This window comes from Arvicanthis niloticus, chromosome 5, assembly GCF_011762505.2.
Source record: "Arvicanthis niloticus isolate mArvNil1 chromosome 5, mArvNil1.pat.X, whole genome shotgun sequence".
Taxonomy (NCBI): Eukaryota; Metazoa; Chordata; class Mammalia; order Rodentia; family Muridae; genus Arvicanthis; species Arvicanthis niloticus.
The window spans coordinates 93,889,058-93,961,146 of NC_047662.1; positions in this window are offsets into that span (position 1 = coordinate 93,889,058).

Here is a 72,089-nt window from a genome sequence, read left to right on the forward strand (position 1 = left end):
ATATCAACTTACCTAGTATCAAGTAACCAAGCACTTCAAAAACAGGGATTTGTGAGAACTTAACCTCATTTCAAAGATGCGTTTATTCATATTTTCTATCAAATAAGTGAAAAAGTTGCCATCAAGGCTACAGACATAACACTATTTACATAACTGGATACTTATCATCTGTATTCATGGAAGTAAACTACTAATTCATACTCATTGAAGTTGTTGAAATACCCATTATTTAAAAGGTCAAAACTTTTTTGAAATGTTTACCTGTTACAGGCTTCTACATTAGAAGGAGAGACATGCTGTCAAACTTGAAATATAACCATTGATATATAAGGCAAAGCTTGCTCTGTCTCTCTCACTGGGCTTTTAGAAAGAACATGTAAAGTCATTGACCTATGTAGTTCTTTGTATACATTGAAAGGTCTCATTTCTGGTAACCTGAATAATACTGGCTCAGTAAAAGTAAATAGTTTTGTTCCAGACATATGCATCCATCCTGAAATTAGAAAAAGATTTGAGTGATACAAATCTAGCAGATTTTGACTGTGGTTTTTGCAGTATCCTTCCTCCCCCATACATAATTGATTCTTTTTCTTGTGCTGCAGATTTAAACCTTTCAGTGATTCATAGGCAGTCCAAGGACCATTGACAGATTGTCCACCTACTCTTTCCCATTATTTAGAAAATTACTGTCTTTGATTTCCTTCATCTGTAAGCATATAAAATAGACAAATACATGATGACTATTATTATTTAAACTGGCTCTTCCACATAAGATTACAAGATCCAAAAAAAAAGTTTCTTTTACTTTAATTTACCTTCCCTAACAATATTCCTTCCCAGATATAGATGCAAACTTCAGACATAGATATTTTTCTTTTCTCCAAAGAGCTTGTTTTAAAGCAGCTGCATTGATGATCACCTTTAACTTTATTTTCTGATGAAATGTCGATGTTTTTTTTTTTTCATTGTGAAGGATAATTTTACTAAGTACAAAAATGTAGGTAGTGGTTTTTTTTAAAAGGGATTGATTTTCATTTTCTTTCAACTTTTAAAACTTCACTCCACTTTGTTCTTCCCTATTGATTTCAGAGAAACAGATCTATTTAAAGTTTGTTCTTGGGTAATTGGAGGTGTGGATGCTTGAGAGAGAAATGCCTCTTATATTCTGCATAAATTTAGACATTTGAACATGGGGTTTCCAGTTGATAGTGTTGTGTGGGGAAGTTAGAGGGAGGTGTAGCCTTGCTAGGGGTAGTATGTCTCAAAGGATAATCTGAGAGAGCATTCCCAGCTTCACCATACATCCAGTTCACTCTTCTTCCTGTTAGTGGTTGAAGATGCTATTTCTCATATTCCTTCAACTACCTCTTAGTTGCTGCTACCCTCCCACCCTCATCATTAACGATTCTTATCTTTCTGAAACCATAAATCAATATATAGATACAGATGAAAGAGAGGGAGAGGGAGAGAGAGAGAGAGAGAAGAGAGAGAGAGGAGAGAGAGAGAGAGGAGAGAGAGAGAGAGAGAGGAGAGAGAGAGGAGAGAGAGAAGAGAGAGAGAGAGAGAGAGAAAGAGAGAGAGAGAGAGAGAGAGAGAGAGAGAGAGAGAGAGAGAGAGAGAGAGATTTTATTCTTCTCTGAATTGCCTTTGGTCATGATGCTTTATTATAGCTACAGAACAGTAACTAATACAAGAGAGCTCCACTTTCTTCCTTCTTCTGGAATATTGTCTTTATTCTTGAATATTTTTGTTTGGAGAGAATGGGCTTATTGATAAATATGCCATGGCTGTTTATTTATAAACTTAATCCACATTGGGATTGCTTTATTTTATACTATTATAAATAACATTGCCAAGAGCACTCACTTAGAAATATTTATATACTTATAAAATATTTATTTATCTTGTTTAAATATACTACAGTAATATTTCTGTCTCATAATGAAAAACTCTGATCATCTTGTATAATTTGCTGATCTATTCTCAATGGATTCCCTCCCCATATTCTTTTTCATTTAAACATGAGAATTCCAACTACATTATTTCTTAGCCAGTGTTTGGGGTTGGCTAACACTTTTCATTTTTGTTCTTCTAAAGTATATTTAATACTGTTTTATTTTTCCAAAAGTAATATTCAAATTATTTATTTACTTAAATAAGGCCTTTGTATTACATGGGATGATATAGACTTTTCAAGATATCCTTACAAGTAGGATTACAGGCAGGAATATCATGCCCACCTAAATTTACATATTACATAAGCAAGTAAACTGTACAGTTTAAAAATGAACATGTTTTAATGTATTAAGTGCTTAGTCTTCAAAAATATGCCACCCAGTGTTTATATGCACTTTAGACGTCTTTATCTGATAGTTTTGTCAATGTACAGGTATTTTTACCACAGAAAAGAAAAACCTACCATCTTCAGTAGTCATTCCATTCTGTTCTGTATTCTACACTTTTTCTAGTCTTCAACATTAATGAAAAAATGGACTTTCTACTTCTATAAACTTAGATATTCTGCATAATTTATATGGATGATAATTGGTAATTCATGGAATTTTTTGTTCTGTCCTTTAGCATAATTCTTAATTCATAGTACTTTGCAGAAATACTATCCTCTTAAATATTTTTGTAACTATTTTGATGAGATAGCTTTTGTAATTTCTTTCAGAGACATCCTGCTAATGTATACAAATTGTTCAATTTAAAAATGAACAAATGATCTAAACCTATATTTCTCAAAATAAAAACAAAATGACCAATACATATAGAAATCTCATTAGCTATAATGGAAGTCAAATTAAAGCTGTAATAAAAATATCACTTCACCCCAGTTGGAATGATTATAATGAAAATAAATAATAAATGCTGGTAGTTATGAGAAAAAAACAGAAACTCACACATTGTTATAGGAAACATAAATTACTGCAACTATTATTAAGAATACAGGGGCATTCTTAAAATAACCTAAAATAGGGGTCTCATATGATACAGATCTTCCACTTCTGTTTATACTCAAAGTAAATAAAATTATGGCATTGAGTGTATCATTGCAATCTCCTGCCTAGTGAAGCACTATTAATAATAGCTGAGATGTCTAATAAGATTTGGTCTCAAAATTATGAGTAGATAAAGAACATGTGGAAATATACACAAGAGAATCATTTTATCCACATGAAAGAATGTAGTTCAGTCATTTCCAACATAATGCATATAATTAGAGGATGCTATGCTGAGTCAAAAAAAGCCAGACACAGAATGACATATATGACACATTCTCATTACACATGTGGAAGCTAAAAATGTTGACATGTAACATTTGTACAGTACAAAGTAGATGATATTTGGAGGGGATATTAAAGGAAACTGTATGACAGCTCTGATCGGTGTATACTGTACACATGTGTGAAACTATCATACTATGTCCTAATAACAAAGTTCAAAAATACTGACCAAATATAAAATTACAGTGCTTAAGAATAAACCATATGGGCTGGGCAATGGTGGCACATGCCTTTAATCCCCGCACTTGGGAGGCAGAGGCAGGCAGATTTCTGAGTTCGAGGCCAGCCTGGTCTACAGAGTGAGTTCCAGGACAGCCAGGGCTATACAGAGAAACCCTGTCTCGAAAAAAACAAAAACAAACAAACAAACAAAAAAACAGAATAAACCATATGAGAAGAAGAGAACGTCACAATATTCAAAACTGCCATGATAAACTGTTGTTCTTATAAAGCTGTAGAAACAGTCTCATGAACATGAATTAATATTTTAACAGTTTCTTAGAGAGTTACAAAGCAATATAATTTCTTTTTTATGTAAAGGTAGGTGACCAGTAGAATTTGTCATTTAGCAAATAATTTGATAATGCAAGAGAAAAATGAATTTTTCAACATATTCTTGTTGTGGAAAGAAGTTTAAGTTAAATATAATGAGGCTATCTTTGAAGCTACAAGAGATTTCAGAGTTGGTTAAGGCTAGGTATCAAATAGGTATCCTGTAAGTGATACAGGCATACACACATAAATATGTATGCTCACAAATACACACACACACACACACACAAACACACACTTAAATACCTATTTGTGTTCAACAAGCAAAGAAGCACTTTCCAAAAGAAAGCAGACAGATGACTGTGGAAATGGGAAACAGTGTATATATCTCAGACTCTGAACAATTCTTCAGTGGATTATCGCATCCTTCACGTTCATGTTATTAGAATAATGCTGAGAAGGTGTGCAATGTGAATCTGAGCAATGGACATATTTTTCATTTTAGTGCTAACCATTCAAAAAGCAGTTCATTCTATTAACTAAATCTAACTCAAACTCTTCATTGGGGATGCTTTCTCATAAGGACATCATTCAGTATAAAAGACCATTAATGATTGCTATTTCACTTCCTGATATATTACTACTGCTACTTAGTGATGGTAGATGTAACATCAGTAAGAAAAATATTTTCTACAAATTATGCATATAAGTAGGCTTAGATTTTTCAAAAATTACTTTAATAAGGAAATAATGGTTCTCAAATGTTTTGACCCATTTTCTAGCCCATTATCCAAAGGTAGGGGAGAAAAATTGGGTAATAGAACAATGGGGAAGTAGATCTGTTTAGAAGTCGTTCTTTCAGGTGATTTCAATCTTCATTATAAGGATACCAGCAGTCCAGTTCAGTAGAGTCAGGGTAAAAACAGTCAAGTTTAAAAGTGTTGCCAAATATTAATCAGCAGTTGTGATACCATCAAGCAGAAACAGCTAGGCTTTGAAACAATCAGCATGAGTGAGTGAGTTGGAGGGACCAGAACTAGCCAGAATGCCAGGAGAAGTTCTTTATCATGACTCTCTCAATGAAGTGAAGATCAGTGGAGACAAGAGCTTCGCACATCTAGCAATGCAAATGAATTGTCACTGTCTCTTGGGACTTAACTTATACTCTCTCCAATCATCACAGGTTAACTCACTGGTCTGTTTCAGCAAAACATCACATAAGTCCACTTTAGCAAAACGTCACACGAGTCTACTTCAGAAAAGTATAATGTGATACAAACACACATTTTTCACTTTGTTATATTTTTTGTTTAAAAAGTGTCTTTTTTCCATTACATTAACAATCTATGTACAATAAACATAATTATACAAGCCACAAAAAAAGAATTTTACATTTTAAATAATGAGCCTATGTACAATATAATCTTTAAAAACCAACTTTAAATCCCTGTCAATATATGTTAATGCAAACAAAACAGCTTTAAATTCCTATCAATACACATAATTTAGACAAAATAACCTTAAATTCCTATCAATATACAATAATTTAGCAAACGAACCTTCCATCCTAGAAGATACCAATCATTACACAACAAATAACCAAACTATACACAAATTTAAGGGGTTGGAATGATTTTCTTCTTATAATTGCTTACTGTTGAATTGGCACAATGAATTTCTCTTTGATGCCCAAATGGGGAAAATAATCAACCTGGAAAAAAAAGCTATTTATAGTAGTTGTCTCCCAGTTTCTGTATTTATCCAGTCTCTGTGTTGTCTGTCCAGTCTATGTGTTCTTGTTTCAGTCTATGTGTTGTTTGTCCAGTCTATGTGTTGTCCAGCCTTCATGTCATCTATCATTTGGGCTTGCTCTTTGGAGATTGATTTGCATGCATATGTTGGAGAAATCAGTATCTGAGACAGTCTGTGAGAATGAATCACAGGATACTTGCTTTGTGAAGGCATTCATGTCTTAGCTGATGAGGGATTTTCTGTTGTCTTTATAAGATTTTTTGGAAACCTTATTTTTTTTTAATTTTCTATAGATCTATAAACATAACCATGACCATATCTTAAAAGTATTGCATGTTCCCATTCAAATAACAATGCATTCTTACAGTATATTGCTTGGCCTAGTTTTTTAGTTTTTTTTCAATACTCCAATGTCTCTCAGATGCTCAGTATTTTTTCCTGTTTGTTTGTTTGTTTTCACCAACATTAAGAAAATTTAGAGTTAACAAAGCATTATTTAGTCTGTCCCTGGGAGGTTTTACTCTTTCTTTTTGTTTAAAAAGCAGCTCTTTTAGATACAATTGGCTCTTTCTATAATTGCTTGTCCTATGGGATTGTGAGGTATATTCCAGTCTCAGAAACCAAGCCTGGACCCTGTAGTTTTTCTCCCACTGGCTTTTTGCTTCTGAAGCACTTCTACTTTTATCCGCAAACTTTCTAAGTGCTTAGCCAACACTGTAATCTTCTCTAACATAAAAAGAATTGTCAACTTTTCCTCAATTATTTTCAGAATGGTAACATGAAGACCACAAAACAAAACGAGAAAATCCCCATTGGGAACAAGGTAAGAGACAACCCAGCAGTAGCAGCTGCTATTTTGTAACCTCCTTAGAGAGCACTGCTACCTGCTCATAATCAACCTTTTCCTTTACCAGATTCGAAGCAGCATTACCATTTTGGCTTAAGCTTCATTTTGAGTGCCACCTATAGAATTAGGTAAAGATATTCATACATTTGACCCCCTTCTAGCCCATGGTCCAAAGGTAGGGACGAAAAGATGCTAAATAGGACAATAGGGAGGCAGACTTGTTTAGAAGTAGTACAATTTTTTATTGTTTGGCTTATGTTAAACATTTACAGATTAAGTATTCAATACAACTTACCTGGCTTCAGTCCTCAAGATCCATAGGTTATTAACTTTTATACAATACATACTTAGTTTTTTACTTCAACGGAGAAAATTTTAGATTATTCAGACAAATACAAAAAAGGAACTCTTGATATCCTACCATATATACTAAAAAGTAAATGGTTTTATAGCTTATCTTTCCAGATTTTCCAACTCATTATAAATATAATGTATATATATTTGAGTAGGTGACAAAACAAAATTGAAAATAGAAATTAAAGAGGAAGTCTGCTTTCAGAGGAGCCTGTTGAACAGTGGGTAGCATAGTTGCTGAACAAGGATGAGGACCTGAGTTTGGATCCCTAGAACCAATCTAAAAAGCTAGTATCTTTTGCTTTTTAGTATCCTGACAATGAATGGCACCAATATATAAATATAGAGAGACATCTGGGGCAAGTTGGCTAAGTATCCGGGCAGAAACAGCAAGTTTCACGTTGGAGATACCATGCCTCAAGAAAACAAGATAGTTCCTGCCTTGTTTCCTGAACCTTGAGAGGGAAGTATAGTACAGATGTGCTGCTCAGGCTTAATTTCCAACAGACTCAGATTCTCTGCACTCCATCGAGTTGTCAGTGTCTGAGTTAACCACCTCCCACTGCACAAAAATGTCAGTGGTTTGAGTTATGCAGGTTCATCAAAAGAAGAGAGACAATGCATCATGTAGTATGGCTTCTAGCAGCAGGATGGAACAGCCTCTGGTGGACTGAACTCCAAACTCTTTGCAGAAATTTCTTTATTGTTCCAAAGAAAGCATTTTTAGCAAGTCAATTTCCATATACCATATTCCGCGCCCCTTCCAAGTCCCCTCGCCTGCAAGAGAGACACGGGAGGCAGTTTTAGGGTAGTTACTACAGTGAGGCTTTATTCTTGTATCAGCTGAAGCAGAAGACCCCAAGCCCGGGAAAGGCACTGCTATATGTACCCTAGAGTGGTGTGTTCACTTCTGATTGGCTGTTCACTCATCACCCCATATTACGCCCCGGGATGGGCAGTGGCTTGGCGCACTTTTGCCTTTTGCACCTGCGCAGTTAGTTGTTTACTTGTGGGAGCACAGGATGCCTGCGCCATCTTGTAATGGCGAATACTGTCACGCTCACCGCGGTTCCTAACAATACCAAACCTCTCATCTGATGTAGGAGTTGTCTGAAGTTTAACAATTGCCTAAGCAATTCTCAGCCATACAAGACTTTCTGGTTTGACAAGTATGTCTCAGACTAAGTTATACAAAGGCTCTGTGAATCCTTCAGGGAGTGCAACTCCTTAAACCTCAGATAACAATCACAGTCTATTTACAAAAAGTTACTTCAAAGCCTAGGTGCCATCACTTCCATGCTAGATACAATCCATGCCAAATACAATTGCTCTGTTAAAATTCCCCACTACACAAAGGAACTTAGAATACTAAAAAACCAAAATAGAACAGTGTCTTTTAGACATGACACAACTGCTGTACTCTTGAGTTCCCAACAGCTATGCTTTCTGTACAAAATCTCTATAATTTTTCAAATTGAAATTTTTACACTCAATTAAAAATTAATGTCCATTATGTAACTTTATTCCCTAGTTTGAATCATATATTTCACCTTTTAATATATTAATACTACTTGATAGGATGTATTTCTTATTTAGAGAGATACTTTTTTGTATACTGATTCATTATGAAATGGGTAAGTCAAGCTACTTAGCATGTGCATTATTGTGCATGCTGTTTAGAAGCAGTGAGGATATTTGAAATCTAATCAGTCCAATAGTTTTAATATATATACCAAACATGTAAATATCTGAGCAGGTAGTCTCAGTGACATATCCATCCTCATACTTTTTGAGACAGTTGTGACAATGCTGGACAGCCCCAAACATCAGGTGACAATATGCATATATTTTCTAAAATTTCTGTATACCTTTCCAAAATAACCTGTTTTTTCCCCTTAGAATAGAAACACAGCCAATAGTTTATAATTTCTTGTAATCAAATATATCCTCAGGGCTGGGAAGATAATTTAGTCAGTGAAGGGTTCGCATTAGCAGGTATGAAAATCTTAATTTCATCCCCTGGAAACCTAGCTAAAAGCTGTACATGAGAGATTGGATCCCTGACACCTAACGCCTTCAAAAATATATCTGAAGAGTCAAACCAATACCATTGAGACAACTATTGAAAATAATTGAGAAAATTACTTTTACTAAGGTGGATGGATCACTAGTAATAGTCTGAAAGTTGGAATCTAACCTATACACACCCACAGCACACATGTGCTAACATGTTCTCCCAGAAGCATACACAAATGCACACATACACAAACATACTACACAGAGACATACACAGACACAGGGAAGTATTATATATTTGCTTTTAAGTTTGGTAATATTTGTTATTTTAATTACATGATCTTTCTTTTTGAAGTTTTATTAAAAGTTACACTAGAAATAAATTCATTGAGCTACGGGATTCTATATATATATATATATATATATATATATATATATATATATATATATATTCCTGTATTTATAATCAAAATTCACAAAATACTAGAAATTATCTAAGAATAGCTAATCATCAATTTAATATTTAAAGTGACTGTTGATATAATCAGACTGCACACTGTCTTATAATGAGAAAGATTTATTGTTTTTAAATACCTGAAAGAAAAAAGGAACATAACCTACTAAAGCACTTCTTACTACAGAATCCATCCAGTTAATTTCCTGAGAATAATTCTTTTATTCACATATCTGCAGCAGGTGCTTCCTTCAGCTTTATTTTGTAGAAAATGTCTTTTGTCAGCAGATGGGCTTGTGTCCTGCCAAGCTTATAATGCAAAACGGTTTATCTTCTTGTGGAAATAAGCATATTTGGTTTACCACACCTTATAGAACAATGCTATTTTCCAATGTTAATCCCTAGAGACACAAGTTAGAGGAGATATTTTTGAATTCAATAGAAACAAGGAAAATCTCACAGTAAGCATGTTTCTAAAGCAGCACGCAGAACCCACAACCAAATAAAGCTTTAAGTATGTGATTCAAAATCTCTAATCTTTCTTATATGTAATTTGGTCCTGCTTTTCATTTTAATGGAAATGCATAGTAGGAATTACATATTTTTAGCATAAGTAAGTTCTTGCTTAATATTATTACAAGAAATAATTGAGCTGGAATTTGGACTCAGAGCTTCTGCTTTATTAGTCACTGTCTGAAAGTGTGCTTTATATGCAATTTGTATGTGAAGAAGAACACTAGAATAACATTTGCTATACCACTCTGCACTTAGCTTGTGTGGTCTACTAGACTGTGAGATCTTTGAGGGCAAGAGCCGTAGCTTTTTAATTATCTTCTCCCACCATTTAGCAGGGCACTTTTCACAGCATGTGTCCCATGAATGATTATTGAATCACTGAAAGAATGAAGACTAGAGGGTAAATCCCACTGTGCAATTTACTTCACTGAAACTTCTCCTGGGAGAGTTAGAAACCATACTTACATTGAAATCTATTCAAAGTTCTGCTTGTTTATTAAATTTACTCTGTCTTTAGAGTGTTCTACAGCTATATTCCTTATTGTTAAGGCTTTATTTCAAATGCCACAAAGTCAAAAAATTGACAATATAAGACAATTATAATTATGTCAAATGTTTAAATCAACGTAGCCTACACGAGAGAGATAAATGCATTACAAAATCATTAAGAAGGACAAAGAAGGGAAGCAGTTCACTGAAAGGCGACAAGGGACTTTTAACAAGCATGTTTTGCTATTGATTCTCTGTGCCTCTAGAGTCTGTTAAACAGACTAACAAAAATTGTTTTTTCAATTTTTAGAAAAACAGACAGTCTAACAAAATTGTTTTCTTCCTGTGCATGGTAGAAATGATATTCAACATCTAAACTATGTACCTATTTCTGTATTGTGCCAATTAAGATAAGAAGATAGTACATATCTATTGGAATATACACAAATTTAGCACACTGACAACACCAAACTCTGAAAGGATACAGACCAACAGGAGTGTTCATACACCATAACTGCTGACAGGAACATGAAATGGCATGTTCATGTTAGAAGTTAGTTTGGTAGTTTCTTTTTTTCCAAGAGAATCATGAAGGCAAATATTTATTTTTAAATTATAAAGAAATGTACTTTTATTTTATTTATTCACTTCTCATCCCATTCACTGGCCTCCTTCCAGTCACCCTTTCATACAACCTTTCCTCCCCTCCTCCCTACCCTTCTCCTCTGAGAAGGTGGAGGCACCCCTTGGTATCCCACACCCTGGTGCATCCTCTCCCACTGAGGCCAGACAAGCTAACTCATCTAGAAGAACATATACCACAGACAGGCAACAGCTTCTGCGATAGTCCCCTACTCTACCCAACAGAATATTATTCATCTATTAAAACAAAAGCATCATGAATTTTGCAGGTAGTTTCTTATAAAACTAAAATGCTTTTTACGTTATAACCCAACAACCTGTGCAGTATTTTCCAGTGGCACTAGAAACATATGCCTACAAATACAGATGTATATGTTCACAGTAGGTATACTCATAATTGACACAATTTGTGAATAGATGAGATTTACTTTTGTAGCAGATTGAAAATAAGTTATGTTGTATTCAGTCATTGGAATTTTACTCATTGTTAAAAGCAAGGAAAGCGTCTATCTATGGTTAGACAGGAAAGAAACCAAATTTACATTATTAAATGAAAGAAGCAATCTGAAATTATTCTATTTTAATTCCAAAACATTTTAGGAAAGTTTAAACCACAGAGAGAAAAAAAGCCAGCAGTTATCTGACAATTGAGGGAAAGGACAGGCAGAGAAAGTTAGAATTTTAAGGTACTTACTCTGCCTGTATTTGTGAAGGTGATTCATGTCACTTCACATTATTCAAAACCTATAAGATCCACAATACCAAAGGTGAAATTTATATGGGTAGTAAATACACATCTTTGGGAAAAAATAAAATTCTGAATTTGCTGATTATGGTGACTATAAATGAGAAATACTATAAAGGAATGATCATAGATAGAGTGGCATACTGGTAAACTACCTGAGACCAAGCATCTGCTAAATCAATCAATTGGAAATGAGAGAATATAAAAATTATCATAAAAAGAATATTTTACATTAGAAAACATGGGGGGATAATTAATGACTCAAGATTTGCTGTACTTTTTTTTTTTTTTTTTTTTTTTTTTTTACAATATTGCCAGTTTGTGTGGTGTGTTGCAGTTGGAAGGTGGGACCACATGAAGCTCAAGAAGGAAGACCAAAGTGTGGATGCTTCAGTCCATCTTAGAATGGGGAACAAAATACTCACAGGAGGAAATGTGGAGACAAAGTGTGGAGCAGAGACAGAAGGAAGGACCATTCAGAGACTGCCCCACCTGGGGATCCAACCCATATACAAACAACAAACCCAGACACTACTGAGGATGCCAAGAAAATTGTTACCTCTTGTCCTCTTTTAAAATTCTATATCAATCTTACAGTTCAATTTGGTAGGCAATATTTTTAACAAGTGATACTAAAGTATTTCCCACTTTGCCTGCTTTATTTTTGCCTGTTCTGACTTATTTTGTCTTCCGATCTGAAATCCTCTGACACTTCTTTGTAACACTGCATCCCTTCCTTCTACAGAATTCATATAATTACTTGATCTGAAAACACATGTCTATGTCCCCCCCCCCTTTTTAAAATAAACTAGGGATAAACGACTAGCAAATACTTGTTCCTACTTATCAGCAACATCTAAAGTAATATATATTTATATATTTATTGAGTTAGGATTTCTCTCTCGATCTGGAATATGTATTATTAAAGCCCATGAAATACATTTATTGAATAAGTCAGTTAATTTTACAAGATGCTAAAAATAAATAAGCCCAGGCTCTGTTGTTTTTGTTTTTGATTTTTTTTAAATGCGGCTTTATTCTATTTAACTAACATGCACATTGAATCCTTTAGTACCAACAACAAACACAATTGTAAGGAAGTGAACTAACAGAACAGATTTACTTTTAAATGAAGATTTTGAGTATGATTTCAATAATATGTTAACTAAATGTGTCTTTGTTTTTATATCCTAATTTAAATTAGTCTTATTGTATTAAAAAAAGACAAAATACAAAGTATCTCAGGATGTTCTGACAAGCTGGTATGACAGGATGTTGGATGTTTTAGTGACAAGAACTCTATTTTCAGTGTCCATATTCTCAAAGTTCTGTGAGTAAAATCCTTAATGAGAAGGTCACAGGAGGAATGGCTTTATGTATATCTGATCTCTAAGTGAATTCTATGGGGCTATAGAGACATTAAGGCATTTGAATCTTCTTAGCTAAAGCTAGAAAGACATATAAATGGATTAAAAATGTATGTAAGCAACATTAGGAAGCAAACTCACTATGGATTGATGGCTCAGAGGTTTTGTGAGAAGCCAGATGTTTAAAAAAAAAAAAAAAAAGCTACAAAGGGCTGAAGAGGAACTTGATAACAGTCTAATAAAAAGTGAACATTTTACTTAATTATTGAAGAAATGGCACTGTCTAACAAGGTGTATTTTATAGAATCAAGATGGCACTAACATGTGTAACAGAGGACATGTTATTTTAATCTTCATTAGTAATTTTATTACTTATGTACCTATAATTAAACATGTAGTCCTCAGTGACATGATAATGTTTTTGAGAAAGCTGCCTGTAAACTTCAGTAAAGCTGTTGACCTTGAGTTCACAAACTATTATGTATTTCATTAGGAATGATATTAAAAATGCTTATCAGGTGAAAGGTTTGATTATAACAAAAGAACAAAGGACATTGAACGTACTTTAAAATTTAAATTGTTAGAATTCTGTGTATTATTTAGGTTTTATTAAAAGAACCTCTCCAGATAAAAGTACTGAATCTATTAGCAATCTTGGTAAAGGAATTCAGTAGCTTTACAGGATGCATTCATTCTATAAATAACAGATCACTATGGGAACTGTGACTTTTTAAGTCTGCAAGTCTATGGAATCCCCTTAAAATGAAGATTTCTGTCATCAAATGGATTTTATTTAAATTTTAGCAAATGAATGTTTAGAATAATGCCACTACTTGTAATAGTGAAATGATTCAAGGTATTAATTATCCAGTTTATACAATTGATGTATTTTTATATGTAAAATACTCTTCTTAGTTATGTTATGTCCTTCTACTTAAAAGAGAACTGTAACATCTGTATAAATATTACACAGTTTAAAATAGAATACATTTTATTTTATAGTCATTATCAGAATTGTTAGAATTTCAGCAAGATTTATTACCTCAACTGTGTTTAGGTTCATGGAGACTTCTCTATCAGTAAAATTTCTTACTTGTTACTAGTCTTAGACTCTTACAGCCATTCCAACAAAAGTAGCACTAGTTAAATTGCACACTGAACTTTCCAAACAAACAAGTGCTAAATAACAAGTTTACTGTATTTCTTTAGATGCTGTAAGTGTCAGTGATATTTTGAGAGCTGTTCACATCTGGAGAAATTGTAATTGTACCCACTGTGGGAATGAGACTGGTAGGTTGTTGTACTCAGATAGCAGAAATTTGTGCAAAAGAGCCACTAGTTTCATGCAAGAGACCAAGATCAACCTTCATTTGTAATGATGATGCTCAGGGTGATTGTGCATGTGCATAGGTATCTAATTGCCTCAGTGTGTTTTCTTTGTTTTATTGATTACTTTATTTATTTACATTTCAAATGTTATCCTCTTTCCAGGTTTCCCCTCCAGAAACACCCTATCCCATTCCCTCTCCCTTGCTTTTGTAAGGGTGCTACCTTACCCACCCACCCACTCCCATCTCACCTTACTGGCATTCCCCTACACAGGGGCACTGGGTCTTTACAGGATCAAGGACCTCTCCTCACACTGATGACCAACAAGGCCATCCTCTGCTACATATGCAGTTGGAGCCATGGGCTCCTCCACGTGTATTCTTTGATTGGTGGTTTAGTCTCTAGGAGCTTTGGGGGCCCTGGTTGGTTGATATTATTGTTCTTCCTATGGGGTGTGGCAAACCCCTTCAGATCCTTCAGTCCTTTCTCTAGCTCCTCCATTGGGGGCCTATGCAAAACTATTCCCAACAATAATAAAATAACAGCTGAGAAAATCACCATTCCTGACCTCAAGCTGTATTACAGAGCAATCATGATAAAAACTGCATGGTATTGGTAGAGAGACAGGCAGGTAGATCAATGGAATAGAATTGAAGACCCAGAAATGAACCCACACACCTATGGTCACTTGATCGTTGACAAAGGAGCTAAAACCAACCAGTGGAAAAAAGACAGCATTCTCCATGTGTTTTCTAGAATAATAATTCTTAATGTGTTTCTTTCATGTGTAAAATAATTTTACTAGCAGGTTTCTTCCTCCGCCTTTTGTCCTAAATTCCAGGTAAGGCATTGTATTGACTTTTCTGAGGCATTGGAGCTGTATTGCCTGTGGGTTTCATTTCAAGAAGTAAAATTATCAAAGAGCCAGTTTTGTGTCTGATAGAACTAAAAGTCGGTGGCCTATGAGATTCAAAGAAGGTCACATTAGTCAGTTTTATTTTCTAAACTGTTGTACAGTCCCCTAAGGATCTAATTTACCAAACACATTGAATTTGCTGAAAGAAGTTAAACACAACTCAAGTTACAATATATACAGTAAATATTGGATGAATAAAAGATGAAAGCCATGCTCATGGTTACAGGAAGATGAATTCTGCCTTTAGAAAAAGGGTCTGTGAATACAAAACAGTTATTAGAAATATAAAAATTTTAAATTTGCAAAACTGAAAGTGATGATGAAGAAAATAAATGTGAATTAATAGGGAAGGCTCATATTAACAGGCAACGGAGATGATCTGGAGAACAAAATCAAAATTTTTTAAAATATGTTTTGTGCCAGGTGGGGATGGTGAATACCTTTAATCCCAGCACTCAGGAAGCAGAGCCAGACAGATCTCTGAGTTTCAGGTTAGCTGGCGCTACACCAAGAAGCTGGGTCTCAAAAGTTTTAGTTATCTTTTATGTCTATGTCACAGGGAATGAATTTAGAAAAATTCTAAATTATGAATTTTTATGAATGAAGTTAGAAAAATTATAATAAAAACAATTAACTTCCAGTCCACTCTTTTATTCTTAAAATGCTATTTATTCCTTATGGCTGTAGATAATATGTAATGATTTTTTTCATTAAAGACTTCATAAAACAGAGATTGAGCTCAGCTTCCAAATATGACTGCAGTTTTATTATTTTATTTTCAATTTAGTCTTTGAATAGTAATATTTATAAAAATGATAAAATTTTATTTTATATGGTGATGGGTGTAACTTATTCCCTGAAAGGAAAACCAGTAAAGTTATGTATACAGATATTCATTTAATTTCTACTTTAGAATATCTCTGAACAGCAGCAGATTTCCAGAGAGATTTAAGTATACTTTTATTTTAGGGGTTTAAAGATATTTGGTCATTAGAATCTATGTTTACATCATTTTGCCATAATCATGAAGTCAACCTCAAGAGCTATAGTGTGTGTGCACACACACATGTGTTTGGGGATGTTCACAATGCATATGGAAATACATGTGTGGGTGATTCAGAAAAGGGGAATGAGACTACTGCTGCGATGTGAATGTTACTCTCATTTGTATATTTAAGAAAAAGTTCAGATGCCAGTTTCAGGTTAATTTTATATTGTGGTATTTTGTTAATGATGGCTCTTTATTTGTCAAAGAGGTAAAACAAAAGCCACCAGGAAAGCTCCCAGGAGATATGTGAAATTTGGACTCTGAATTGATCTACAAAAAACAAAATTATTTCTACTTTGTTTTACAGATTTATATTTTCTTCTGACTGCTGTTGTTATATCACACGATGATGCATTACTTAAGTCAATGTTAGTCTGAAAATACCTCACAGACTATTCATATACTGGTGTGCAAAGCAGGTGCCGTCAGAAAACATCCACACCCTAGGAAGTTATACTGATAGTGAAACTTAAAATCTGTTAGTTGCAGTGAAGTGATTCTAACTAAATTAGGCATCATGATATACTATATGAAAGTATCAGCTATTGCTAATTTCATTCCTCCTAAGGTCAATTATCTGATAACATAGAAAATGCAGCACCTGTTTAGCCATCTGATGACCTCAAATCATATCTGATTTTCCTCTTGTTTTTTAGGTGATGCTTCATAAATTTTGAGGCTTTCTGTTTGATACATGACATTTATGTGGCTTTAAATATGAATCTTTCAGTTTTAAAATATCACATATGTATTTTTCTACACAAAACTATTTTATTTTTTTATTGAGTGTTCCCCTATAATGCTTTGATCATATTTTGCATTTTCTTTAAATTCTAGATCATCATATGTACATAAGCCCATAATGAAATGAAACTAAAATGTTGGGTAGAGAGCAGCAGTTAGGTAAGAACAATAAATTAGGGGAATGAAATTAATACAAGTTCACAAAACAGAACAAAAAAGAGTAAAGGGAGTCAGGGTGTGAAATTTCTCATCTGAAATTTCCATAGGTTTTTGTCTTAGATCACAGAACTAGAGTTCTTTTCCACTTTTAATAAAAATCCATATGACAAAGAAGAATATGTACTTCAGCTTTCCAAGCCTGTCTGTTTCTCACTAATTGCCAGGAAATATTCACTTAGTTTTGTACCAAGTTGCCATGCTGCATTCAAATATCTCTGCACCATGATTTCACTTGTAGATCAAAGAAGACAATATGATTTGTCTGCCTTAATTTCTCTGTGCTCTATCTAGCATTGCTCCCTCAACACCAAAACTTGTTCAGATATTGTGAAAATTACCTTTTAGGAAAGAAAGAAGCAAAGAAATGGAAGTCCTTCAGTGTTGATTCCTTTGGTATAACCCATTCATTCCAGTGCAGAAGCTAGACTTGCTATGCCTCTGGAGTTAAAAGTTTGTGTGTCACTTTAGTAAAAAGAGGAAAGGACATTAGAGGGCACCCTAACTCAACATTCCATACTGAAAAGACATTCTGGGTAATTTGGACAAGGAAAAGATAAAATCCCTGGATTCTCCATTTTTTTTTTTTTTTTAATTTGAAAAACACCCTTACTTTTCAAAAGCAGTATGGAAAGAGAGTGGAGTGCTGAGAAAGTTCTCTGTAAAAGAATTGTCTATGTGGTCTACCTCCTCTTAAAAAGCAGCATGGAGACTTCTCTTCATCTTGGTACACAATCCTAACCTCCTCTTTGCCCTTTCACACACATTTGCATTAACAGATTCTAAAACAAATCCTCTACAGTTGTAGAATATTAACACATGCTCCTCCATGTCTTAAAAGTGACCTTCAAAGTGACTTTTGTCCCTAGTCTTCCCATTCCCTCCATATAATCTATGGGGAATGATGGAGGGCTATTTATTAAGGATGTGTGGTAGCCTAGGAACGTGTCACCCTTTTCTATCTGAATGAGTTTATTTAATCATTCGCTTCACTTAATTTGGTGTGCAAATGTTAAGCTTGGGTTAAATGATGCCATTAGCAGATGGCATTGACACAGGTATGTTTTATAACCCTGATGCAGCTCATAATCCCATGAGTGATCTATAGCAAGACAGTAAATAACATAAACATGATGTCTTGAATAGGTCATAACATAGTCAGAGAATGACAAATGCAGATGAACCTTAACCTACTTAGTCCTCAGATGTGACCCTCAACCTGACTAATTCATCCAATCACAGATAAATAATAGAATTTCTTCTGCATGCTTCTTAAGTGCTGACAATTTTATCTTAAATGTGAAAGGTTATTAGATTGCATTTCATGAGGTAAGAAGAAATAATCAGTCAGAGGAAATGATAGCCTAATAATATGCATTGCTCCATGCATACATTACTGCTTTAGAAACCCCAGGTCCACACTGCATTGATTTCATATCCACATCATATATGGTACAAACATTTGGTTGATTAAATCTGAAAGGATGATCCTGAATATAGCCAACCTAAAGGAGAAAGGTTTTTCCACAATTATTTTAGATAGAATTGAGGTTCTAGAAGGCATTTCATAATTTTATTGAATTATTTTAACATACTGATGTAGTCTAGAGATAACTTTTAAATTGATTACATAGATTTATGGGTGTGGCTCAGTGAAAAAAGTTGCTTTTCACACAAGGGACCCTAAAATTTATCCTCAGAACTAGGAACTAACAAATAAACAACCGACAAGATAGGCAAATTAATTATCCACACTGGAAAATTTATCGTGGCTAAAGAATTAACTTTAAGGATTAGCCACTAAATATCCTCTGAAATAACAATATTTCTGCATAGTTAATGAATATTTTATCACATATGGTCTATCTTTAATAAGAAAACTAAAATTACTTAAAGTACATTGAAATGACATAATATTTGTACAAAAATATTGTTTTCTTTAGAGAAATAAAATAAAGCATAAATGAAGAAACTGAAATGGATTGATTTCTGTTCTCCACTGTAGGTATTGATAGAAAGCTCTGTCTAAATCAATGTTTTACATATGCCCCATGCTAACCGCTATAGGATAGTGAAACCTAGTTAACATATTTTTATTTATGCACCACATATTGTTCAGATTATCTCCTTGATTATTCAACATTACTAACATTCTTAAACAACTTAATCTACTTGAGAGCATCTAGAGGCAAGAACACGTGAAGAAAAACATAACATGTAATATTTTAATTTTTTAATATTTAACATGTAATATTACTAAAACATTTTTACAATATTTAGATATAAAGCATAGATGACATAATAATTTAAAAAGTGACAAAATTTTTTTCAACAATTTTAACAGAAAATAATAGAAAACCTGATTGTTTTCATTGAGATGATATTGTGATTGGCTCCATAATTTCTAATAAGAGGCTCTCTATGAACTAGCAGAATAAGGCTCAATAGTCAAGCAGTCCCAAATCAAAACAAGAGCACTGAAAATTCGCTTTTTGCTAAAAGCCTAAGTATTATTTTTGTAGGAAACATGAAAAATTACAATTTTGATGCATACTTAGTAAGTCTTTAAGGTAAAAATCTTTCACATTATGGAAAATCAGTAATGAGTATATATTATGTGTATAGTTTGGCTATTAAATGGCTTCACAATTATCTACTGCCTTTAAAATGTACCTTTCTATGACACTATTCCATTAAAACAATTTCCTCAATTAAAATACAATAAATATATCTTTTAAAAAGTGATCGCTATGACTCAATAGTTATAGAAATAAAGTACATGAGCTATATAAAGCATAAACTTATAGTAGACTATACTCTCTTGTAGTATAACGCTATAGAAACTGATGGGAATGCAACTTATGTCATTTACTGCTTATTCTTATAAACATGTATTCTCCTAAACATATATCATTAAACTCATAATTATCTATACTTAAGCACATATCACTTCAATATCTCTCTGTATTTATGTTAATTATCTATCAACCTGAAGATGTCTGCCTCTAATTGACATGTATGACTTTGACTACTCAGAATATGTCCTCATCCTAACTGAATTTTTAAATGATTCATTAATATTTTCCATGGGACTAAATATTAATGAATATGTATAATGTTTAGTATTAAGCCCTATGTGTAATAATACCCATATCCTCTACTAGAATTCTAATTCCATAAGAAATAATTTTAAATAGAGTTGGAAGTTGATATTATTTCGGATATATAATATATTTTAAAAGTTTATTTGTGTTTTACGTTATTTATGTATGTATGTATTTATTCATTTATTGCACATGCTATGGAATACATTTGGAGGTGAAAGAACAACTTGTGGTATTGAGTTTTCTCCTTCCACTGTCTGAATCCTAGAAATATAACTCATTTTGTCATGCTTGGTGCCAAGGAGCTTTATCTGCTGAGTCATTTCCATATTCCCATTAATGTGTATTTTTTGAAAGAATAAAAAGCAAATCTTTTAAAAGCAAGAAACCTAGATGCTCCAGACAACTGAGGAGATTTGATTTATTTGGATTACTACAAAATACAGACTAATCGTACATTGTTAATAAGTCAAAAAAAGGGGGAAGAGAAGTAAAGAGTACTGATTAGTTATTATTAGTTATTGTCCACTTGAAGCAAACTTCAGTCACCTAGAATGAGGAAACCTCAGTTATGTTATTGCTGCTAGCTCTTTCATCAGACACGCTCAATGATGGACCATAAACTATAAGATGAAATGCACATTCTCCCAGTTTCTTTTGGTCAGCCTTTTATCATAGCAACAGAATGCAAACTAAAACATGAGGAGGGAACATGTAAGTGAGCTTACAAAAATCAAATGGTAAAAATATAAGAGTGGATTTTATCAGAGCATTAAGTTGAAAGTAACATTTTACATTTCTTCTCTCACTAAGGCACACATACAAAATACAGAAAGATGTTTGATCTTCAAACATTTTCCAGGCTATAAATCTTAAATATATTTAGACTTTGATAATCTTATCAACATAGACATGAAAAACAGAAAACGTATAGAATAGTTGCACCAACAATAATCTAGATGACATTGGTTAAAACAGGTGTATTTATTAGTTCAGCACCAAGACAAAAGGGAATCAATTGATCTCAGTTATGACATTACTTATATAACTAAAACTCATCAAATGAAAAGTTATTCAAGTCGCATGGACTAATATAAACAAGAATATTGTTCTTATTTCATTATATGTGTCTTAGTTATGGTTTTCCTCTGGTCAACAGACACCCTGACCAAGGCAACTATTATAAGAACAAGATTTAATTGGGGCTGGCGTACAGTATCAGAGGTTCAGTCCATTATCATCAAGATGGAAACATGGCAGCATCCAGGTAGGCTGGTGCAGGAGGAACACAGAGTTCTACAGCTTCATCTGAGGGCTGATAGGAGAATTCTGACTCCCAGTCAGGTAGGGTGAAGGTGTTAAATTCCATACCCACAGTGACACACCTCCAACAAGGCCACACCTCCAAATAGTGCCTTTTCCTGGGCCAAGCATATTCAAACCATGACAATATATTATTTTCTTCTCTATTATAAAAAGACTCATCTTCTTTTCAAAATTCCCATCCCTATGAAGTATTTTGTGAAAACTACAGAGATGGGAAAGCTTATTATTTCTTATAAATTAACACATCTGTAGTGTAGATTTCATCAGAGTATCACAAACTACTCCTGCTTATCTTTGCATCTGTTAACGTGCAATCAGGCTATTTTCACCATTGACACAAACATGGAACATTCCCTGAGTTAATTTCTTCGATCATAATATATTCAAACTAAAACAGAATTTCTCTTGAGAATAGCTTTAAAAGACTAAACTCTTGATTCTTCTCCTTAACTAAAGATCACCCATTGCATATTTTATTAACTGAAGGGTATCAATTTGTATACCAAGATTTATCTAGATCCTTCACTTGCTTTATAATCAAGTCTCAAGGGACTTTTTCTATAAAACACTGTCATGTGAGTTGCTTCTGCTTTTTAATAGTAAATTTTTATTTATTTTTCTTTCGTACCATACACCCGTACAGCTGCTTCACCTCCTTCCACTTCTTCTAGTTCACTGGTACTGTCTTTATCCTCCAGATACATCTTTTTTTAAAGAAGAGAGCATGCCTCCCACTGACATCAACAAACACAGCACAAAAAGATACAATAAAAACAGGCAGAAACTCTCACATTCAGGCTGGAAAAAGCAATCCAGTATTATAAAAAATAGTCCCAAGAGTAGGCAAAAAGATTCAGACATTCACCCCCACTCCCACTGTCAGAAGTTGCTATCAAATACAAAGTTAATCATAACATTTATACAGAGGATCTAACTGAGAGTCTTACAGGCTCCACTATTACTATTTTAGTGTTTATGAATTCCCATGAGGTCTGCTTAGTTGATTTCAAAGGTCATCCTCTCCTGTTGTTTTCCATCCCTCTGACTCCCACAATTCCTCCTCCCCTCTCTTCCTTGGGGTTTCCTTTCCGTGAGGGGAGGTACTCCATGGAGATCCCTTCTAACTGTTGCAGAGGGAAGTCACTCTGGTGACAACTGGACTAAGGCAGGGATCTATGAGTACAGTAGAACATCATAACCAGTCTGGGCTATCCAACCTCAGGTTCCTATTCATCGATAATGACAGGCATGGGATCTATTTTGAAGTGTAGGCCTCAAATTAGATCAGTCATTCATCGGCTACTCCCACAAGTGCCACTATTGATCAAACACATCTTTCAGACAAGACAGATTGGAGTCCAAATGTTTATGGTTGGGTTAGTGTTCCAGTCCCACCACTGGAAGTCTTGCCGTGTTATAGAAGATGAACAATTCAGGCTTTATCATCCAGGGAGATTCCATTGCACTAAGTCCTTGTCCTTCCCCCAAACACCTTCCAATTTCAATCATTTCTCCACATATTCTCTTATTCCATTCCTCACCTTTTCCATACTAGTTCCATTCCTACCCATCCTCAGTATACCTGCAAAATCTATTCTATTTCTCCTGCCCTGAGAGATCCACAGCCCATGAATCCGTCTTGTTACTTAGTATCTCTGGGTCTGTGGATTGTACCACAGTTATCATTTACTTAAAAGGCTGCTTCATATAAACATTTTTCAGCCTTGAATAAGCATATAAGCATGTCAAAAATAGGCATGACACACTTAAAGCAGTCTCTGGCCAATTACTCAGATATAACGATATGAGAGACATATGATTGTTTCAACACTGTATTTTTGGATTTTTCCATATCAAAGGCACATAAACATACATGAATTAAGTTTTGCTGAGATCTACAATAGGACATTTCAGCATTTTAACATATATTCTATGCGTCATTTAAATCACACATCCTCTGTATCATCAGCATTCATTTATTTGTCAGGCATATTGTAAAACCCAGAATAATGTGTGTTAATTTCTAGAAGAAGAGAATGAAAAATCTATAATAATTTTGATCATTAATTGTTTTTCATAAATTGTACAGATCTCATTTGCCAAACGAAGTCATAAGGTTTTGTTGATGTAGCCACCTATAAAAATATAAGGATGAGCTAGTCAGGTAAAAACTACCTTAAGACTCATATATTTGAGTACTTCATCTCCTGTAAGAGGAACTGTTTGAGAAGGATTATTATGAAATATGGACTTGTTGGAGTCGGTTTGACATTTTCAGAGGATGCATATCACTGGGGGTGTGCTTTGAGCTTTCAAAAACCCATGTCAGAATAATTTTATTCTCCCTCACACACTACAAACTTTGGATCAGAAGTGAGCTCTCAGATACTGACCATGTTTGCCTGCCTGACTGTTGCCATACTCACCATCATAATAGACAACTCCCCTGAAAATGTTAAGTAAGCTCAAAATAAATGATTTCTATTATAAAAAAAAACGACTATTACAATGGTGCAAAGAATATGAAGTTATTCTGAATTCAGCTCCACTGGAACCACACATTGGAGAATACTTTGTGGAAGCAGGATAAGGGATCATAGGCTATCTGTTTGCTAACCAGAATTGTACAAAGCAAAAGCAAACTTTCTTGATAAAAATTAATTTTGCAATTTACAGCAAAGCACTTGCTTGTGTTAAAAAATATGGCTGTACTTTTTCAGTAAAAACAGAGAAATACAAAACTAACAGTCCTTAGACCATTTAGAAAGGTATTTCTGGGTTACATGGACTCTTCTAAGTTTCCATTACAACAGTTCAATTATGCAAAGTGACGAATTTCATAATGACATTCTCCTTCATGTAAAGAATGTGCTTACACAGTGTTCTTTCTCAGTCACAATTTACAGCTTAATTAGAAAAGTTTGAAGGTAGATGTTTTAAGAAAAGAAATAAGGTGTGAAATGGCAGAAAATTCCTATTGGGAGATTTGTCAATGAGAGGACATGTCTTTTTTTTTTTTCTCCCAAAATGTGACTTATTTTTCAAATCTATTTCTGTTTAAGTCTTTGATAGAAGGAATCAAGTGGATGATAAGCCCTGAATGTGTTGGATAAAACAACTGTGACCCGTGAACATAATCATGATTTCTAGTTAAAGTGAGACGTGCTACATAAAATCTGTCCTAGCATTTGTATGATAGTGAAATTCAAGGGGATGGAGCTAGTAATCTTACTGCTCTTATCTGTAACTCGCCAGCCTAAACCCAAAAGTAAATAAATAAAATAATAATAAAACAAAAACTCAATATATATATACATATATACATACACACATATATATATACATACATATAAAGAATATGTGTGTGTATATATATATATATATATATATATATACACATATATAGTCTGTAACTATTCTTTGTATGGGCCACTATGTATTGAATACCATGAAGTCATTGCCAACACATTTTAGAAGACTTGGAACATTGTCTTTTTTTGGAAATACAGTTTCTTATTAAATCCCCCTGGATAGAACAGAGGAAATATAGAATACCATTAAAGCTAATTGACTCTTCTAGATCTATTAGAGACTCATGTATTAGAAAGGCTCTAGTGAGAAAAACTGAACCTATATAAGGAAATGAATGACAGAGGAGTATAGTCTCTTAACTCAGCTTAACACTCATTCAATCAAATATTAACCACTAAATATCACACTTGGATGTATAAGATCATTACTGAAGAAAATCTGTGGAAGTACTTTCTTTTTTAAAATTTTCTTTATTTATTTTTACATATTCACTTTACATTCTGCCCATTACCCTTGAAAGCATTCTTGCCAAATCTTGTGCCAATGTCAGCACTTTTCTTACCCCATTCTTATCCAAGTCTGAGACACTGTCTTCGTAGCTCCCTAGTTATGGTAAATATATGCGAATTTTCATTTTTTACTCCATAAATATTAGCAAAGAGGAAGGAATTTATAGGATAATTAAAGCACTGGAGGCTAATTGAGAACTGGTCAACCTTGTCTTTCCTCTGCTTATGTAAATCTGTAAGATGATTGGGATATATTTATTAGATGAAATATGGGACTGTAAATCACTCGGTTCCAGGGGATTAGAAGAACTCATATAGCTGAATCAACGCATAAGAGACCTATCTTGTAGCCTCTGGAAGTTTGGTGCCCTCAGACAAAGGCTTGTGTTTCCTCACTGGGTAGTTTACTAGCAAGCATGTATGTGATCTATTAGCTATATTTAAAGGATGTCATATTCAAGAAAGGAGTTTGCCTTTGGCCAATAATTCTTGAGGATCACCATTATTTTTCATATGCCATTTAAATTTGAGAGTGGACTGAACCTGAAATGTATTCCAGTAACATTGAAGACAAAGATACAATATGTCTCTGGAAGAGTCATCTTAGCTATGAAACTTTTTCTGGTGAATTTTTTCTGACACTTTCTTTTTTGTCTTTTTTTTTATTGTTTTCCAATCTTTTATTGGTTACTTTACTTACATTTTAAATGTTGTCTCCCTTCCCATTTCCCAATTTTCTTTCAACAAAACCATCATCCCACCCCCACTCCTCTTTGCCTCTATGAAGGTGATCTTTCACTCACCCAATCACTCCCACCCTGTTGCTCTAGAATTCTCCTATGCTGGGGCATCAAGCCAGCACAGGACCAAGGGCCTCCTGTCTCATTGATGCCAGATAAGGCCATCCTCTGGTACATATATAGCTGGAGCCATGGATCCCTCCATGTATACTCTTTGATTGTTGGTTTAGTCCCGAGCTCTGGGTAGTCAAATTAATTGATATTGTTGTTCTTTTTATGGAGTTGCAATTCCCTTTAGGCCTTTAGTCTTTCCCCTTACTCTTCCATTGGAGTTCGGAGCTCAGTCCATGGTTGGCTGTGAGTATCTGTATCTATTTTTGTCAGGTGCTGGCAAAGACTCTCGGGGGACAATTATATTAAGTTCCTGTTAGAAGCTCTTCTTGGCATCAGCAATAGTATCTGGGTTTGGTGTCTGCAGATGGGATGGATCCCTATGTGGCTAAGTCTCTGAATGGCCTTTCTTTCAATCTCTGTCCCATTTTTTGTCCCTGCATTTCCTTTAGACAGGAACAATTCTGGGTTAAAAATTTTGAGATGGGTAGAAGGACCCATCCCTCAACTGGGTGCTGTGCCTATCTACTAGAGGTAGACTCTACAGGTTCTGTCTCCCCGTGGTTGGGTATTTTGGCTAATGTCATCCCTGTTGGGACCTGGGAACTTCTTGCATCCCTGGCATCTGGGACTTCCTAGTGGGTATCCCTGTTCCCTATCTTACACTGCTACATATTTCCTGACCCTCTGTACATCTCTCTTGTCTCTTTCTATACCTTGTTCTTCCTTTTGCCTCCCTCTCCTCTTGTCTTCCCAGATTCCTCCTTCCCTCTACTTCCCATGATTATTTTGTCCCCACTTCTAAGTAGGATTCAAGCATCCATATTGTGATATTTCTTCTTCTTAAGCTTCCTATGGTCTGTGAATTGTATCATGGGTATTCTGAGTGTTGGGGCTCATATCCACTTCTCAGTGAGTACAAACCATTTGTGTTCCTCTCCATCTGGGATACCTCACTCCAGATAATATTTCTAGTTCTGTTCATTTTGCTGCAAATTTCATGAAGTCATTGTTTTTAATAGCTGAGTAGTTCTCCATTGTGTGAATGTACCACATTTTCTGTATACATTTTTCTACTGAGGGACATCTGGGTTGTTTCCACCTTCTGGCTATTATAAATAAGATTTCTATCAACATAGTAGATTATGTTAAAGCATACTCTACTTTTTATATGTTAGAGTGTCTTTGGGGTACATTCCCAATAGTGGTGTAGCTGGGTTTTCAGGTAAAACTATATCCAATTTCCGAGAAACTGGAAATACAAAGTTTTACAAAAGTGGTTTTACCAGCTTGCAATCCCAACAGTAGTGTAAGAGTATTTCTCTTTCTCCACATTCGTTCCAGCATCTGATGTCACCTGACTTTATGACCTTAGCAATTCTAAATGATGTGAGGTAAAATCTCAGGGTCAAATTAATTTGCATTTCCCTAGTGACTAAGGATATTGAACATTACTTAGGTGCTTCTAGGCCATTTGAGATTCCTAAGTTAAGAATCTCTTGTGGAGAAAAGATAGCATTTTCAACAAATGGACATGATTCAACTGGAGGTCAACATGTAGAAAAATGTGAATGGATCCATTTTTATCTCCTTGTACAAACCTCAAGTCCAAGTGGATCAGGTACCTCCACATAAAACCAGAAACACTGAATCTAAATGAAGAGAAAGTGGGAAAGAACCTCTAATACATAGGCACAGGAGAAATTTTTTTGAACAGAACACCATTGGCTTATGCTATAAGATCAAAATATTGACAATGGAGCCTCATAAAATTGAAAATCTTCTGTAAGGCAAAGGACACTGCCAATAGGACAAAATGGCAACCCACAGTTTGGGAAAAGATCTTTATCAACCTTTCATTTGACAGAGGGCTAATATCTAAAAGAACTCAAGAAGTTAGACTCCAGAAACAAATAACCCTATTTTTAAAAAAAAAATGAGATACAGAGCTAAACAGAGATTTCTCAGTTGAGGAATCTCAAATGGCTGAGAGCACCTAAAGAAATGTTCAGCATCCTTAGTCATCAGAGAAATGCCAATCAAAATGACCCTGAGATTCCACCCCACACCAGTCAGAAGGGTTAAGATCAAAAGTTCAAGTGACAGAGAAAATGCTGGCAAGGATGTGGAGAAAGGGGAAAACTCCTCAATTGCTTGTGGGGTTGCAAGCTGGTACAACTACTCTGGAAATCGTCTGGTGGTTCCTCAGAAAATTTGTCATAGTACTACTTGAGGACCCATCTATACCACTCCTGGGCATATACCCAAAAGATGCTCCAACATATAATGACACATGCTCCAATATGTTCATAGCAGCCTTATTTATAATAGCCAGAAGGTGGCAACAACCCAGATGTCCCTCAACAGTGGAATGAATACAGAAATTGTGGTACATTTATACAATGAAGTACTACTCAACTATTAAAAACAATGACTTCATGAAATTTACAGGCAAGTGGATAGAATTACAAAATATCATTCTGAATGAGGTAACCCAGTCACAGAAGAACACACATGGTATGTACTCACTGACAAGTAGATATTGCAAAAAAAAATTGCTCAAAATACCCTCTATACAACTCACAGATCATATGGAACCCTCAAAATAAAGAAGACCACACTAAATTGTAGAAGATACATGCCTATTCACAAGGGGGAAGAAAATACCTCAAGAGGTAGATGAGAGGGGGATCTGGTAAGAAGCAAGGAGGGGGAGGAAGAGGGGGAAAGCTTATTCAGATATGGGAGGAGATGGGGGAGAATTAGAGGATCAGAAATTTGAAAGGAGGTGTATAGCAATGGGGGAGGGGTAACTAGGTGTAGCCATTGGAAAGTCCCAGATGCCAGGGACCCAAGAGTTTCCCAGGATCCAACAAAGGTGAGATAGAACCTATAGAGACCATATCCAGTAGATAGGCACAGCCCCTGGTTGAAGGATGGGGCTAACTACCCACCTCAAAAATAATAATCCAGAATTTCTCCTGTCAAAAGGAAATGCAGAGACAAAGAGTGGAGCAGAATCTGAAGGAAAGCCCATCCAGAGACTGCCTCACCTAGGGATTCATTCTGTCTGCAGACACCATACCCAGACACTATTGCTCATGCCAAGAAGAGCTTGCTGACAGGAGCCTGGTATAGCTTTCCCCTGAGAGACTTTGCCAGAACCAGACCAATACATGTGTAGATACACACAGACAAATATTGGACTGAGCATGGTAATGCTAATGGAGGAGTTAGGGCAAGGACTAAAGGAGCTAAAAACGTTTGCAATCCCATAGGAAAAACAACAATATCAATCAACCAGACACCCCAAAGTCACCAAGGTCTAAACCACCAACCACAAAGTACATATGGGGGGACTAATAGCTCCAGCTGGATATTTAGCAGAGGATTGCCTTATATGGAATCAATGGGAGGGTAGCCACTTGGTCCTGTGAAGGCTCAATGACCCAGAATAGGAAAATTCATAGGTACTGATGCTGGAGTGGATGGGTGGGTGAACACCCTCATTGAGGCAAGGGGTGGAGAAGGGAATAGGGGAGTTTGTAGAGGGGGATATAGGAAGAAGGATAACATTTGAAATGTAAGGAAGTAAAATAACCAGTAAAATATGGAAAAAACCAGTTCTTTGTTAGCCTTGTGTCCCATTTTTAATAGGGTTATTTGATTCTCTGGAGTCTAACTTCTTGTGTTCTTTGTATATGTTGGATATTGGCCCTTTGTCAGATGGATGGTTGATAAATATTTTTTCCCAATCTGTTGGTTCCTAATTTTGTCCTATTGACAGTGTCCTTTGTCTTACAGAAGCTTTTCAATTTTATGAGGTCCCATTTGTCAATTGTTGATCTTAAAGCGTAAGACCCCTGTGCAGATGAGTTCAAGACTCTTTCCCACTTTCTCTTCATTTAGATTCAGTATATCTGATTTTATGTGGAGGTCCTTGATCCTACTTGGACTTGAGCTTTGTACAAGGTATGAATGGATCCATTTGCATTTTTCTACATGAGGACCACCAATTGAAACAACACCATTTGTTAAAAATGCTGTCTTTTTTCCCCCACAGGTTGGTTTAGATCAAGTGACCATAGGTTTGTGACTTTACTTCTGGATCTTCAGTTCTACTTCTAGATCCTTCAGATCTACCTGTCTGTCTTTGTACCAATACCATGCAGTTTTTAATCACTATTGTTGTATAGTACAGCTTGAGGTCAGGGATGGTGATTCTACCAGTTCTTTTATTTTTTGAGAATAGTTTGCTCTGTCCTGGGTGGGGTTTTTTGTTTTGTTTTTGTTGTTATTTTGTTATTCTGGAAGAATTTGAGAATTGGTCTTTCCATCTCTGTGAAGACTTGAGTTGCAATTAGATGGGGATTGCATTGAATCTGTTGGTTGCTTTTGATAAGATGGCCAGTTTTACTATGTTAATCCTGCCAATCCATGATCACGGGAGATCTTTTCATCTTCTGAAGTCTTCTCCAATTTCTTTCTTCAGAGACTTGTAGATTTTGTCATACAGATCTTTCAATTACTTAGGTAGAGTTACAGCAAAATATTTTCTATTATTTGTAACTATTGTGAAGGTTGTCATTTCTATAATTTCTTTCTCTGCCTGTTTATCCTTTCAGTAGAGGAAAGCTACCGATTTCTTTGAGTTAATTTTATATCCAGCCACTGTGCTGAAGTTGTTTATCACCTCTATGTGTTCTCTGGTAGAATTTTTGAGGTAGCTCATGTACATTATATCATTTGCAAATAGCAATGTCTTAAATTCTTCCTTTCAAGTGTGTATTCCTTTGAACTTTGTTGTTTATTGACTCTGGCTAGTACTTGAAATACCATATTGAATAAATAGGGAGAAAGTAGGCATCTTTGTCTTGCCCATGATTTTAGTTGGATTACTTAAAATTTCTTTCCATTAATTTTGATGCTGCCTATTGGTTTTCTGTATATTGCTTTCACTATATTTAGGAGTGTGACTTAAATTCCTTATCATTTTTACATGAAGGGTGCTGTATCCTGTCAAAAGCTTTTTCTGCATGTAATGAGATTATCATGTGGTTTTTCTTCTTTGAGTTTTTATATAGTATTTTGTATTATTGGATTGTCTTACATTGAAACATCCCTACATTTTTGGGCTGAAGACTACTTGATGATGGTGAATGATGATTTTGATGTGTTTTTGGATTTAGTTTGGGAGAATTTTATTGAATATTTTTACCTCAATATTCATAAAGGAAATTGGTCTGAGGTTTTCTTACTTTGTTGGGTCTTTGTGTGGATCAGCTTTAGTGTGGCATCATAGAATGAATTAGGTATTGTTCGTTCTGTTTCTATTTTGTGAAATAGTTTGAAAAGTATTGGTATTAGGTCTTTTTTGAAGGTTTGATGGAATTCTACACTAAAATCTCCTGGTCCTGGGCTTTTTGTGTGTGTGGGACACTTTTAATGACTGCTTTCATTTTTTAGGGGTTATGAAATGATTTAGATGGTTTACCTGATCCTGATTTAACTTTGGTACCTGGTATTTGTCCAGGTACCAAATTTGAATAGTGTCTCTGTGCCCTAAAATTACTTTGGCTAAGGGTTTATCTATGTTGTTGATTTTCTCAAAGAACCAGCTCCTAGTTTTGTTGATTCTTCTCTAGTTCCCTTTGTTTCTACTTGGTTGATTTCTGCCCCAAGTTTGATTGTTTCCTGCTGTCAGAGCTATGAGATTTAGTCTTAACACTGCTTTCATCATGCCACTTAAGTTTGGGTATAGTGTCTCTTCATTTTTATTAAATTCTAAAATGCCTTTAATTTCCTTTTTTATTTCTTCCATGACCAAGTGTCACTGAGTAGAGAATAGTTCACCTTCCTTGTTTATATGGGATTTCTGTTATTTTGTTGTTATTGAACACCAGCCTAGATCCTCGGTGCTCTGAAAGAATGTGTTGGAGTAATTCTATATTCTTTTATTTGTTTAGGCTTGTTTTGAATCTAATTATATGGTCAGTTTTGGAGATGGTGCTGAGAAAAAGGTATATTCATAGAGCAGTCTCCCAGCCGATCTGCTCCCCTCTGGAAACTGAGTCCAGAGGCACCCTAGGGAGGGCACGGACAGCAGAGCAGCAGGTAGGAGAACCCACACACCACCCTAGGCCTTAGAAGCTCAACTGGCAGTAAGGAGATCCCAGGGCGCACCTGGCATCCAGACCCTGCCCCTGCGGAGAGCCATTCCCCTTCCACCCCTGGTGCCACAGGTGGCTGGAGCAGTCTCCCAGCCGATCTGCTCCCCTTTGAAAACTGAGTCCGAAGGAACCCTAGAAAGGTCACAGGTCACGGACCCCAGAGCTGCAGAGATACCTAAGAGAGGTCAAAAACTGCAGAGCTGCAGGCATCCTAGAGAGGACACAGCCCACAGAGCTGCAGAGCAGGGGACACCATATCCTGAAGCATCATAGAGGAGCAACTACATTCAGAGCAGCAAATATCTAGCTGGTCTACTACAGTGGAGACACCATATCCTGAAATATCCTAGAGGAGCCACTGTACCCAGAGCAGCTGGAGCTCAGGATCATAGAGTCATCCGGACCCCCAGGAGTTCTGATACAACCAAGATAACTGGAAAGGCAGACTCCAGTCAGAACCAGTGAGTGGAAGTAGCACTACAGCTAACCAAATGGTGAAAGGCAAGCATAAGAATGTAAACAACACAAACCTAAGTTACTTGGCATCACCAGAACCCAGTTCCCCCACCATAGAAAGGCCTGAACACTACATCACACCAGAAAAACAGGACTCAGAATTAAAATCACGTCACATGATGATGATAGAGGACCTTAAAAAAGACATCAACAACACTCTCAAAGAATTTAAGGAGAACACAAGTAAACAGGTAGAAGCCCTTAAAGAAATGCAAGAAAACACAACCAAACAGGTGAAGGAACTGCACAAAACTGTCCAGGATCTAAAAATTGAAGTAGAAACAATAAAGAAATTTCAAAGGGAGACTACCCTGGAGATAGAAAACCTAGCAAAAAGATCAGGGGCTGGGCAGTGGTGGTGCATGCCTTTAATCCCAGCACTTGGGAGGCAGAGGCAGGCGGATTTCTGAGTTCGAGGCCAGCTTGGTCTACCAAGTGAGTACCATGACAGCCAAGGCTATACAGAGAAACAGTGTCTCGAAAAACCAAAAAAAAAAAAAAAAAAAAAAAAGCAAGAAAAAAAAAGAAAAAAGATCAGGAGTCATAGACGCAAGCATCACCAACAGAATACAAGAGATAGAAGAGAGAATTTCATGCGTAGAAGATACCATGGAAAACATAGACACAACGGTCAAAGAAAATGTGAAATGTAAAAAGCTCCTAACACAAAACATCCAGGAAATTCAGGACACAATGAGAAGATCAAACCTAAAGATAATAGGTATAGATGAAGGTGAAGACTCCTAACTTAAAGGGCCAGTAAATATCTTGAACAAAATTATAGAGGAAAACTTCCCTAACCTAAAGAAAGAGATGTCCTTAAATATACAAGAAGCCTACAGAACCCCAAATAGACTAGACCAAAAAAGAAACACCTCCTGTCATATAATAATCAAAACATCAAATATACAAAACAAAGAGAAGATACTAAAAGCAGTAAGAGAAAAAGGCAAAGTAACATATAAAGGCAGACTTATAAGAATTACACTAGAATTCTCACCAGAGACTATAAAAGCCAGAAGATCCTGGAATGATATCATACAGACCCTAAGAAAACACAAATGCCAGCCCAGACTACTATACACAGCAAAACTCTCAATCAATATTGATGGAGAAACCAAAGTGTTCCATGACAAATCCAAATTTACACAATATCTTACCACAAATCCAGCACTTCAAAGGATAATTGGTGGAAAACTCCAACACAAGGAGGGAAACTACAACCTACGAAAAGCAAGAAAACAATCTTCCAACAACCCTAAAAAAGGTAGCTATACAAACATAACTCCACTGCCAATAACAAAAATAACAGGAAAAAACATTCATTTTTCCTTAATATCTCTTAATATCAATGGACTCAATTCTCCAATAAAAAGACATAGACTATCAGATTGGATACATAAACAGGACCCAACATTTTGCTGCATTCAGGAAACTCACCTTTGTGAAAAAGACAGACACTACCTCAGAGTAAAAGGTTGGAAAACAATCTTACAAGCAAATGGCCCCAAGAAACAAGCTGGAGTAGTGATTCTAATATCAAATAAAATCGTTTTTCAACCAAAAGTAATAAAAAAAGATAAAGAAGGACACTTCATATTCATCAAAGGAAAAATGTACCAAGAGGAACTTGCAATTCTGAACATCTATGCTCCAAATGTAAGGCCATCCACATATATAAAAGAAACTTTCCTAAAGCTTAAAGCATACATTGCACCTCACACAATAATAGTGAGAGATTTCAACACACCACTCTCAGCTATGTACAGATCGTGGAAAGAGAAACTAAACCGAGACACAATGAAACAGAAGTTATGAACCAATTGGACCTAACTGACATCTATAGAACATTTCATCCTAAAACAAAAGAATATGCCTTTTTCTCAGCGCCTCATGGTACCATCTCCAAAATAGACCATATAATTGGTCACAAAACAGGTCTCAACAGATACAAAAAGATTGAAATAATCTTTTGCACCCTATCAGACCACCATGGACTAAGACTCGTCTTTGACATGGATAAAAACAACAGAAAGCCCACATACACGTGAAAACTGAACAATGCTCTACTCAATGATAAGTTGGTCAAGGAAGAAATAAAGAAAGAAATTAAAGACTTTTTAGATTTAAATGAAAATGAGGAAACATCATATCAAAATTTGTGGGACTCCATGAAAGCAGTACTAAGCGGAAAAATCATAGCTCTAAGTGCCCACAAAAAGAAAATGGAAAGAGCATACATTAATAACTTGACAGCACACATGAAAGCATTAGAACAAAAAGAAGCTAATATACCCAAGAGGAGTAGACGGCAGGAAATAATCAAACTCAGGGCTGAAATCAACCAAGTAGAAACAAAAAGAACTATATAAAATATCAAGAAAACCAGGAGCTGGTTCTTTGAGAAAAATCAACAAGGTAGACAAACCCTTAGCCAGACTAACCAAAGGGCGCAGAGACAGTACTCAAATTAATAAAATCAGAACTGAAAAGGGAGACATAACAGAAGAAACAGAGGAAATTTTTAAAAAATTGTCAGATCCTATTACAAAGTCCATTACTCAACAAAATTCGAAAATCTGGATGAAATGGACAATTTTCTGGATAGATACCAGGTAGCAAAGTTAAACAAGGAGCAGATAAACCATCTAAACAATCGTATAACCCATCGGAAATCTATCAATGTAATCCACTACATAAATAAACTCAAAGAAAAAACCACATGATCATCTTACTAGATGCTGAGAAAGCATTTGACAAAATTCAACATCCCTTCATGTTAAAAGTTTTGGAAAGATTAGGAATTCAAGGGCCATACCTAAACATAGTAAAAGCAATATACAGCAAGCCAGTACCCAACATCAAACTAAATGGAGAGAAACTTGAAGCAATCCCACTAACATCAGGAACTAGACAAGGCTGCCCACTCTCACTCTACCTATTCAATATAGTACTGGAAGTCCTAGCCAGAGCAATTAGACAACAAAAGGAAGTCAAAGGGATACAAATAGGAAAGGAAGAAGTCAAAATTTCACTATTTGCAGATGATATGATAGTATACTTAAGTGACCCTAAAACTTCCACCAGAGAACTCCTAAACCTGATAAACAACTTCAGTAAAGTGGCTGGATATAAAATCATCTCAAACAAATCAGTAGTCATCCTATACTCAAAAGATAAACAGGCTGAGAATGAAATTAGGGAAATGACACCCTTCACAATAGTCACACATAATATAAAATACCTTGGTGTGAATCTAACCAAGCAAGTGAAAGATCTGTATGACAAGAACTTCAAGTCTCTGAAGAAAGAAATAGAAGAAGATCTCAGAAGATGGAAAGATCTCCCATGCTACTGGATTGGCAGGATTAATTTAGTAAAAATGGACATCTTGCCAAAAGCAATCTATTGATTCAATGCAATCCCCATCAAAATTCCATATCAATTCTTCATAGAGATAGAAAAAGCAATTTGCAAATTTATATGGAACAACAAAAAACCCAGGATGGCGAGAACTATTCTCAACAATAAAAGAACTTCTGGGGGAATCACCATCCCTGACCTCAAACTATACTACAAGGCAATAGTAATAGAAAATGCATGGTATTGGTACACAGACAGGCAGGAAGATCAATGGAATAGAATTGAAGATCCAGAAATGAGCCCACATACCTATAGTCACTTGATCTTTGACAAAGGAGTTAAACCATCCAGTGGAAAAAGGACAGCATTTTCAGCAAATGGTGCTGGTTCAACTGGAGGTCAACATGCAGAAGGATGCAAATCAATCCATTCATATCTCCTTGTACAAAGCTCAAATCCAAGTGGATAAAAGATCTTCACTTAAAACCAGATACAGTGAAACTAATATAAGAGAAGATGGGAAAGACCCTCGAATACCTAGGCACATGGGAAAAGTTCCTGAACAGAACACCAATGGCTTATGATCTAAGATCAAGAATTGACAAATGGGACCTCATAAAATTGCAAAGCTTCTGTAAGGCAAAGGATATTGTCAATAAGACAAAACAGCAGCCAACAGATTGGGAAAAAATCTTAACCAATCCTACTTCTGATAGAGGGCTAATATCTGAGATATACAAAGAACTCAAGAGATTATACTCCAGACAACCATATAACCCTATTGAAAAATGGGGTACAGAGCTAAACAAAGAATTCTCAACAGAGGAAACTCGAATGGCTGAGAAGCACCTTAAGAAATGCTCAACATCCTTAGTTATCAGGAAAATGCAAATCAAAACAACCCTGAGATACCACCTCACACCAGTATGAATGGCTAAGATCAAAAACTCAGGTGATAGTAGATGCTGGCGAGGATGCGGAGAAAAAGGAACACTCCTCCATTGTTGGTGGGATTGCAAGCTGATACAACTACTCTGGAAATCAGTTTGGCGTTTCCTTAGAAAACTGGACATAACATTACCTGAGGATCCAGCTATACCACTCCTGTGCATATACCCAGAAGATGCTCCAACATATAATAAGGACATATGCGCCACTATGTTCATAGCAGCCTTATTTATAATAGCCAGAAGCTGGAAAGAACCAAGATGTCCCTCAAAAGAATAATGGATACAAAAATGTGCTACATCTACACAATGGAGTATTACTCAGCTATTAAAAATAATGAATTTGAGAAATTTTTAGGTAAATTGATTGATCTAGAAATTATCATCCTGAGCGAGTTAACCCAATCACACACACACACAAAAAAAAAACCACACATGGTATTTATTCACTGTTAAGCGGATGTTAGCCCAAAAGCTTGGAATAGTGAAGACTCAACCTGCAGACCACATGAAGCTCATGAAGAAGGAAGACCAAGAGGGGATGCCTCAGTTCTACTTAGAACGAGTAACAAAAATACTCAAGGGAGCAAATATAGAAACAAAACAAGGGACAGAAACTGAAGGAGGGGCCATTAGGAGACCATTACACCTGGGTATTCATCCCATGTACAGTCACCTAAGCTAGACACTGATGTAGATGGCTGGAAGTGCATGCTGTCAAGAATATGATATAGCTGTCTACTTAGAGGTCTGCCAAAGACTAACACATTCAGAGGACGATGCTCACAGCTAACCACTGATATGATCAAAAGGTTCCCAATGGAGAATTTAGAGAGAAGACTGAAAGAGCAGAAAGGGTTTGTGACCCAGTATGGAAGCAACAATACAAAACAACCAGAGCCCCCCAGGGTCTAAACCACCAGCCTGGGAGCACATAGGGAAGGACCCATGACTCCAGCAGTATATGTAGGGGAGGATGGCCTTGTCAGGCATAGGTGGGAGAGGAGTTTCTTGGTCCCATAAAAAATAAACACATAGTGGGGGGGGGAATCTGAAGGTGGGGAGGGGGAAGTGGGGAGGTAGGTGCGGGCACTGCCTCATAGAAGCCTGAGGAGGCAGAATGGGATAGGAGGTTTCTGGGTGGTGGGAGGAAGTGGGGTAAGGGGATAAAATCTGAAAGGTAAATATAATACCCAATTTTTTTAAAAAGATGAAAAAGGGGGGGGGAGAGAAAAAAGAGAAAAAAGAAAGAAAAAAATAGGAGACTTAATAACATAAAGGGAAGGATTTAGAAATTTAGGAGGCAATTTATGTTAATGGAAACAGCCTCATAGAAACTGGAAAATCACGCCGTCATAGAAGCACAAGGAGTGGGGATGGGATAAGGGGTTCCTGGGTGGTGGGGGAATGGAATAAGGGGATAAAATTTGAAATGTAAATATTACAAGCAATTTTTAAAAAGGGGGAAAAAAGAGAAAAGTTGCTAGAACCAACATCTTTAAAAAATGTCAACTCTCTAGGAAAAAAATTTTTTTTCTAGATACTAAAACTTGTTCTGAGAATTGTATATTGCAGAATATACAGCCTTGGTGTATCTACTCATCAAGCATACTGAGCAGACCTGCCCAAACCTCCAATGTCCTGGAATTCCTTCTAGATGCAGTGAAGACACAGCGTCAGAGGCTTATCAATTTACTCTTCCCCCCACTTCTCTTCTAATATCTCAACGCCTGTAATCAGCTTGAAGAAGTTAAAGAAGAGTCAGCGCCCCTATTCCCTGGGCTTTGGGACCAAGGTGGTTAATATTGGTCCGTCTTTCTAGGGAAAAGTAATGGTTTTGTTGGAACAGGGAGGATTGTACAAAATTTAGTTTGATTTTAAATTTAAGGTTTTCATTGGCATGAGCTTCTTATTGATATAAAAGTGAAATGAATATTGATATTCTCATGGGCATTGTGCCTGTATAACACATTTAGGAATACAAGGCTTGGACCCAGTCCTTCTTTAACATTTTTAACTGATTTGGGATGGTTAGCCTATGAGTTAATATAGCAAATTCATGGCTTTGAATTTATTGTTAGGGTGTTTTCCATATTTTATTTAGAAATAGCTGAGAGGAGTGAACAGACAACAGTCCAGGTTACCTTACATGGATAGTTGGTTTTCAACAAGTCAGAAGTCCATAGAATTGACATTACAAATATTTCTATATTAATGTTCATTTTGATTAGAGACCTGTCTGCTCCTGACAGCTTTCTGTCATAGATTCTAAGAAGAAATTGAGCATCCTTGGAGTTACACCAGTTGTGCAGTGACAGACACTAGGCAAGAATTGTCTCTTTCCATCTACAGACAAATTACTGTCCAGAAAAGGACACTCTTGCAGAATAGTCGACTGATTATATCTGCCTAGACAGAGTAATCAGCACTTAATAATTCTGCATCACTAATGTCTGTTAGATGATTCTGGGCCAGAAGGCTGAAGATTTGATGCTCCAACATTCGGTAGTATAGGGACTTTCCAGGTGTTCAGCGGTCTCTATAAATTGGCTAAGTTTTAGAAGCTGTGCTTAGTGCTTCCCATAATTTCAGTTAACTCAGTGATTCTGGATTTCTGAAGGGGTGTAGACCTATAGTCTCATAGCCAATCCTGGCTATTTACTTTGAGAGAACAGATCTGAGTGGATGGTTTTCAGCTGACATTCATTCTAAAGTCAAGAAAAAAAAAGCCAGGTTCAAAACTAAGTGCTTTAGTTAGGACAGATGACAGAGGTTCTTGTTAGTCAACAAAATGGTGGACTGGGTATTAGGAGTATCTTGTACATCTCCGGTACAATTAGGAATAACTATGCTCTAACTGCATTTTGAGAGAAAAGTTTTATTTTAACAGGAAGGGTGAAGCTAGGTGATGAGAGAGAGAAAGAGAGAGAAAGAGAGGGAGGCATGGAGGCAGATGTTCATGTGTCTCCACCAGTCAAAGATAGTCTATATATCTAGGTTGGATATTGGGTTACACTTCTGATTGAGCATTACCAAACTTATAAAGCCTTTGATTAACATTTTTTTAAAAAAATGTGTAAAAGCAAAAAGGAGGAGGGGGAATGGGATAGGGCTTTCTAGGGAGGGGAAATGGGCAAAGGGGATGACATCTGAAATGTAAATAAAATATAAAATAAAAAAAAATCAAAAAAAGGAAAAAAAGTATATTATTTTATTTTAGTGTGAAAAGTTCTGTATATTTCTGTTAAAACCACTTGGTTTATAACTTCTGTTAATTTCACTTTGTCTCTGTTTAGTTTGTTTCCATGATCTGTCCATTGGTGAGAATGGCCTGTTGAAGTGTTCCATTATTATTGTGTGAGGTTCAACATGTGCTTTGAAATTTAGGAACTTTTTTTTTTTTTTTTACAAATGTAGGTACCCTTGCATTTGGGGCATAGTTGTTCAGAATTAAAAGTTCATCTTAGTGGATTTATCCTCCAATGAGTATGCAGTGTTCTTCCTGTCTTTTTTGATAACTTTTGGTCAAAAGTCTATATTATTGGATGCTAGAATATTTACTACAGCTTGTTCCTTGGAACCATTTACTCGAAAAAAAAAATTTTCCATCCCTTTACTCTGAGATAGTGTCTGTTTTTGCAAATGAGGTGTGATTGCTGTATGCAGAAAATGCTAGGTCCCGTTTATGTATCCACTCTGTTAGTCTATGTATTTTTATTGGGGAATTGAGTCCACTGATGTTAAGAGACTTTAAGGACAAATGATTGTTGCTTCCTGTTATTTTTGTTGTTAGAGGTAGAGTTAGATGGCTCTCTTCTTTTGTGTTTGCTTTGAGGCGATTAATTTCTCGCTTTTCCTTGGGTGTTGTTTCCCTCCTTGTATTGGAGTTTTCCTTCTATTATCTTCTGTAGGGCTAGATTGGTAGAAAGAAATTGTTTAAATTTAGTTTTGTCATGGAATATCTTGATTTCTCCATCTATAGTAATTGGGAGTGTTGCTGGGTATAGTAGCCTAGGCTGGCATTTTTGTCTCTTAGGTTTGTATGCCATCTGCTCAAGATCATCCGGGTTTTAGAGTCTCTGTTGAAGAATCTAATATAATTTTGATATATCTCCTTTTATATGTTACTTGACCATTTTTCCTTACCACTTTTAATATTCTTTTCTTGTTCTGTGCATTTGGTGTTTCATTATGAGATGACAGGAGGAATTTCTGGCCCAATCTATTTGGCATTTTGTATGTTTATGGGCATCTATTTCTTTAAGTTAGAGAAATTTTCTTCTATAATTTTGTTAAAGATATTTACTGGTTCTTTGAGTTTGGAATCTTTACCCTCTTCTATACCTATTTTTCTTAGGTTTGGTCTTTTCATTGTGTTCTTGATTTCTTGAATGTTTTGGGCTAGGAGCTTTTTGCATTTTGCATTTTCCTTGACTGTGTGTCAGTGTCTTCTATGGTATCTTCTATGCCTGAGATTCTCTATCTCTTGTATTCTGATGGTGATGCTTACATCTGTAACTCCTGATCTGTTTCCTAAGTCTTGCATCTTCAGGGTTTTCTCTGTTTGTTATTTCTTTATTGTTTCTGTTTCCATTTTTATATCCTGGATGATTTTGTTAATTCCTTCACCTATTTGGTTGTGTTCTGTTGTATTTCTTTAAGGGATTTATGTGTTTCCTCTTTAAAGGCTTCTTTCTACCTGTTTACCTGTGATCTCCTGTATTTCTTTAAGGGATTTATTTAGGTCCTTCTTAATGTCCTCTATCATCTTCATTAGATGAAATTTTAGAACAGAATCTTGCTTTGCAGTCGTGTTGTTGTATCTAGGGCTTACTGTAGTGAAATAACTGGGTTCTGATGTTGTCAAGTAACATTGGTTTTTGTTGCTTATGTTCTTGCTCCTGCCTTTGATCATCTCATTATCTCTGGTATTAATTGGCCTTACTGTCTCTAACTGGAGCCTGTCTCACCTGTGAGCCTGGTTATGTTGGACCTCCTTGGATAAAGCTGTCTCTGTGTATGTGAGAGGGGTCTGGATAGTCTGCTCTGTGAGCCTGGTTGTGTCAGAACTCCTTGGGGTTAGCTGTCTCTGTGTATCGATGGGGTATGGACGGAGGCTGGAACACAGGATCAGCTTCAAGGCATAGATGTATCTGGGCACCAGGGGACCCAGTTAGACCAGATATTGGGGCAGGGTTTGGGTCCTCCCCTATGAGCCTGTGTGTGTCAGAAGTCTTGGGGGTCAAACTGTCTTTCAATATGGGTAGGGTGGGGAGGGCTGGAGCATAGTATCTGCTCCAGGTACCAGATGGAAGGCACTTGTGTCTCTGGTAAGGAGTTCCTGTTTCCCCTAGGTCCTGGGGGTTCCCAGTTAGGCCAAATATTGGGACAGTAATGGAGGAATCACCTGTGAGCCTGGGGGTGTCAGAACGCCTGGGGTCAAGCTGTCTCTGGGTATGGGTATTATCAGTTAAGCGTCTTTATCCAAGCAACAAGAGAAATATAGCAAAAACTGGACCACAAAAAAAAAATGCCACAGTGGCATTACAACTGTCTCATTTCATAATGAATATGTGAGTACATATCCATAGTGAATATCTGAAAGCACAGCAAAAATTGATCTTTATATCTTTCTCAAACTCTGTCTCTTGACTAAGTAAACCATGGCATATCCACCTATTGTCAATCTAGTATTTACTTTCTTCTAATGCCTACTCATCCCTAGCTTGGAACCAATAAAGGTCCAAAGTTCCATGTAAATGTGGTATCTTCTCCCTATATTAATCAGCTAGTCTTGGGTTTTAGTATACCAAAAGGTCATTAGACTGTATGACTACTGGTAAGTGGTCATATTGACAATATATATCAGCATGAAAATGTGATATCAGTCAGAGATTTCTGATGCCTTTCTGGATTTTCCCTTCTGTGTACTATCTAGGGATTAATTTATGATACACGCATAAAGCCAAAGTCCTTATACCACCATTTATCTTATAAGAAAAGAATTATCACATGTTATCCTAAATGAATCTAAATATCCCTAACTGAATGATAATTGTTTATTTGCCATCAGATCAATGTCCAGACTCCTAGGAATGTGCAAGACTCCAAAGGAAAAATAACTCTGTGTATAGTTCACAGAGTACCAAAGTATGTCTTAAGGGATATCAAAACAGAACAAAAGCCTCACAGCTCTACTTCAGAGTAAAAGCAGGTGATTCTATACATCCCTGGTAGGGAGAGAAAAGATTGGGCTACAATAACTTATGTCTGGTGAGATTTCCAATATCCAGGCAATAGTTTTACATATTTTTCTTGGACATTTCAATGTTGTGCATTCATTTCTTTGAAAATAAGCTAGAATTTATGCAAGCATTTTATAATTTATGTAAATTTTCATTAATTTATCACAGCATTTCTCAAGAGTTAAAAAGATCAAGGGAATGAGAATTTCCACACTAGCCTCTGTGCTTACAAAATCTTCACAGTGGAACAAGGGAAACATCATTCATTAAAAAGTGGTTTGGACAACCTAGCCCTGAGCATTTTCTGACTTCCTCTGATAGCAAGTCCTGAGAGTTTTATAAATCAATTCACACCAGAAAACATTCACATTAAATCAACCAAGACTCTTCCACAATTCATATCTCAATTTTAATCGAACTGGACTTGGAGTGATTAAACTGTTTAGATAAGAGGAAAAATCCTTTAGAGAGATATTGGCTTTATATCTTAATGTTTTAAGGGTAACTACCTTTAACTTATTTCTAGAACATTTTAGGGTAATTGTAATGAAACCAGTAGACAGATACACACAAAAACTTGTTGCATTTGTTATAATAGTTGAGATGGTAAGATGTAACTAATGCTGTAGTTTGTATTGCTAACTCTGAATAAACAATGTTCTACATATTTCACACTCATTATCTCACTTCAGTTAAGCCACACACCTCAAGATTTAGTTGCAGAATCAGTTTTTTTTTCATTCTTGTACTTCTCTCTCTCACAAGTTTAAAATTGTGGTACACATTCAAGACTTCAAAAAATGCATTATTATTGAGGAAAAGATGTCAAAATTATTGGCTAAAAACAGCCAACTTTGAAAAAAAGAAAATCTGACCTACCTTTGTATGTCAATTTGACTTAAGATATAAGATACCCAGATATTTTGTTTATCATTATTTTAGGATTATCCATAAGATAGTTATATATGAATATTTCCATTGTTAAACTCAGCAAATCTTAATATCCTCTGCAATGGTGATGGGCTTCCCTGAAAGAATGAAAGTAAAACAAAATCAAACAAGAAAAATAACAAAGACAAACAAAACAAAACAAAACTTGTCTGTGAATACCTGTCTTCTAGCTGAGACAATCTTTCCTGTCCCTCACACTGAAGCACAGGCTGAAACTCTACCACAATCTGTCCTGGTACTCAGGCCTTTGCACTAAATAAAAATATACATACCATGGTTTCTCCTTAATATTTCACTCAGTGACTGCAGATCTTGAATTCTCTCTTGTTCTTTAAAAATATGAGACTGTTTCTTAGATGTATCTCTTAAAATTAATAGAATTATAGAATTATTTCTCTGGAAAACTTAAATGTAAGACACCCCTCAGATAAAATCCTTTATATTGCAACTCAGTAGTGAAGAGTTGAATCATAGTTGTTAAGTGTATCTTTATTTAGTGAAAACGTGTTTTTTGAAATGTACTGAAAATTACACACACACACACACACACACACACACACACACACACACACACATATATATATATATATATATATATATATATATATATCCAACAAAATGGAACCTGTAACCATAAGTGGAAGTCCAGTCATTCCCATAAAAGTCTAGAAAGTTGGAATACATACAAGTTATTTTTTTCTTTAGAAATATTTTCTTATAGGTCATAAGCTAACTAAAATATTAGTATATTCTAATGGAATACCTCAACAAAGATAAAATTTTGATCTCTAAGTGAAAGCATATGTTCTCTAATCTGTACCCAAGTAAATATAATTTACTATAATTAGGTAATTTAGTAAAAATGCTTAGTTTAAGTAAAACTGTAATATAACTAAATTATAATTTCAAGGCTGGATTTAGATTAAGTTAGAATTTCAAAATAACCACTTGAACATTTTAACAAAGTTGATAGATTTGTTATGTCTATGTAGAAGGCTAATCACTCTCAAAAGTAACTGTAAAAAGAGTTAATCAATAATAAAGTAAATACTTGTTCTTTCTCGGTTACCTGCATGTGTTATATACTTCTTCTCTTGAACACTGAGCTACAAAGAAGAAATATGTTGCTTTAGTGGAGCAGAATAATTTATTGTATATTGATGATGACTGAAGACAACTGATATCTGTGATTGCTTTCATGAGGCTGGGAAACAGAATTGGACCTGATGAGTTATCCTTATAATTTCAGCACCTGGAAGTTGAAAAAAATAGTATTGTTAGTTCAAAACCAGCCTGGAATAAATAATAAGACTCTGTCACACAAAATAAAACAACCCAAAGTAACTATCAAAACAATGTAAACTATTTCCATGGCTCTTACTTGACTCAAAGATTTCATATTAGTCCCTGTTACTGAATATACTACATACTTTGGACTCTGGAGACATAAGATTAAAGCTGAATATAATTGGAAACTCTCCTTCCTGTAGTCTAGCTGCCATACTAGCTGAAAAGGCTATGTAAGCTCCTAAGAGATTGAAGTGGCCAACTATCCCATCCAGCTGTGATACCTATGAACCACAGTGACCAGCATGTACACTGGTCCTAATGTACAATAGAGGACTCATATTCAGAAGTAATCAATAGCTGTCAGATTGGACTTAGGACCAATTTCTCTAAACAGAAGAGATATAATAGTACTAGAAACCTAAAAAATTATCCTATGACACAGAGGGTATGGACCATATAGGAAAATTTATCACTAGCTCTCACCTCTTTTCAAAGAAGTTTCTCTTTACAAAAACATTGAGTATTACTAAAATCACTGGTCATAATGCAGATATTGACTGATCATGGAGAGCACTGCCTTAGCAAGTACATCTACAACACAATTTCTGCACCTAAGGTTTAGGAAACATTGAGGCAGAGGAAGCAGAAAGATTGTAAAAACCAGAGGACCAGGAAACACTTGTGTGATAACTCCTAGAAACGAGAGGAAAAATAACCCTTGATCTCTTAACAATATGATTGTCAAAGCAAGACCTAAGCAATGACAATACCAGCTGAAATGATAGCACAGATGAGAATTTCAAAAGGTGGACTCTTGACAAAAGGTGTAAGTAACTAATGGCTGTGGAAAGAGGTTACTTATTCCCAGGGAGAAGACTTCTAATTGGTTTTTCAATAGAAGTTGGTCAGCTCTGAAATCATATTCACAAAGAAACACTAATCAGACTCACTAAGGGATAGATGATAGATGTTTAAATAGATAGATGATAGATGTTTGGATAGATAGATGGATGATAGATATATTGAGAGATGACAGAGAGTTATATATGTATCAATAATATTCAAGAAAACTGAGGCCATGAAATTGAGGAATGAGAAGTTGTGAGCCAAGTTGGGGGAACAGACATGTGAGGGTTAAAGGAAAGAAAGAAAAGGTGGAAAGATGTAATTATATTTTAATTAAAAATTTTAAAATAGAGAAAAAAGAGAAAGACTGTGAAAATTACTCTTCCAAAAATGGAAGAAAGTATGAATGCAAGGGAGAAAGAAATGGGGGAAGAGAGTTGGGAAGATTGAGGGATGGAAGGAAAGAGATAACTTGTTAAATCAAAAACACGCATGTTCAAATTAAAACTCTATAAATGGAAACTTTTCTTCTAAACTACTAATCAGTATGAATTTTAAAAGGTGAGAAATTTTATATATTAATCTCTTGGATAGAGTAGTTTGAAATTTGAAATGAAAAATAAAGTTTAAGTTCCTACCAAAAGAAACTTCTTGAATGTTCAGTTTATATAATTCTGACTTTCCTTTTACATTTCTGTCTGTATTTCTGACTTTCTCAAACACATTCATTCAATAAATAAATAAATAAATAAATAAATAAATAAATAAAATATTTTCTAGAAACTCAGCAGAATCATTTGTTAGGTTTGGAGACACTTTCCTCTCACTGGAACCCCCAGATCCCCAGTTCCTGTATGAAGCTCATTTCCCATGTATCTCTTAATCATAGCAGAACATGACTCCACAGATTTTGTATGTATGGTTTTATTTGGTTACATTTTGGTGATTTCCTTTATGGAATGGGTGAGTATTTTGTTTTCTTGGTTTCTGATGATTTTATTATTGTATTGGGTACTCCTGTGTTTTTGAGAAAGTGCTTAAATTTGGGTAGGTAGAGAAAGGGGAGAGCATTTGGAAGAATTTGGGGGAGGGGAAGATTACAATCAAACTATATTTAAATTAAAATTCTTTCAAATTTTAAAATATACAAAAAATAATATAAAATCAATTTGTAATAGATAGGTTCCTTGAAAAGGAGACAGTTTTCTCCAGTGGAGTGAGATTACATATCTCCACTACATTTTAGGAAAGGCCTCAGGCTTGGGAGTAGCTGACCAACACCAAATGGACTCTATGCTTTTGTGTGTGTGCAAGTGTACATATTGCTTTTGCTCTGTTTTTGTTTTTAAAGAGAAAAAAAGAACATGAAATTGGGTGGATGTCTGGGATCACAGGAGGATCTTAGAAGAATTGGGGAAAAATATGATCAAAATATATTGAAGAAAAAATTTAAAAACTATTTTAAAACTAATTTTTAAAAATAAGAAAGATATACAAGTCCCAGTGTAGAAACACAGACAATGTCAAAAACCCAATAATTGTGTCCCTGCCAGACATAATTTAATACATAAATATGGAATGAGAACAACATAGATGGAATTCCAGACAAAATAACCATGCTGAAGAAAGCTGGAAACAAAAATTGTAATGTTTCGATTCGAATGTAAAATGGGAAGTCTCACAAAGTGAACGGGGTCATGCTGAAGACAGATCTCGGGGCTCAAAATCTCAGAAGGGAATTGGACCATTTAGTAAATTTTTAAGTTGTTTTTATTCACTTTACATCCCAATCATTGCCCCCATACCCCTTCACACAGTATCTCCCACAATATTCCCTCCCATTCTCCTTGGAGAGGGTAGAGACCCCTGGAAGTATTCTCCACACTGCCACATCAAGTCTCTGCAGGGCTAGGTGCATCCTCTCCCCCTGAGGACAGAAAAGGCAGACCAGTTAGGGAAACAGATTCTACAGACAGGCAATAGCTGTAGGGATAGCCCCAATCCAGTTATTGGAGAACCCATATGAAGACCTAGCTACACATCTACTACATATGTGCAGGAAACCCAAGTCCAGGCCATGAATGCTCTTTGGTTGGTGGGTTAGTCACTGATCACCCCCAAGCGTCCAGGTTAATTGACTCTGTTATCTTCCTGTGGAGTTCCTATCCCCTTTGGGGCCCTCAATCATTCCTCCAGCTCTTCCATAAAAGTCCGAGAGAGCCCTATCCAGGATGTAGCATGGTCTCTGCATCTGTTTCAGTCAGCTGATGGGTGGTGCCTCTCAGAGGACAGTTATTCTAAGCTACTGTCTGCAAGCATAACAGAGTATCATTAAGAGTTTCAAGAACTGGTGCTTGCCTCAGAGATGGGTCTCAAGTTGAGCCAGTTTTTGGTTGGCCATTCCCTCAGTCTTTGCTCCATCTCCCATCACTGCATTTCTTGTAGACAGGATACATTTGGAGTTGAGATTTCTGTGGGTGGGTTGGTGTCCCTATTGTTCTACTGGGTTTTCTCCTTGACTACAGGAGGTGGTCTCTTCAGATTCCTTATTCCCACTGCTATGAATCCCAGCTAAGATCACCCCTATTAATTTCTGGGAGTCTCCTTGTTCTCGGGTTTCTGGCAGGTTCTCTAGATGCCCCAATCTCCCCGCCCCTGCCAGCTTTAGTTTCCCATTCATTACCCTGGCCCTCTGGCCTATTCTTTTTTCTCTCCCCAAACCTGATTCTGAAACCCTGCTCATTCCCCTCCCTACCCTATCTCCCAGTTCTTTTACAGTGTATGAACGAAACATACAATATCTTTGGACACCGTGACAAAAAAAATATTGGAATTAGAGATAAAGAAGAATTTCATGCTAAAGGAATAGTAAATATAGTCCAACATTAAAAAAAAAATTCTTTATGAGAGACATTACATCCAACCACCTGCTAAAAGGAACAAATCTTGAAGCAATTCTACTAAAATCAGGAACAAATTATGGCTTTTCAGTGTCTACATTTTATCATGGCTTGTATTGTTACTTATTCCTGACACTAAATCCTCTTAAATTCTAGTGTCTTTGAAATAATTTGGAAGTGTTTTCAAGAAAGAGGAAGCTCTTCCTGAAAACATGAAGCAGGAAGCACCTTTTCTTTCTGCTAAGGCTTCCCCATTTAACAGTCTGCCTTTTCATCCCATCCAGGCACAGATTGTTTCTTCCTGTTCAGAGTATAAGCAACACAGTGTGGAGGGAAGGGAGACAGAAGGTTCTATCAAAACTCTACAGTTCTTTGGGCACATAAAGACTCATCGTATATACTAAATTCATATGTGCTCTGTGATGAAGGGATGGTAGGTGCCTTTTCAAATGATGAAAGGAAAACAGAGACTGTCTGATGTTACAATGAATAGCTTATCTCAAGGGAAGTTCTGGATGTTAAACAGCTGTCAATTTATTCCAGTGTCTTGTGTTTTCTCTTAGCTCTTTTCATAGAGTAAAATCAAAAGGATTTTTTTTTAAAAAAAAATTGTTTGTCTTGTTCTCTAAAATAAAGAGGCTCTTTTGTATTATATTCTAGCTCCCATGTTTGGAACTGTATATATCAATCTCTGCATATGTGAATATACCACAGTGATTATTATTGTGACTATCACTGTTATTATCAGAGGCAGGTTCTCATGCATAGCAGGCTGCCTATAACTCACTGGAGGACTGGAGATTATATTGAATTTCCGACCCAGCTCTGTCCACCTCCCAGATACTGGAATTAGAGGTATGAGTTACCATATATGCTTTTCAAGTGCTGAACAATCCAGGACCTACTACATTCTAGAGAAGCACATTATCAATGGACCTACATCAACAAGCCAAGGAAAATTCTAAAATATAGTTTAAGATTGCAACACAGCCTTTCTAAACGTAACCATATCATTTCTTTGTTTTCTGAACAACATAAACAGTTCATAGTTTTCTTCAAGGAAATGATTAGCATCTCCAAAGTTTTATGTGTTAAGTTGTTGCTATTGTTCTCTCTCAAATTACTTTATTTTGTCTGTCCTTTGTATAAAAAGAGATTCTGATATCATAGTTCCCTGAATCTCCAATTCTCAATGTGGTTGCATAGGAGTTGTCTTTCTCATTTTAGACAATTAGAAGAAAAAACTCAATATATTTCAAACTCTCAATTATATTTAGCTTTTAGTTGGTTTAGTCACTTATTTAGTCTGTAATATATTTAGCTTGTATATATAGTCACTTGATATATTTAGCTTATAATTTTTTCGTTATATTTTAAAAATTTTATACAAAAACAAACAGGATATATTCAATGTGCTTACTTTTTTTCAGAGCCTGCTTTTGTGCCTAACAACAACTGTGGTCATTTTCAGAAAATATGTTTCCATAGTATAATTTTATGAAAATTTTTCATTTTGTGAAATGCATTATAATTTAGTTACTAAATTCATTCCCACCAAATACTCATAAATTTTCTAAATTTATTAAATAATCTAGATATTCATAAATATTCTTTTAGATGAAGATTTTTCATATATATCATGACTACCAATCAAAAGATAATCAGTTAGTAATTCTGTCTATGAGCATAATCAAGCTAAAGTTTTGTCTTACATTTTTTCCTGATTTTAAAGGGGCTTTATCTATTTAATCTTTATATTTAAAGAAAAAAAATCTATTGATATTACCTGCAAAATTGGCTAACTTTATTTTTGTCTTTGATGATATGTTATGGTAAAATGATATCTATTGAATTTATAGTGTTTGATAGCTTACTGATATTTACATGATCATATTTAATTTACATTTACTATTTTTAGAGGGAGAAAGGCATTGGTAATCTGTTTGTTTGTTTGTTTGTTTGTTTTACTAGTCTGAGTTTCATGTAACCTACGGTATTTTCAAGAGTGATATGTAGCTGAGGCTGGTCTTGAACCCTGTATTCTCCTGCTCCACCTCCCAAATGCTAGAATTTCAGAAGTGAGGCACCACACCCATCTTAATTTGTACTTGTTTCCAGAATGATCTAAGTATATATTTTCTCTTTTCCTAATTGATAGAAATAGTTATTCATATGATAAAAATACTAAGACTTTGCTTTACATGGTAGAGATTATTTTCCAATTTGGCATTTACTTGATTCTACCATCATGATATGTTTCTCCTTACGTCGCTTTTGTGTTTATTAATAAATTCATAAATGTGATAACACATGAAGAAACTATAAAAATCACCATGAACACGCTTCTAGAGGAATCTCAAGTCAAGGCCCTTTGCTGCTCCAGGCTGTGTTCTAAATGAACACTTCTATTTCTTAATTTATGGATGTTAGGTGCTGATTGTTCATGTCGCCTTGATGAGTGACAGTTCTGGTCACTTATTTTGCTTTTCTGTGTCTTTCCTTTTCTTAAAGGTTGAAAGTTACATTACAGTTTTCTTTTCCTTCATTGCTGACCTTTGGTCCTTTAATAAATAACCTTTCCACTTCAATTTATTCTTCATCAACATTGTTCAGAACCTCAACTCCCTTCAAGGTAAGAACAAAGTATTATCAATCACAAGCTTTTATCAAAATTCCACTCCCATTTTTATTGTCTGCCTTCTGTCAGCTATCTTCTTACTTTAATGTTTATCAAAGCCTTCTACACACACCCATGTCCTTTTATCTTCCACTTCGCAGTCACACACACATAAAAGCCAATGAGCAGTGTCTGTCCTTTACCTGTGTACAGACTGACACTACATCCATACATCTTATTTACTTAAGTTTCCTTTTCCCTGGTAATGTATAATCAGGGAGCTTTTAACCCCAAGGTCATAATTGCACAGCCCCCAGCTGATGGGTGGGGCCATCTACCCATCTCAAAAATATTAACCTAGAATTGCTCTTGTCTAAAGAAAATGCAGGGACAACAAATGGAGCAGAGACTGAAGCAGAGGCCATCCAGAGACTGCCCCACCTAGGGATCCATCCCATCTACAGACACCAAACCTAGACATTATTGCTGATGCCATGAAGCACTTGCTGACTGGAGCCTGGTTTAGCTGTCCCATGAGAGGCTCTCCCAGAGCCTAACAAAAACAGATGCAGATGCACTCAGCCAACCATCACACTGAGCACAGAGACCCCAGTGGAGGAGTTAGGGGAAGGACTAAAGGAGCTAAAGGGGTTTGTAACCCCATAGGAAGAACAATGTCAACCAACTAGACCCTCCAGAGCTCTCAGGGACTAAACCACCAACCAAAGAGTACACATGGAGGGACCCATGGCTCCAACAGCTTATGTAGCAGAGAATGGCCTCATCTGGCATCAATAGAAGAGGCCCTTGGTCCGGTAGAGGGTTGGCGCCCCAGCATAGGGGGATGCTAGAGCGGTGAGGCAGAAGTGAGTGAGTGAGTGGGTGGAGGCACACCCTCATAGAGACAGGAGGGAGGAAGACAGTATAAGGGGTTTGAGGAGGGGAAAAATGAAAGAAGGACAACAGTTGAAATGTAAATAAATAAACTAATAACAAAATAAAATGTGGGAGGAAAAAAAGATCGTAATTGCACATGGTGAGAAGCCATGATATGTTTTAGTATGACTAATTTTGCATCATCTATGTAGAATTTTACATTTCTCAGCATTTATAACTACCCCTAGTTTTAAATAATTATATGATTTATAAGATCTAATATGCTACAACTGTTTTCTTATTCATTCCATTTCTCACAAGGATCTGTTCATTTTTAATGACCTCTTTACAACTGTCTTTTAGTTTTCTTGCAATTGAAACTGGTTATTTTCTAGGTATGTTCCAGCACAGCTTCATGAAAATTCCACTTGCCACCTTTCTCTCTGAAACTATGGCCATGCTTTTCTAGGTCATGTAAAGTTCTTGTTGGAAACGTTTTTACTTGTATGCTCACTTACTGTAGATTCTTGATCACCATTGTTTATCACATAATAATTAAAAAATGCACACTATAAAGAAAGATTTCCCGTTGTGAAAACTGGATAATGATGGACAGTTTTCTCTCTCTCTCTCTCTCTCTCTCTCTCTCTCTCTCTCTCTCTCTCTCTCTCTCTCTTTCCTCCTTCCTTCCTTCCTTCTTTCTTTCCTTCCTTCCTTCCTTTTTTCTTTCTTCTTTCTTCCTTTCTGGTTTCCAAATAAATGGCAGTTATTATTTTTAGAAATATTCTTGTTTCATAAACAGGAAGTAAAAGAATTAATATTTATAATTCACTTAAATATTTGAACTTAATATACTTCATTTAATTTTCAAATTGAAAAAACTAATCTTTTGTTTATTTTATCACCCTCAATGTATGGAATACTTTCTAAAGTGATAATGATTAAGTTGTTCTGTGCTATCAACTCCAACAAAATTATAAGTCCAAGTGGTGTTAATGTGACTTTATGAAAAACATATGCAGACTAAGGACATTCCTCAGTGGGGAAAAATATTTGTTTTGCAAGCATGAGAAACTGCAGTTGAATCACCAGCATGGCATAAAAGATGGGCATAGCTGAAAACATTATAATCCTAGTGTGGTGAGCCAGAAACTAGAAGTCTATAAGCTTGCTGACCAGCCAGCCTAGCTAAAATGGCAAGCTCCAGATTCAGAGACTTTCTGACTTGAGGAAGTAAGGAGAAGATTAAGAAAAGGAGACCCCATTATCCTTATTTCACATTACATTTCTGTTATTGAAGCCCAGAATTACCTACACAGGCAATATTCTGAAATAAGTAATTAGTACACCTCCATTACCCTCTACATGAAAATACAGGCACATAGATGCTAACATACATATGCTAACACACAAACATACACAAGCACCATGCTACACAGAAATAAAACATTATATTTTAACAAAAGTTCTCTGCATCTTGACAATCCTCTTTGTGTAAGAACTAGGGAATATGTTTTAGTGTTTATATAAGTGTGTGTGGATACATGTACATGTGTATGCATGTACTAAGGTCCCCTCCACTGTCAGTCCTTATGTGCTGTCCACCTCATTTCTCAAGACTGGTTCTCTCAATGGAACTTGGACTTGCCAATTATGTTAGGATGAGCAACCATCTACTTGTCTATTCCTTCTCAGCTCTGGGATTACAGTATACACTTATGCCAAGTTTGTTATATGGGTGCTAGAGATTAGATTCAAGTCCTCATCTGCAGAAAATATTTTATTAACTAGCTACAGCCTCATGCCACAAACTTGTTAAATCAGATATGTTCACCAACTTTTCACAAATATCTTTTTGCTTTTTCATTAAGTAAATTTTTGTCTTAAAAGAGCCAACCAACTGCTTCTACAAATCAACTGAAATAAACGTTTTGTCATTCTCTATGATCATGTTGAATCCCATTGTTAGTATGCTTGTGCAATAAATTTCATTTCTATTCCCGTGTAATTAATTGAGTTTTAAGCTGAAGTTGTTTCTTCTCGAGATACTTAGGGCTGGAATAGCAGTTTTGAAGTATAGGCTATTGCTCCTTGCCTGTCTTCTGTAACTCTTTGACTGTGGATCAAAGTGCTCTTTAACTAGTCATGATCCTCTCCATAGAAATGCTTAGAAGATGGTAGATTGCTTACCTTGGAATGACATAAGAGAGAGGAAAAGAAGAAGAAAGTGATAAGAAACTCAGGAAGACAGAGAGAGAGAGTGACAAATAGACAGATTAAGACATAGACAGAGAAACAGAGAGTACTGAAAGATACAAAGAAGATGATTTTCTAATAAAAACTTGAGTTTTTCACCCGATCTCATGAATGATGACTAATCACACATAATAATGGGGCACCATAGATTGAGACTATAAAGTGATGTGTGATAAAATAGGACATTCTCTTTTTCCATTATTTTATTTACTTATCACTTTACATCTTGTTCACATACCCCAATATCTTTTCTTGAAAGACTCTTGGAGGCTAGCTACTTTTATCTGTTACTATGAGCTAAAACCTGAAAGAACAAAGAATTCTAACCCTTCTTTTCTTTCACCTTTCCTTCTTTCATTCTTCTTGGACTTTTAGTTAAATATAATTGATACTTTTTTATTTTGACATTTTAAAAACTTATACTAAATAAATATTTTTACTGCTCCCTCCTTGCATTCTTTAGGATTCTAGCAAACATTTTAATTACTTATGCAAGACAGAAATGTTCATTTTAGTTTTCTAGGAAATTTGAATTTGGTATCACTGAAATTTTACATTTATTATATCCCTTAAACAAATAAATATCTTTTGTGTATCAGCAATCAGTGACATGGATCATACTTCACTCTGCCCTTTTCTTTGATGGGTCCCTTCCCCATTGGTACTGTATACACTGATGATTTAATCTTTTCTACTTATTACATTTGTGGTGGCTTGGATATCTTTGGCAAAGGGAGTTGCACTATTAGGAGCTGTTGCCTTGTTGGAGTAGGTGTGGCCTTATTAGACGAAGTGTGTCACAATGGAGGTGGGCAATGAGACCCTCCTCCTAACCAGTCAGCCTTCTTCTAGCAACCTTCAGATGAAGATATAGATCTCTCAGCTCCTCTTGCACCATGCTTGTTTGGATGCTGTTATGCTCCCACCATAATAATGGACTGACCCTTTGAACCTGTAATACAGCCCCAATTAAATGTCCTTATAATAGTTCCCTTGGTCATGGTGTCTCTTGACAACAGTATAAACCCTAACTAAGACATTACCTTGTGCAGAGATTTATTCCCTTACTACAATTTTAGTTTAGTTTTATGACATTTTATTATGCTTTTTTAAATAATACACCATTCCATTAACCTTTCTTCTCAATTCACTACAATCTTTAAGTGGGGGAGACAGTTTCCCATACACGTCTTTAAATCCACAAAGGCTAAATTCATTCTCCATCTTGTATTTTTTGAGGTGAATTCTCTCATTCAAGTTGGACCTCACAGATTTACTTGAGTGGCAGGATAGAAGTCCAAGGGAATTTTTGTTTCTCTCTTCCCTGTTATGAGAATGAAGATGCACAGCTTGTTGTCCAGCTTATTAACATCCTTCCTGGGGAGTTGAACACACCTTCTTCATCTTATGTTGATAGCACTTGAATGAATAAACCTTCTCCCAAGCTTTATTCCTTATAATTTATCACTGAAGATAACCTAATCTTTTCATATTGTTTGGAAAGTAATTTCTTCTTTAATTATTTTGTCAATTTTTTTGAACTATAATTTTAGCTGTAGTTTCACTGTAATGAGCTCTCATCAAAATGCCCTTAACTATTTCTTTTTTTCTGGAGTTACCATAATGGTCTCAATTTAGGCGCTAAACTGAGGTTTTCTTTTTTTGTTGTAGTAAATTATGTCAGAGAAAAGTTAATCTTCTCTGTTTTTTTCGTTTTTAATTGAAAATGGAATGCTAAGAACATTCATTCAAACCATGCCTCTGCCATATTAATCAACTGAATCTGAAAAGTATTGTATCTATACCTACAACATTTATTATTTGCCATAAGATATCAGTCTTGTTCATCAGTATCCAAGCCAAATTATGGTTTGGCCAGACATTTCTGTCTTCATATGTATACTTCACTAAAGATGTGCATACCTTAACCTGGATCAAAAATTCAGACATGGGTAAAAGCTTGATGAAATAGTCATAATGGAGGTTTGGTTCATAAATTATTTTAAGAAAAAATTATGGGTAGATCTGATGAAGATGCTATGAGATAAAAATCAATGTGAAATCTTAGGAAAATTTTGTCAGTCCTACAACATAAACAAGAAGCTGTCAGGTCCAGACATGATCCTATTGCTACTGAGACAAGTTTGCCTTGACAGAAAAGTATACACTAACTGATGGAACTAGGAAAAGTATAAATCACCCAGGATTTTCAGAACTTCATTCAGCTATAAAATTAGCCATCCACAGAGCACTTTCTGAAATTCTTATTTTCTGATTGGTACTTACTGAATTTTAAAGTTGTTTTGAAATATGTGTCTTGCCACTAAAAGCAAAATAATTGTCTTAGAAAAACCATTCCTTACCTCAAGTAATCATATAAATGATACTTCTCTGATGCCATTGTTAGCATGTAAGCCCAGAGTTTGGTACATTTCATTTATTGGGTTAATTGTACTTCACACTGCCCACACATACATGATTTGAGATTATTCTTATGATATTTTTCAGAAAATATAAACTGAACAACTGGGAATAAGGAATAGGAGATTTATTTAAAGACACACAGAATTGAGTGGCTGATTGAAATCCAGGGTATGTGTTCTGAATCAGACAAAGCTAGTTATGGTACATACACTTTCTATCAGCATAGTTTGTTATTGGGATATTTTTCTATGTTAATGTCTGCCCAGAGGAACAGCCGTCAATACAATACTCCTTATGGAATAAGAACTCACTTTCCCTCATAAATGGATTTTTCTTTAATTGTTCTGTATGTGCTGAACAGAACCTTGGGGAACTTTGAACAGTTCTCAGGGAGCATGCTAACAGATGAACATCTGGAAGACAGTGCAACTGGGCTAGCAGAACAGCAGGCTGGAGAACAGGGGGCCAGAGCTGCAAGCCCCATTTCCCACTGCTGAGGAGGAATGACCTTGAACAGATCCCTGTGTTGGGTATGTTCTCTGCCCCAACAGATAGCAACATGAAAAGCAGGGGCTAGACTTTGTGTGCATTTAATTTATTTAGTTTATATATCTTAAACCTGTTGCCTGTTGGGGGCCGACTTTTAGCAGAAAGCGGCTATCAGCTTTGCAGCCATCTTGAGCCATATACCCTGACATGAGATTTAAATTACAATAGCATACAACAGCTGAGAACACTCAGATAATCTTGGTTTAGATACCTTGAGATTAAAGGTGTGTGAGATTATAGAGATCAGAGTTAGAGACAAGACCTAAGGGCATGATTAAAGGTGTAACTTAAAGGCGTGGCTTAGAAGTCAGACTATAGAAGACAGAACCAGAGATCAGAGAATATATACTGAGATCAGAGACTATAGAGGGATCATCAGAGACGAATCTCAGACATTAGGTAGAATCTGCCGTCACCCTCGCTCTTGCTGAAACCCGACCTGCAGACCGGAGCAGCAGCTTGGGCCAGGATACAGTGGCCACCAAAACGTGGGTCGGCCCGGGCCTCAACATTTTGCCTGGGCTGCAACATTTATTTTGGCCACCCCAACTTGGGGCTAGTGCGGTCCCCAACAGTTGCCAAGGAAACCTCCTTTCCTTAGGGAACTTAAATGTATCTACCTGTGGTAGGAGTTTGTGACGTTTTATCAAAGTATAATGATTATTGAGCTGTTTCATCTGTGACACCATGACATGTAAATTAAATTAATAAATATCATAGTGGGAATGAAAATAGGAATAGTATTCAATGATCTGACTTGTTCTAAAAAGAGTTTCTGAGAACCAAGTCTGAAAGGATCATCATTGCAGAAGAATGGGGTAAGGACAGTTTGTCTTCCTACTTCTAGCACAGGTAGCTGGTGAAAACTGAGATAATTAGCAAGCGACAGAAATAAAGATAAAGCCTCCTGTCTCTAATAAATGAGTACTTTCATAGAGTGTGGTGGGTATTATTTGTTTCTCTTTTTGTGATAGATACACCAAAGTATTTTCCAGTTCAGAGTACAAACTAATCAGTCTGAAATTTTGAGCTCCAGAATTTGCAAGCTTTGTAAACATCTATGTGTTATTCAAACATTCCCCTTAATTTTCCTTTGTCTGTAAAATAAAAATGATGATTACTGCAAGTATGGGGAATCAGGGAGCACAGTGGTAAAGATGACACTGCATGGAGCCAGTCTGCCTAGGATAAAATCCTTTTGCTATTTCTTGTGAGGCATTTACTTTAAACGGTTACTTCTGTTTTCTATTCCTGTATGTTAGGGTTTGAATATGCCTGTTAACTCTCACAGTTGTGGAAATATAATCATCATTTTGACAGGAGACCTTTGGGAGATGACCAGGACTTCATGGAGGAGTATAGAGACTTGGAAACATTGACATTATTAACGGGACTACAGGGCATTGGAATGGTTTTTCTGCCAGGTGTAGACACCATTTCTAAGCCAGGTAATGAGTCCTTAGCAGATGCTGAATATTTGATTGCTGTCCTTAGATTTCCAAAATAAGATATAAATTTCTCCTACTTATAGACAAGTTACATTGTTGTAGCAGCCCAAACAGAGGAAGACATGATAATAAGAGTACTTGTATTAAACCCAATTATGTGAACACTCCCATGATCCCTGTTTCTAAAGGCTTATAAGAATGACCAAAGTATCTGAGCCTACTTCCTTGTCTAGCCCAAAGTCATTTTCATGTCTGAAGCCTACTTCCTTGTTCTAGCCTGAAATTTAGATTACTGTCTGAAATTATTTCTTTGTTCTAACCTAAGATTGAGATTCCTACCTGAAATTACTTCTTTGTTTTAGCCTAATGTCAGATTCCTCCCTGAAGCCTACTTCCTTGTCCTTGGCCCATGTCTTATTCTTGCCAAGCAGTCCCAAAGCCTCTCTACCTCTCCTCCTTTTTTATTTGATTAACAAGACTGAGCCTGTCTTAGGTCGTTCTGACAAGAATTGGGTTTAATGCCTTGCTTGTTCTTTGACTATTTGTGTTTATTGTATTGCTTATTCCTTGACTATTTGTATCTATTGTATTGCTAGATCCTCAACCTAGAACTGACCTTAATACATGCATGTAATTAAAATGATGTAAAAGCAAAAAGGAGGGGGTATGGGATAGGGGGTTCTAGGGACAGAAAATGGGGAAAGAGGATGACATCTGAAAGGTAAATAAATAAAATATTCAATAAGAAAAATAAGAGTACTTGTAGTAGAGAACTCTAGTAAAGATTAAATAACTTAACCCCTAAGAAAATTTCTTTTATTATTGGACATTTTTTAAAATTTACATTTCAAATGTTATCCCCTTTCCTGATTTTCCCTCCTAGAAACCTGCTATCCCGTCCAACCTCCTCCTGCTTCTATGAGGGGGTGCCCCACCCACTCACCCACTCCTGTCTCTCTACCCTGGCATGGAGGCACAAAGCCTTCACAGGACCAAGAGTCTCTTCTCCAATTGATGCCTGAAAAGACCATCCTCTGCTACAAATGTGGTTGGTGCCATGGGTCTCTTCATGTGTACTCTTTGGTTGGTGTTTGGGTCCCTGGGAGCTCTGGGAGGTCTGGTTGGTTGATACTGTTGTTCTTCCTATGGGGTTGCAAACCCCTTCAGCTCCTTCAGTAAATTTCTAATGTAGTAACTTACACATAACAAATAAAAAGTAATAGTCATTATTGTCAGTAATGATAACAGTCACATGCTAATTCCATATTAAATGAAATAGAACATATAACTACTTAGATCTATTCTTAATCTAATAAATGCCTATCTTACAGTATACTATGAATAATCTACTTGTCTGTGGAGCACCTATCATGATTTGTTTCAGAGTTGAAATTCCTATTAAAGATGACATTAAGTCTGAAAAAGGCAATGTAAGTGCTTTATATAGGAGGTTAATTAAGCCAGGCTCCAATGCCAGTTAGGCTTTAGTCAGATAATAAGAATCCTAGTTCTTCTGCATAGCAGACATTCAAATCAATGACATTGTAGGTTGTGCTCAGTCATCCCATTCCTCTAAGTCTATGAGATTTTGTGTGACTTAACCAAAGAGGACCACTCTCATTCCAGTTCTCAGCAAAGAGTCCAGCACCCAGGAGGCAGAAAACAAATATATGTGGAATGAAGGCAGGAGTGAGTTTTTAAAACAGTTACCTCTAATCTTGTAAAGAGGCTATAGGGAAGGTCTTAATTATAGCATTGAATGGTGAGATGCAATGAAAGACTCACTTTCTAACACAGATTGACACAGCATCTCTCTTAGTAAGAGCATCAATATATAAGTCCTAATGTAACACGATACAATCTAAAAATAAATGAGATTCATAATTCAGAAAAACAATTAACATATCTTGAAAATATCTTTTAAAACAAAACTAATAAGCAGAAAGAGGAATTTTGTTTTTAATTTTCACTAACAAAAGCAAAAAGCCTTGTGACAGAAGCATGGTAAATGAGTTTGTGCCCAGATATGTAATAAAAAACAAATACTGGATAAAATAAGTTCAGGAATTTCTTTTGCTCTCCTCATGTAATAAATAACTTTTGTACTTTTATAAATTCTTTATCTAATCCATCATTGCTCATACATTTGATGTTATCTAATATGATTTACTAGATTAAAGGTATGAGTTAAATACCTGCAGCTTGGCAAAATGATATCAGTATAAAACAAAAAATATTTACATGAAAATGATTTATTAAAACCATCTGAGAGTGAGGGGAAGTGCTTATATTAAAATACTAAAAAATTACTTGATTTTGACTTAGAGAGAGGATGAGGAGCTAGGGACTGACTTAGGCTCTTGCAGCACATGTTATATGGACAAATTTGTGTCTCTGCATTTCAATTTTCTTGAATGTAATAAGCCTCTCACTTTTCTAAGAAAAACTACCCAAAGCTACCTTTATAAATGTGGTTGGTTCATAACGCCTGTCCCAACCTTTCCTGGATTTTCCCCTAGACATGTCAGTTCTTCGGCCACACATAATTCTAGTTTTAGCCCCACTTTACCTAATGTCCTCTGTTCTAATTGCTAAAACTGTGTCTTTAACCAACATAAAAATAGCTCTTGAGTTTAACATATGTCTGTTATTATGCAGTTAAATGTGAGGAGTAACAAGTTTCCTACATGTATCCTTTGTGCTGGGAACCACATTTTACTAAATTCTTAATTTATATATACTTCTAATGAAATTTTTTGACACCTTTTTACTTGTGCTAATGCCCAATCACCTTTAAAAGTAATAAAATGAAACTAGAGAACAGAGATTTAATTCTCTCACAAATGTATTTAGTTCAAATCCTTACATTTTGATATGAAAGATACAGCTTTCAGGTAGCTTTTAGATACTTTTAATGTGATAAGATTTTATTGGGAAATTATAGGCAGGTGATAACCAAATGGGTTTTATCCTATTCTAAAGTGTTTTCTGCATGGCACCTTGGGGAAGCCACTAGCTCTCCCTTTTTTGTGTGCTTTATTTCATTTTATTGATTGACTCTTGCTCTAGCCATCTTGCCTGCCATGGGATGACACTGTATCAAGCTAGTCTGTCACTAAGCATCTACTTTCAAGCCTGGGAAAATGATCAAAGTGTCTCCTCTATGAAAGCGATGTTGAAATCGCCACTTTGAAAAATAATGAGAGGCTACGATAATTGACATCATCGTCCTCTCTTGCTGTTCTCCAGGCTTTTCTAACGCAGTTGTACAATGTAGAAGGCATGCTAACAACCAGGCTTCAAAGAGAGGTAAGTATTCCCTTTTATGTTATAATTACTCCAACCCCAAGATGTAAATTAATGAAGACAGAAACAAATCAAGTCAGGACTAGTTAAATATTAAAACAAAAGCAATAGCTACCTCAAAAGAAAACAATGGAGATTAAAGATAGTAAAACCATCAATAAATATTTATGGAATCATGTAGTGAGTTATATGGTATCACCTAAAGGATAAAATGAAATAAAAGTGTGTATACATATAATATATATATTTATATATATATATATATATGATATAATATTTATTTATCCAACTTATTTATCCAAAACTTATAGGTGTTTTATTAAATGTCAAATTTTTATTAAGTATTAAAAATTTAGTTATTTATAGATATCTGAGATTTATACTTATCAAAAATAATACTTATATTGAACCAATCAATTAAACCTTGAGTTTAAAAAGAGAGTAGTCATCATCTCTAATGTCCTATTTATGATCTGGAAATGGACTGAAAGACAGGAGACTATTAAAGCATGTACTTCACATTTTAAAATTCCTTTAAAAATCTAATATACCATTTAGTATAATTATAGTCTTGTTGGGAAGTCGAAGTCTAGGACTTTATACAGAGTTAATAGCTTTCCCTTACTTTATCAGAAAAATTCAAATAGGGACATCTTTGGAAGGTAGAATTGTCTGTTTCCTAGAATAGAATATAGGATATATACAATTCAGTATAATATATTTATGTCCTCTAAAATCAGAATTCCATTTATCCACATTCTAGAAGATGTACAAGCATCCAACAGGTATACTTGCATCCCTCTGCAAACACTGTAAATTTTAATGAACTTTTTCAGGGTTTTAATCCCAGAATCCAGTAGCAAATTAAGGTTGTTAATGAGGTAAAATTTCAGAGGCTTTACAATCCATAATATTTATATCAGGCATGATATGATGCTAACCAAAATTTAGATTTCTAGAGGAGGAATAAGCAGGCTCTATAATTATATCAGGACATAAATGAAATTCTGTAGCAACTGATGTATACACACTTAAGTAGGTGCTGGTCAAGCTTGAGATACTTGGAATTAACTGTTTTTGGCACTTGCTTGGGAGCCTGAGAAGGGAGAGATAGAATTAAAGAAAGGTGGTAAAATGGTGAGATGGTTGCTGTTCCCCAATGCAGAACAGGTTTGAAAACGCTGTTCCTATGACAACAGAGCAGTAAGTGTGACTAGGGCCATATACAATATAATTATAGATAGTAGGCCAAACATTCTTCTGATCTGAAATAAATGAGGTCAAATAAATAAATGAAAAACTTGCTAAGTAATAGAAAGTTTTCTATAGATCAAGAGCTGGTAGAAATGTGGTTTGCAGTTGAGTAGTTGCTGAAACTACTTAAAACTGGCCTAATTGTCTAATGTCCCCATTTATTTCCAAACTAGCCTTTGCTACAAATGTCCTTCATGCTCTACCTCAATCTTAGCTCAAAAAATGATTAAAAGTGAAGCTATTATCTGTTTATTTGTAAAAAGTACTAGTTGTCTTAAATATTAATTTGGATACATTAGATGACTTCAAAGAGGAATGTTGATTCAAGTCTTTAAGCCTTTATCATATATAAATACACTACTCACCATCCAAATGATGACAAAAAAAAGATACCTAACTTAAAAGAAGCATTTTGATAAAAGTTTTCAGTGGACTAGAGAAGATAAAATATGCCTATAGATATAATTATGTCCATTCTTTCTCTAAATGTACACAAGTAATTAATTTGACATGTAGGTATTGTATTTTTACTTCCCAGTGGCACAAGTATTCTATAAGGATTTTCTTATGGGCAAAGGTTACATGCATGAAATGTTGAGCTAACACAGTCAAATATTTAGTGATAGTGCTCTATAACTTTTTCAGAGGAATGAGTTCAATGTTCATGATTGTACAATTAACAAAAGCCTGCCAGAAAAAAAAAACCAAAAACAACAACAACAACAAAAAACAGATGATAGTTTTCAACACAAAATTAGCTCACAGCAGGCAAAAATAGCTTCTTAGAACCATGGAGTCAGAATCGCAACTTGAAATTCCCTATAGCCAGGTGATTACTGTTTCTATAACCATAACCATTAAGAAGAAGATTCAATATATTACTTGGCTTAATATTAGAGGCATCATTTGCCTCCCATGGCTGTGTCATGTTTTAATAATTAGGATACTAAAAGTATGTAGCAAAAGTATGAAGGATTGAGTGAAATTATCTACTAATGCAGTACATCACAGTGCACTTTACCTTCAAAGTTCAATACTTTCTGAATGACCTGTAAAAAAAATGATCATTTGGTAACTAAAGCTTCTCTTTAAAGAAACCAGTCTTCACCCAGAGCAGCATCTTAAAGATTTAGATTTCTTGGTTCTAAGACAGAGCACCAATTATAATCACTTTCCCATAGAGCTATTAGCATGCTATGTAAAACTGCCATCCTGTTCCAGGACTAGATACACTACCTTGTCATACCCTAGCATGGATCAAGTTGAATAAAATTATTAACATGATTCAACTGCTAACTGATGAAGTAGAATATAGACTGTTGGTAGTATTTTAGAGTTGTAAAGGGGAGAAGTAGAAAAAAGATGAAGAAAAGGAAAAAGGAGAGGGAGGTACACAGAGAAAAAGAATATGATGATGAGGAAGTGAAGGAATAAAAAGGAAAGGAGAGAGGAAGAGGTGAGAGAGAGACAGACACACAGAGACATAGAGAGAGAAGTAGAGAAACAGAGAATCTACTTTGAGATAACATTATTTCTTTGCCTCTTACTGAGACATCAGTGGATCTTAAATATGCAGTTGAACCTATTGTAAGCTATTCAGCACTGATATATATATATGTGTGTGTGTGTGTGTGTGTGTGTGTGTACACATATACATATATCCACCAAAGAAGTTATCCCTGTTCATCATCTTAAATCCCTTACTTTAGAAACTTAGTAAGGTCATTTTTATCTGACCCTTGAGATGCAGGGTTTTTTTGTTAAAACAAAGATTTCACACCAGTTTTATAAGCTAGAACTTTTTTTGTGAGTCATATAAGTTGTGTGAGTCAGCCCTTTGATATGTAACAATTTTGAAAAAATAGACTTCTGTCTCTTCATTCTTTTTTGAAAGTTAGGAATCTAACATCTATGAACAGCTTACTGAATTTGTAAAACTACTTTCTATCATGGTATAATGCCAAGTTCAACTTTCATTTGGCAAAGGCCAATTTAAAAAACACAAATGGCCTAGAAATTCTTCCACTCTAGTTTTCAAATATTTCCTCCTTTGCTACTGAAGAGTTGATCCCCAGTGCTCTGTTTCTCCCTTTTGCTTTAATGTTTGCTAATAAAGTACTACTAACATGTTTAACTCTGTTCATTTCATATTTTTTCCTTTGATTACATTGCTGTATTTTCTTACCAGTTAAAAGGTTACTTCAGCTTAACCAAGGGTTAGACTCAAACATGTGGTGTTTGAATCATGTATATGTTTCTGTTAAGGCTTTCCAGACCATTCCACATAGACGATGGTGGTGAAAAACCACAACAGAGAACCAGAAATGACAACGTTCATCAATAAATCTTCCCTATTCCAATCCACAGATACATAGCTTTGCAATGCAATAAATACCTAGAAATTTTCTCAAAAAAATTTCCAGACTCTATGTCACTTTCCTTCTTGTAATTCTCTCATTTTAGCAAGGCAGATTACCCAGCACATATGGTTGCCCCTGAGGGCCTTCTCCTCTGACCCATTTCCTATGTAACAGTTGAGTTAAAAGGATATGATTTTTTAACAGAAAGTTTGAAACTTTATTTTTCAATACTGATTTTTTTGAGTCCTTGCAATTGCCTCATTACAGGTCTTCTCAATCCCAACTGTCACAGTTGGAAGACTCTATAGGTAACAGGACCACCAAAAGAGAGCCCAGGGATTCACAGGTAAATTTGTTTGAGCCATCAACTTCCTTGTTTGGATAGCATAGTCCTAGAATATAATGCTAGGGACTATTTGGATGTGTGTGCACCTCTATGTGTCACCCTACAATAGTGCATGTGAACCACAGTGTATATCGAATTGGTCTATATTCATCTTAGAAAACTTGTGTTGTTTCATGCTCATCTGAGCCATATGGAGGAAGGGGCTGAGTAAAAGAAAGGATGACTAGGAAACAGGCAAGGCCATGGCTAATGGTATGGAGACCTTTCAGTAGGGGCAAACAGCAGCTACAGGAATCACACTAGAATGGACCTTTGAGTCAAATATGCTACTGGGACTATTCCAGGTCTTTTGTAAACTTATTAATACTTGTGACTGCCATCGTCCATCAGTCAGTTCTCATTATGATTCCTGGATTTTGTTGGTACTAGACGTTATTTAGCAAGTGGAAGAGTTGGTCCTAGTTTTTGTACTTTTACTTATGTCTTTTCGGTACTTGGAACAAATGTTGGTGGCATAAAAAATATAATACAACTATTGGAATATAAGAAAAGAACAGATATGACTGATCATTCTCTAGAAATAATTCCTAAGATAAGAAATACAATTAAGTATTTAAATTGGACTGGGAATCCAACTGAGCCCTATCAGATATCCAAGAAGTCTAAAGTCAGCCTTGTCAATATGTGATATAGCTTGTTACCTCACCCACATACATAGTTCATTAAATATGAATACTTTGTAAGAATATGTGAACTCGGGACTCTCCTTTATATGTAGAACCAAATATTAATTTGTGCATGTTCTGAAAATGCAGTAATTGTCCCTTGGGAATATTCATAGAAACCCTTCAAATATCTGAGCAATGCCAGGAGTAGATAGCATAACACTAAGTATCTGAGAAGCCCTTGCTCCCTCAAAAGAGGTGCATGGAGCTTCCTAGGAGAGGAGACGCATGTGCAATCTGTGGGCAGCCATACTGCCAATAAAAGTTATCAATTCAGGAATCATGGTATTCCATTTGACTTTGACTTAGTCTAAAATAGGCCACATCCCTACCCAGGCCCTATCACTTATACAGGCTACACTCTGCCCATTGTCATACTTACCTGGAAACTTTTGTCAGGCTTCCTTTTTGTGAGTGATATTAGAAGAGACTGCAGCTAATATTTTAAAATAAGAATCAACAAGAAGTTATCTTCAAAGACAATCATTTGACATGTCTTTTATAACTCTGAGAATAACATTATTTATAACAACATTGAACAACAGAAATTAGTAATTAAAGCTTCTATGAATCAGTAAACATAAATTTTGGGATCATGAACATTTGCAGTAGGTTATATACACACACATACACACACTTACTACATACTATGTCATAATTTATTTTGCTATTGTTCTCACGACCTATCCTGAAAAGCAGAAATTTAAAGGAGAAAAGATTCCATCTTAAAAATATTCACAAAATTTACTACTGCAGACCCAGTATCTATTGACCTTGCTACTCCTTAACAAACATATTGCTCATTTCACAAAAAAGTATAAAAGCATTATAAGATCATATGCATAAACCGCATTTGCTTGATTTTGATACCCATGCATAAGTAATAATAATGAAATGTTTTTAAGTTATATTATTCTTTAAATGGGCTTTCTAGATGAGTCATCGAACATACATAAAAGTAAACAAGAAAGTTTAAAGGATCTTTCTCTCTTTTTCTTCCTCCCTCTCACCACCACTTCTTTTTTTCCCCACTCTCATCATAATATAATCTGTTTTTTTATGGTAGTAGAAGATCAGTTCCATTAGGCAAATGCAAGAATGAGAGGACTGAGGATAGAGGATTAGAGCTGATGTTGTTGAGATAATTGCAGCATTTTTCTTTCACTCTCAGATCCCCACTCACTCTTTCTGTCTTTCTTTCTTGCTTGCTTGCTTGCTTGCTTGCTTGCTTTCCTTCTTCTTTCTTCCTTTCTTCTTCCCTTCTCTGTCCCTTCTCCCTTCCTTCCTTTATTTATTTATTTATTTATTAATTTATATTCCAAAATGCTGCTCCCCCTCCAGGTCTCTCCCCTTATACCCCATCCCCTTCTTCTCTGAGAGGGTGGGGTCCTCTTTGTTATCTCCCAACACTAGTACATCAAATTTATGCCAGATTACCTGAATCCTCTCCCACTGAGGTCAGACAAGGCAGCCATGAAGACTGGGCTTCATGTCAGCTACATATGTGCCAGGGACCTTCTAGCCGTGTGACATGGTGGGGTATCTTTGGTTATATTCCCAAGAGTGGCATTGCTGCATCTTCAGGTAGATCTATTTCCAATTTACTGAGGAACCTCCAGATTGATTTACAGAGTGGTTGTACCAGTTTCCAATCCCACCAGCAATGAAGAAGTGTTCCTCTTTCTCCACATCCTCGCCAACAGGTGTTGTCACCTGGGATTTTGATCCTTGCCATTCTGATTAGCGTAAGGTGGAATCTCAGGATCGTTTTGATTTGTATTTCTGTGATCACTAAGGATTTTTGAACATTTCTTTAGGTGCTTCTCAGTCGTTCGAGATTCCTCTGTTGTGAATTCTCTGTTTAGTTCTATTCCTCATTTTTTTAATTTGGTTGAATTTTGTTTGTCTGTTTTGTTTTGGTTTGGTTTTTTGGTGGTTAGCTTCTTGAGTTCCTTATATGTTTGGATATTTGGTTATATATTTGGATATATAATGTATGTATAAATATAACATATATAATATATATGTTATATATTATATATGTTATATATATTATATATAGACAGTTTTTAAATGGGTGAGTGGCCCCATCCCTTTTTCTTTCTTCTTTCTTATTTTTTTGGGGGGAACGTGATACTGTTAAATTTCCCAAGCTGTACTTAAATTTATAATTTTCCTGCTTTTGCATCTCAATTATCCAGGATTGCAAGCCCATGACAACATGCTTGGCTATTTAGTATTTTCTAACTTTCATTTGTTTGTTTGTTTGAGTTTACTTTTCACAATATGTCCCGGGCTGACCTAGGACTCACAGAGAGCCACCAGCTTCTACCTCCCATAACCAGCTTCAGTGTTTCTTAATTGAATATTTGCATCAGTTTCTAAAGGTATATCAAGGGAAGTCAAGTATTCAACATTTGAAAATAATGTACCATTTAAATATTGTATCATATATGATGTCTAATACTGTTTTTATTGGATATTATATTTACATTTTAGATTTTATCCCCTAGCCCTCCTTCCCCCCACTGACCAAGAACCTCCTACCCCATCCCCCCTCCTCATGCTTCTATGAGGATGTGCCCCCACCTACCCCCCCACTCCCACCTCCCCACCCTCGAATTCCCCGCCACTCGGTGTTCATTCTTCATGAGACCAGGAATCACCTCTCCCAACTATGCCAGACAAGGCCATCCTCCCCTTCATGTACAGATGGAGTCATGGGTCCCTCCCTATGTGCTCCCAGGCTGGTAGTTTAGACCCTGGGGAGCTCTGGTTGGTTGGTATTGTTGCTTTCCTCATGGGGCCACAAACCCTTTCTTCTCCTTCAGTCTTCTCTCTAAGTTCTCCATTGGGAAACCCTTGATCAGATCAGTGGTTAACTGTGAGCATTGTCCTCTGAATGTCTCAGCCTTTGGCAGACCTCTAAGGAGACAGCTATATCAGGCTCTTGTCAACATGCACTTCCTGCAATCCACATCAGTGTCTACCTTTGGTGACTGTACCTGGGATGGATACCCAGGTGGAATGGTCTCCAGATGGCTCTTTTATTCAATTTCTGTCCCACACTTTGTTTCCATGTTTGCTCCCTTGAGTATTTTTGTTATTTCTTCTAAGTAGGACCGAGGCATCCACACTTGGTCTTTCTTCTTCATGAGCTTCATATGGTCTGTGTATTGAGTCTTGTCTATTCCAAGCTTTTGGGATAACATCCGCTTATCAGTGAGTAAATACAATGTGTGTTCTTTTGTAATACTGTTAAAATATGTAATAATCAAGTTTTTTTTAACAAATATTATATATTCTTAAATTCTTAAAAAGTCTATATACCAACATCAAAATTTGTGATTTATAGATTTTTATAATCATAAAATATCCTTTATTTTTGAAATATTTAATAACAGAAAACTGTTAACACATAACATATATAAAGTAAGCAATTGGCCAAATGTTTATTGGATAATTTTTTATTTTTGTTTTACATAATTATTTATTATTTTTTTATTTAAGTATTTACCTGTTTATTGTAATGTTGAGGACTAAACCTTGAGTCTCAGCTTGCAAATCACTGCTCTCCACTGTGTTTACCACACTATTTAGAAGACATACTTTTATTGTGTGTTTGTTTGCTTAGCCTGATTCTATACTGTCATGTGGTTATTTTAGTATTTGTTGTTATGTCTTTTTCAATCATTATTCCATAGTATATGATGGTCCTTAGAAGTTCACTCGAACAATATGTATAACTTCTCTAACCTTTAACTTCCTTGTTCTTTTATTCTGTTAACACATAATAGTGAGCAAAGAATTATTCAACACTTCTGTTAACACATAATAGTGAGTTAAGAATTATTCAACACTACTAAAAGTTTAAAACATGTTTTGTATGTATGTGCAAACACACACACACACACACACACAACTTGGTAATCCCATTTTGGTTGTTTCTGTCTATATGGTTTTAGTGCTGACCACTTTACACTGGGTAACCAATGTGAATATTTATCCCTGGGAGAATTTAATAGTTATTCTCCCAAAAGTCAATACTTGTTTGTAGTTCTTTTTCTAGGGAGAGACCCTACAAAATTTTCCTCATGATGCAATTAAATTTCATTGAAAACTATTTTATTTTATTTAAATTAATTAATTAATTAATTTTACATCCCAATTGCAACTTCCACACTCTCCTCAGCTCCCACCTTCTCTCTCTCATACCCACCCCCAAGTTCCCTCTTTCCATTCTCCTTAGCAAAGGGAAGCCTCCCATGGATTTAAACCTGCCTTTGCATACCAAGTTGTAGTAAAAATAAACACATTGCATCTTCCATTACTGAGTTAAGGCCAGGCAATCTAGTTAGGGGACAGGGATCAAAAGACAAACAAT